Source organism: Gambusia affinis, linkage group LG10 (genome assembly GCF_019740435.1).
Source record: "Gambusia affinis linkage group LG10, SWU_Gaff_1.0, whole genome shotgun sequence".
NCBI classification, from domain to species: Eukaryota; Metazoa; Chordata; class Actinopteri; order Cyprinodontiformes; family Poeciliidae; genus Gambusia; species Gambusia affinis.
Window position 1 is genome coordinate 8,655,268 of NC_057877.1, and position 71,786 is coordinate 8,727,053.

Genomic DNA, 71,786 nt, shown 5'->3' on the forward strand with positions numbered 1-71,786 from the left:
ACACAGACGGTCTGACACTTCTGGCACGAGTTTAAAATTGCGTTAAAGTAAGCTTTCCCGTATGGTACAAATGGAGTTTACAAAACATCTACGGTTTCCAGGTAGGATTGCCCTACATTTAACTACAGCGCAAATTGTGACAGCAAATTTTTACTTGGTGTTTTGAGAGAATTGTTTGTTTTAGTTGACTAATGATCTACATCTACAAGAATTTAGTGAACAAAATTTTAACTGTATAGTGCTGAAACGATTCTCAAATGAATCAATTATTGAAAAATTCGTCAACTAATTTAGCAATTGGTTACAGATTACTTGGAGAGTACAGTAATTCAACTAAAATTGTACCAAAGTACATGCATTTTGTGCATATGCTGAAAAACCTTGGCTAGATGAAAATCTGCACGATTTTTTAAATCCTTTGCTTGGTTGTCAGAATAATCAATACAATAATCGATAACTAAAATAATAATCATTAGTTGCGGCTCTGAAAATGTGAAGACTTTTTCACTAATTCACTTGAATGATCATCACAAAATATATATATTTTTTAGCCATTTACGGCATAATGTTATTTTCTGAATATGCAACGACCAGCTTCCCTGTCCCTGCTGAAGAAAAGCCTTGACACAGCATGATGCCGCCACCACCATGCTTCACTGAGTGGATTGTGCTGTTCTCTTTTCCTCTCTCATGGAGCCTCAAAAAGGAAGTGAGCCTTACACTTGCTTGTTTGTTTTTGCCAAATTTTATTCAGCCTGCATCTAAACGCTGCTATTTTTATTGCTTCCCAGTAGATTACAAAAATATCTTTTTTTTTTTTTTTTTTACATTTTATTTCCCAGCATAGTCCATTAGAGGTCTGTAAGACTCAGGTCAGATTCTAATTCTGTACAAACATCCACGTCATTAAGGAGATCATAGTCGCCATCATCCTCCACGTCTGATTTCGGAGCAGTGAAGTCGCTCCGTGTGGACTTGGCGCTCCGGGGTTTCCGTCGTCGTGGAGCTGGCAGAGACGAAAAAAACAAAAAACAAAGCTGTTAATTTGTGAATGAAAGTCGCTGCTTATCTCTGTTTATGTCATCGGCATTCAAAGGTTTCTTTTGTTTTTCTTTTTTATCTCCCCCTTCTAACAACTGAGCACTATTATCCAGCTGTCCCTCTTTCTCTCTCTGTGTGTGTGTGTGTGTGTGTGTGTGAATGCAAATGATTCTGATTTAACGGTCCCAAATTGCTGTGGGAAACATTTCCCACACAGATTGTAATCTCTTCCGGGAACATTACAGGAAGTCTCAGGAGTTAGCAGCACACGGCCGACGCAGACGCACGCGGGAGACTAAACGATCCCAGAAAGGACCGCTGGACAGGAAACTATCGCTCACGAGCTTCATCCGCACACGTAGGAACACGGCGGGACTTTTAACGTATTCCTTTGCTGCCGCACGTCATTTAGTGTGGATTTTTCAGTTCTAGTCAAATATCGAAAGCCTAATATATGTGATTTTTTTCAGGCCTTTAAATATTTTAGTGTACAATTAGCATTAGGCGAGAAAACAGCTCCTTCGCGGACTTCTAAGTGGCAAACAGGATGCCAAAAGTAATTCTATTGAAACAAATGCAAAATTGGCAGACAAAGCTTTCTGCTTCACTTTGAGAGTGAAATCCAACGGCATCAGTCAGAGAGGCTGAGTCAGGTGTGCGGGGGAGGCATGACGAGTAAACCACAGGTTACAACTTGCTTCAAAAAAATAAAAAAGTCAGTCACTCTGTAACCATTTGGTCGAACTGTTCTGCCATTTGTGATAACAGGTTTATGAGCTTGTCTCGGATAATGCTTCAGCACGCTCAGCTATACGCCTCACCAGAAGACACCGGGTGCATTTCCACGTTTTCCTCAAGTTGAAACCACAAACCTCAATGTGTTGCACTGGGATTCTATTTGACACAAAGTAGTGACAGTAATGTGGAGAGAAAAGGATGCGTGGTTTGCAAAAGCTGCGCCCACACAAAATTCCAGCGAAATGAATTACTTTCAGTTGTTAATTACGGTACTCAGAAAAAAAGATCTTTCTGTGGTTAACTTGATCTTGGTGTAAATCCGGTTAGCTCTTTCTTGCCTACTTAGCAACTTAAGCACCGATAATCTAATGAAAACATTGTACAGTTTGCTCAGTGTTTTCCAGTTCTGGCATGTGAGTCAATTGTTTCTGTACTTAAGTTATAACTTTAATCCCGCTTACCCACAACCCGCACAATATGAATCATAATAAGTATTGGCAGCATCATTTAGTCAGTTTTTTTAAATACTTGTATTTAAAAAAAAATACTTGTAAATATTTTGCAAAGCGTCAAAGATTCTCCTTCCGGATGTGCTGTGGTGGCGCAGAGGTTAAGCACAGCCCACATAAGGAGGCCTTAGTACTCGATGCGGCCGTCGCAGGTTTGATTCCCAGCCTGGCGACCTTTGCCACATGTCTTCCCCCTTCTCTCATTACCCACTTTCCTGTCAATTAACTATCAAATAAAGGCCACAAGAGCCAATAAAACCTTAAAAAAAAAGAAGATTCTCCTTCCACTTCACGATTATTAGTGTTATTCATTCCTATAAAATCACTGAAGTCAAAAACGAGGAAAACCTCCAAGCAGAGTGAAAAGTTTCCTGTAAATCCCTACTGGGCTCTTTGTCCTCCAGCCAGGACAGGTCATCAGAGCTGATCTCCGAGAGAGTCGGGGTCGGACTGAAATCCTCCGAGTCCGAATCCGTCTCGTCAGCTGTGAGTCCTTTGCTGTGGCTCCGAGGGGCCGGGAGCGGCGGGTCCCCTAGAAAGCGAACGATAACTGCGGTTACAGGCCCGTTGAGCTGAGGAACAAAGAACCGGAGAACAAAAGAGGGGCAAACCCGATGTGAGCTGTTGCTGCGACGATGCTAACTCTTGTCGTCGGTGAAAGAGGCTCCTCACTTCACTCTTCAGTTCTGACACAGCTGTTCTGTTGGAGATACGACGCCACTTGTGACGCAAAATCAAAAGACGAAGCACACGCAGAATGCAAAAACTTTGCTTTTTCCTCCACACTTTTTCTCCATTTTGATGCGGTTTGTGTTAGATAAAAGCAATCGTAAGTTTCACTGTATCAGTTTCAGACTGCTGCATCCTAAGTACACAAAGAAGCGTAACTGCAGATCCTTCCTCCCAGTTAGACTTTAAAACCATCACTGCTCCCAACAAAACCAATTGAAGTGTTTACATCCATACAGGCGCTTGCACAGTCTGCTCTGGTCTTACTCATTTTTAAATAATATTTCCGCTGTTAGTGCACGTCTGTTCTAATGCACCGATATGCTGTATTGTATATAGTCTACATATTTTTAAAAAATGTTTTATACGCATCATGCACACTTTTGGGAAAGCCATCCGACTCAGTTCCACATCCCTTGGATCATGAATCCGATACACCTATTTCTAAGAACTGCACATTATTTTTTGTTATAGTCTTCTACAATATTATTAGGCCCGAGCAGCAAAGCGCTGCGAAGGCCTATTGTTTTTGTACTGTTTATTTAGGCCCGAGCAGCAAAGCGCTGCGAAGGCCTATTGTATCTGTATTGTTTATTATTCTTTTTCTTCCACCCTCTTTGGAGGCCTTTTTGGAGGCTTTATCATATTCAAAAACTCACCAAACTTGGCGGACGCGTAAAGCCTATTTAAAAATTTCGTATTTTAAGGTCAAGGTAAAAATCGCCAAAAAAATGGCTCAACAGCGCCACCTAGAAATTTTCAAAAGACCCTTTTCTATTCACTTACTTTGTCGTAGAGACTTGAAATTTGGTACAGTTGTAGAGCTCCCCAAGACGCTCAGAATTTACAATTATTGTCATAGTGCAAGTATCACAGGAAGTCGGCCATTTTGGATCGAAGGTCACATTTTGACCCGATTTTTGCCGTTTACAGCCTTCGTATTTGATCGAACTCCTCCTAGGGATTTCGATTGATCGGCTTCAAACTCGGTCAGTCTGATCATAAGGCATGGCCGATTAAAAGTTATCAAAACGGTGACTTTTTGAGTATGCTGAAGGGGGGCTAGCAGGGGTCAAAGTTCACCAACTCGCCACGAAACTCTAAACAGTTATAACTCCTACACTAAAACTCTCAGAGGAACCAAACTTTCAGTGATTGAGCATCATGGGTTGACCTAAAATACCCTGGGGTCAAATGATGACATCACTAAGGCCACGCCCCCTGAGAACAGGAAGTGTCATATTTTACTGGGAACGGTCCCTATATTACACCTTTGACCTAATCAACATGAAACTGTGTTAACAGACAGGAAACATGTTGCTGTATTGAAGATTCCAGCCCGACCGGCTTTGATGGAGCAGGTGGGCGTGGCGGCGTGGTAGTGACCTCTAACGCCGCTGTCATACGTTTGGCTCTGAATTCCACAGTTTTGGGCCAAACTTCTCCAAACTCACTAGGATGGATCTTTATCCACCCCAAGACAGGAATACATGATAAAATTTGGTGGGCGTGGCCGAATTTCTCTATGGCGCCCCTAGAAAATTTTAAATGATCAGCCCAAGCCATGCTATAACCTATAATTACGAAACTTCTTACACATCTGTATATTGTCCTGATGTACAAAAAGTCTCTTGGATCCATGGTCTCAACCCAACAGGAAGTCGGCCATTTTGGAATGAAGTTCCAAAATTGACCCCATTTTGATGTTTACAGCCTTGTATTTGATCGAACTCCTCCTACAGTTTTTCAGATACAGACTTCAAAATCGCTCAGCACACACTTGAGGCATGAAAGGTGAAAAGTTATCAAAGGAATTGTCGTACTTCAAAGTATGTGGGCGTGGCTATGTGTCAAACTTTGACTATTCGCCATGAAACATAAAACTCTTATAACTCCTACAGTAAAACTCTCAGAGGAACCAAACTTTCAGTGATTGATCATCATGGGTTGACCCAAAAGACCCTGTGGTCAAATGATGACATCACTCAGGCCACGCCCCCTGAGAACAGGAAGTGTCATGTTTTACTGGGAACGGTCGCTATCTTACACCTTTGACCTAATCAACTTGAAAGTTTTTCCAGACACAGAAGACTTTCTGGTGTAGTTTTGGATTCCAGCCCCGACCGGCTTTGATGGAGCAGGTGGGCGTGGCGGCATGCCGAAGTGACCTCTAACGCCGCTCGGGTCTGATAAAATACAATATCAGACCCGAGCATATGGATTTAATCCAGTGCAAACTCACTTAAAATGATAAGGTGATGACATCTGTCAATGCTGGTTGAACAGTGTTGGCGTGGCCAAATGGCGAATATCAGACCCTCGCCATATTCATACGATTGTCTTTAAATCACACATGGATGAGCCGATTGGAACCAAACTTGAAATGTAAGACCTGTGGTAACCTTTAAAGAGCTCAAAAGTTTTGAAATGTAATTTGACTCCACTGCGCCCCCTAGGTTAATCCATCAGCTATATCTCCGCCGTAAATGGACCGATCTGCGCCAGATTTTTTGTGAGTTGTCGGGAGCTGCCTGCAACGCTTTCATGTGTGTCGTCTGGCGGGCGATCGGGCGGGGAAGGTTCGTGACAGCTCCTGCTGCGGCGAGCGGGCGCCGGTGCGAGAGCTTTCGCGGCGGCTGGAACTCCGCGGTGGCCAGTGAGCCGGAGCGGCGCTTGCTGCGAGGGCCGCACGACGCTGCTCCGCAGCTTTAATTAGGCCCGAGCAGCAAAGCGCTGCGAAGGCCTATTGTTTTTGTACTGTTTATTAGGCCCGAGCAGCAAAGCGCTGCGAAGGCCTATTGTATCTGTACTGTTTCTTCTTATTATTATTAGGCCCGAGCAGCAAAGCGCTGCGAAGGCCTATTGTTTTTGTACTGTTTATTATTCTTCTTCTTCTTCTTATTATTCTGCCCCCCAAAAGAGGGGCCTCTTTGGGGGACTTATCATATTCAAAAACTCACCAAACTTGGCGGAAGCATAGAGACTGGTGAAAAATTTTGAATTTTAAGGTCGTTGCAAAAATCGCACAAAAAATGACTCAACAGCGCCACCTAGCAATTTTCAAAAGACCCTTTTCTATTCACTTACTTTGTCGTAGAGACTTGAAATTTGGTACAGTTGTAGAGCTCCCCAAGACGCTCAGAATTTACAATTATAGTCATAGTGCAAGTATCACAGGAAGTCGGCCATTTTGGATCGAAGGTCACATTTTGACCCGATTTTTGCCGTTTACAGCCTTCGTATTTGATCGAACTCCTCCTAGGGATTTCGATTGATCGGCTTCAAACTCGGTCAGTCTGATCATAAGGCATGGCCGATTAAAAGTTATCAAAACGGTGACTTTTTGAGTATGCTGAAGGGGGGTTAGCAGGGGTCAAAGTTCACCGACTCGCCACGAAACTCTAAACAGTTATAACTCCTACACTAAAAGTCTCAGAGGAACCAAACTTTCAGTGATTGAGCATAATGGGTTGACCTAAAATACCCTGGGGTCAAATGATGACATCACTAAGGCCACGCCCCCTGAGAACAGGAAGTGTCATATTTTACTGGGAACGGTCCCTATATTACACCTTTGACCTAATCAACATGAAACTGTGTTAACAGACAGGAAACATGTTGCTGTATTGAAGATTCCAGCCCCGACCGGCTTTGATGGAGCAGGTGGGCGTGGCGGCGTGGCGAAGTGACCTCTAACGCCGCTGTCATACGTTTGGCTCTGAATTTCACAATTTTGGGGCAAGGTGCTCCAAACTCACTAGGATGGATCTTTATCCACCCCAAGACGGGAATCCATAATAAAATTTGGTGGGCGTGGCCTAATTTCTCTATAGCGCCCCCTAGAAAATTTTAAATGATCAGCCCCAAGCTATGGTTTAACCTAGAATTATGAAACTTGGCACACATTTGTATCTTGTCAGGACGTACAAAAAAGTCTCTTGGAGCCATGGTCTCAACCCAACAGGAAGTCGGCCATTTTGGAATAAAGTTCCAAAATTGACCCCATTTTTGATGTTTACAGCCTTCGTATTTGATCGAACTTCTCCTACAGTTTTTCAGATACAGACTTCAAAATCGCTCAGCACACACGTGAGGCATCAAAGGTGAAAAGTTATCAAAGGAATTGTCGTACTTCAAAGTATGTGGGCGTGGCTATGTGTCAAACTTTGACTATTCGCCATGAAACATAAAACTCTTATAACTCCTACAGTAAAACTCTCAGAGGAACCAAACTTTCAGTGATTGATCATCATGGGTTGACCTAAAAGACCCTGTGGTCAAATGATGACATCACTCAGGCCACGCCCCCTGAGAACAGGAAGTGTCATGTTTTACTGGGAACGGTCGCTATCTTACACCTTTGACCTTATCAACTTGAAAGTTTTTCCAGAAACAGAAGACATGCTGGTGTATTTTGGATTCCAGCCCCGACCGGCTTTGATGGAGCAGGTGGGCGTGGCGGCGTGCCGAAGTGACCTCTAACGCCGCTGTCATTCGTTTGGCTCTGAATTCCACAGTTTTGGGCCAAGCTTCTCCAAACTCATTAGGATGGATCTTTATCCACCTCCTGAAAGAAATCCATAATAAAATTTGGTGGGCGTGGCCTAATGTATTTATGGCGCTGGCTAGAAAATTTTAAATGATCAGCCCCAAGTCATGCTTTAACCTAGAATTACCAAACTTGGTACATATGTGTATCTTTTCAGGACGAACAAAAAAGTCTCTTGGATCCATATTCTAAATCCAACGGATTTTCTGTAATTTTAGATTTTTTAGAAAAAAATATATGCAATTCCCATATCGGCCTCTTGGTGTCACTGTTACTCCACGCATGACTCAGGGGATAATTCCTCAGTATTAGAAACAAGTTCTGTAATGGCCATATTCGCCAGTGGGGTCACTATTACTCCACACATGACTAAGCTCCTCAGACAGGAGGACTTGTTCAGTTTCGTTACTACATGTCCCATGATGCATCTGCTGAGTTTGTAGTTCTACTTTTACGTAGCAATCAAGTTGTTTTTTATGCTTCGTTAGGAAAAAATAGCATTCACGGATAAAATACAATATCAATGCTTTCTTAATCCAGTGTGTATGAAACATGTGTGCGTTTTTATAATGTAAGTATACATTTTCATGTCCGATATTTGCGTTTATATCCCTTATTAGCCCAGGAAATTGACCTCATATTTCTCTAATGTCCGATAACACCACCGAAACGGTAAAAAGATGGAAAACGGACTTTCGTTTCACTTCTTTCCTGCCTGTAAACCAGTGGTCCCCAACCACCGAGCCGCGCAAGAAATAATTAACTAGAAAATGATTCTAGTTAATTTAAGAAGAAATTTAAACGGGGCCTGCCAGGGTGCGCATGTTGGTCTGGACCCGGATTTCCGACGCCAAAAGTCGGCGTGGACGCCACAGGAAGCCGCAGCGCGATCGACTACATGAGGAGACAGTGCTGTGGATAAACCAGTCAAATAAATCAGTGGTCCCCAACCACCGGGCCGCTGACCGGTACCGGTCCGTGGACTAATTGGTACCGGCCGCGCAAGAAATAATTAAATATGTCCGTTCTATGTATTGAGTCTGGTAGAGCTTTTATTTTGAAAACCCTAAACTCTCGGTTACGTCTTGCGCCAACATGCAGCTAGACACAACGGCATCCTCGACCTAAAGAGGCATTGCCCTCCCACCCCCCTTCGTAAGAAGCAATAGCGTTGGTCTAGATCAGGGGTGTCAAACTCCAGTCCTCAAGGGCCGCTGTCCTGCAACTTTTAGATGTGCCGCTGCTGCACCACCTGGATAGAATGATTTGATCATTAGCCCCATCATTGCTGGCTGAACAGTGTGGGCGTGGCCAAATGGCGAATATCAGACCCTCGCCATATTCATATGATTGTCTTTAAATCACACATGGATGATCCGATTGGCACCAAACTTGAAATGTAAGACCTGTGGTAACCTTTAAAGAGCTCAAATGTTTTGAAATGTAATTTGACTCCACAGCGCCCCCTAGGTTAATCCGTCCGCTATATCTCCGCCGTAAATGGACCGATCTGCGCCAGATTTTTTGTGAGTCGTCGGGGAGCGCTGCCGAACGCATTCACGTGTGCCGTCTGGCGGGCGATCGGGCGGGGAAGGTTGGCGACGGCTCCAGCTGCGGCGAGCGTGCGCCGGCTCTGTAAACGGCGCGAGAGCTTCCGCGACGGCTGGAACTCCGCGGTGGCCAGTGAGCCGGAGCAGCGCTTGCTGCGAGGGCCGCACGAGGCTGCTTGCAGCTTTAATTCTTTATTATTCTTCCACCCAAATGAATTGCCTTTTTGGAGGCTTTATCATATTCAAAAACTCAATGCATAGAGACTGTTTAAAATTTACGTATTTTAAGGTCGTTGCAAAAATCGCAACAAAAATGGCTCAACAGCGCCACCTAGAAATTTTCAAAAGACCCTTTTCTATTCACTTACTTTGTCGTAGAGACTTGAAATTTGGTACAGTTGTAGAGCTCCCCAAGACGCTCAGAATTTACAATTATTGTCATAGTCCAAGTATCACAGGAAGTCGGCCATTTTGGATCGAAGGTCACATTTTGACCCGATTTTTGCCGTTTACACCCTTCGTATTTGATCGAACTCCTCCTAGGGATTTCGATTGATCGGCTTCAAACTCGGTCAGTCTGATCATAAGGCATGGCCGATTAAAAGTTATCAAAACGGTGACTTTTTGAGTATGCTGAATGGGGGCTAGCGGGGGTCAAAGTTCACCAACTCGCCACGAAACTCTAAACAGTTATAACTCCTACACTAAAACTCTCAGAGGAACCAAACTTTCAGTGATTGAGCATCATGGGTTGACCTAAAATACCCTGGGGTCAAATGATGACATCACTAAGGCCACGCCCCCTGAGAACAGGAAGTGTCATGTTTACTGGGAACGGTCCCTATATTACACCTTTGAACTAATCAACATGAAACTGTGTTAACAGACAGGAAACATGTGGCTCTATAAGGGATTCCAGCCCCGACCGGCTTTGATGGAGCAGGTGGGCGTGGCGGCGTGGCGAAGTGACCTCTAACGCCGCTGTCATACGTTTGGCTCTGAATTCCACAGTTTTGGGCCAAACTTCTCCAAACTCACTAGGATGGATCTTTATCCACCCCAAGACAGGAATCCATAATAAAATTTGGTGGGCGTGGCCTAATTCCTCTATAGCCCCCCCTAGAAAATTTTAAATGACCGGCCCAAGCCATGCTTTAACCTATAATTACAAAACTTACACATCTGTATATTGTCCTGATGTACAAAAAGTCTCTTGGATCCATGGTCTCAACCCAACAGGAAGTCGGCCATTTTGGAATAAAGTTCCAAAATTGACCCCATTTTTGATGTTTACAGCCTTTGTATTTGATCGAACTCCTCCTACAGTTTTTCTGATACAGACTTCAAAATCGCTCAGCACACACTTGAGGCATGAAAGGTGAAAAGTTATCAAAGGAATTGTCGTACTTCAAAGTATGTGGGCGTGGCTATGTGTCAAACTTTGACTATTCGCCATGAAACATAAAACTCTTATAACTCCTACAGTAAAACTCTCAGAGGAACCAAACTTTCAGTGATTGATCATCATGGGTTGACCTAAAAGACCCTGTGGTCAAATGATGACATCACTCAGGCCACGCCCCCTGAGAACAGGAAGTGTCATGTTTTACTGGGAACGGTCGCTATCTTACACCTTTGACCTTATCAACTTGAAAGTTTTTCCAGAAACAGAAGACATGCTGGTGTATTTTGGATTCCAGCCCCGACCGGCTTTGATGGAGCAGGTGGGCGTGGCGGCGCGTGTCAAGTGACCTCTAACGCCGCTGTCATTCGTTTGGCTCTGAATTCCACAGTTTTGGGCCAAGCTTCTCCAAACTCATTAGGATGGATCTTTATCCACCTCCTGAAAGAAATCCATAATAAAATTTGGTGGGCGTGGCCTAATGTATTTATGGCGCTGGCTAGAAAATTTTAAATGATCAGCCCCAAGTCATGCTTTAACCTAGAATTACCAAACTTGGTACATATGTGTATCTTTTCAGGACGAACAAAAAAGTCTCTTGGATCCATATTCTAAATCCAACGGATTTTCTGTAATTTTAGATTTTTTAGAAAAAAACATATGTTATTCCCATTAAGTCCTCTTGGTGTCACTGTTACTCCACACATGAATAAGGCGAGAATTACACAGTATGAGAGAGGTGCTGTAATGGCGATATTAACCACTTGGTGTCACTATCACGCCATCCATGACTATGTGTACATTTTTACCACTGCAATTCCCAAAGATGCATCTGTGTATTTTGTAGTTCCACAGTTACGTTGTTTTCGATACTTCTGCTGGCTCGTTGGGATAAAAATAGCCTCCACGGATAACATTAACGATCAATCCTTCCTTAATCCCGTCTGCATGTGCGTTTTTATTATGTAAGTATACATTTCCATCTCCTATATTTGCGTTTATATCACTTATTAGCACTAGAGAACAGAATATGAATATGACGGTTCACAGTCAAGCTAACGCAGCTAAGCTATCTACGTGCACAGAAGCATGCAGGATTTTATCGGAGAGAGCAGCGCCTCCAGCTGCACTCTGCTTATAAATTTTCCCTTAAGTAAGAAAAGAAGAATTTCTGATATTTTTATTAGTGAATCATCTTTATAATTAACAAAATTGTGGAGAAAAAAAAGATTCTCTGTCAAAACATGTTGTATGAAGACGCCAAAGCTTAAATCTTATTTCTCAGTTCGCTTTTTTATTTGAACCTCCTTCTAAGAGCGGTTTGCATCCCAGCGAAAACATCTTGTACGTAAGCAACGCCAAAGCTTAAATCATATTTCTCAGTTCGGTTTTGTTTATTTGGTGCTTTTTCTGTAAGCTAAAAATGAATAAGCAGAATTTTAACCTCCGGTAGTTCTAAGAGCGGTTTGGATCCCAGCAGAGATTTTTACTGTGCGGTTCTGGCTCGATCTTTAGCACACACGACGCACGCCCATCCCCCCCACCTCGAAGGGTTGAATATGACGGTTGACAGTCAAGCTAACGCAGCTCCCTTGTTTTGACTTATGATGTTTTTTTCAAATATTGCATAGAAACGAATGAAGAATTGCCTTAATTTTCATGCTAATAATGTTGTAAAACTGTTGTTTGCAATATTTTTACATCAGTTTAAGAAATTTACAGTATATATTGTAATTCTAAATTATAAAAAATATTTTTGTAAATATTTGACATTTTCACAGTGAATTTTTTATTTTTTTTTTTCAAATCGGATTTTGTTTGAAATCAAAACAAAATTTGTTTTGATTTTGATCAAATCAAATAAAAATCAATGATTTGAATGAACTTTAAACTCATTCTTAGAGTTTAAATTAGAGTTTAAATTAATTTTAATTTTAATGCCATGGCTCTTCAGCATTTATGTGAGCTTTAAGGGATTAATGTTTGCTTTGAGATCTGTTTACTTTCTTCCTAGTTAAAGAAAGCACATTTCAGCAGCAAGGCATTTAAAAGTGCTTTACACCAAATCAAAGACAAAAACACAATGCAACATAGAATCAACAATCAAAACAAAACATCAAGTCAGGTTTTGTCAATACATTTGCAATTTATTACATTTCAAATACAACTCTAAACAAGTGGGTTTTAATTTAGATTTAAAGAAAGTCAGTGTTTCAGCTCTTTTACAATTTTCTGGAAGTTTGTTCCAGATTTGTGGTGCATAGATGCTAAATGCTGCTTCTCCTCATTTGGTTCTGGGGATGTAGAGCAGACCAGAACCAGAAGACCTGAGAGGTCTGGAAGGTTGATACAACAGCAGCAAATCTTTAATGTATTGTGGTGCTAAACCATTCAGTGATTTATAAACTAACAACATTATTTTAAAGTCTATTGTTTGAGCTACAGGGAGCCAGTGGAGGGACTTTAAAACTGGTGTTATGTGCTCTATCTTCCTGGTTTTAGTGAGAACACGAGCAGCAGCATTATGGATCAGCTGCAGCTGTTTGATTGGTTGGACAGACCTGTGAAGACGCAGTTGTAATAATCAATGTGGCTGAAGATAAACGCATGGATGAGTTTCTCTAGATCTGGCTGAGACATTAGTCCTTTAATCCTGGAAATGTTCTTCAGGTTATAGTAGGCCATCTTTGTGACTGTCTTTATGTGGCTATGAAGGTTCAGGTCAGTGTCCATCACTACTCCCAGGATTCGGGCCTGATTGCTGATTTTTAGTTGTAATAACTGAAGCTTTGCACTGACTCTAGATTGTTCCTCTTTAGGTCCAAAGATAATAACTTCAGTTTTGTTTCTGTTCAGCTGGAGAAAGTTTGGCACATTATCTGTTCTAAGCATGTGTTCTGTGTTTGGATGGGTTCTGAGTAACCTGGTGACTTTAGATGTGCCGCTGCTGCACCACCTGGATAGAATGATTAGTTCATTAGCCCCACCCACTACCCACAGAAAGTCACCATTTTTTCCTGCAGTATGTCTAACTTTTCTCTGTTTTTTATATGGATTTAATCCAGTGCAAACCCACTTATAATGATAAGGTGATGACATCTGTCAATGCTGGCTGAACAGTGTGGGCGTGGCCAGATGGCGAATGTCAGACCCTCGCCATATTCATACGATTGTCTTTAAATCACACATGGATGATCCGATTGGAACCAAACTTGAAATGTAAGACCTGTGGTAACCTTTAAAGAGCTCAAATGTTTTGAAATGTAATTTGACTCCACTGCGCCCCCTAGGTCAATCCATCCGCTATATCTCCGCCGTAAATGGACCGATCTGCGCCAGATTTTTTGTGAGTCGTCGAAGCGCTGCCGACGCATTCACGTGTGTCGTGTGGCGGCGATCGGGGAAAGGTTCGCGGCGGCTCCGCTGCTGGCGGCGCGCCGGCTCTGGAAGCGGTGCGAGCTTCAGCGGCTGCTGTAACTCCGGTGGTGGCGCGAGCGCAGCGCTTGCTGCGAGGGCCGCACGAGGCTGCTTGCAGCTTTAATTATTCTTCTTCTTCTTCTTATTATTCTGCCCCCCAAAAGAGGGGCCTCTTTGGGGGACTTATCATATTCAAAAACTCACCAAACTTGGCGGAAGCATAGAGACTGGTGAAAAATTTTGAATTTTAAGGTCGTTGCAAAAATCGCACAAAAAATGACTCAACAGCGCCACCTAGCAATTTTCAAAAGACCCTTTTCTATTCACTTACTTTGTCGTAGAGACTTGAAATTTGGTACAGTTGTAGAGCTCCCCAAGACGCTCAGAATTTACAATTATAGTCATAGTGCAAGTATCACAGGAAGTCGGCCATTTTGGATCGAAGGTCACATTTTGACCCGATTTTTGCCGTTTACAGCCTTCGTATTTGATCGAACTCCTCCTAGGGATTTCGATTGATCGGCTTCAAACTCGGTCAGTCTGATCATAAGGCATGGCCGATTAAAAGTTATCAAAACGGTGACTTTTTGAGTATGCTGAAGGGGGTTAGCAGGGTCAAAGTTCACCGACTCGCCACTCTAAACTCTAAACAGTTATAACTCCTACACTAAAACTCTCAGAGGAACCAAACTTTCAGTGATTGAGCATCATGGGTTGACCTAAAATACCCTGGGGTCAAATGATGACATCACTAAGGCCACGCCCCCTGAGAACAGGAAGTGTCATATTTTACTGGGAACGGTCCCTATATTACACCTTTGACCTAATCAACATGAAACTGTGTTAACAGACAGGAAACATGTTGCTGTATTGAAGATTCCAGCCCCGACCGGCTTTGATGGAGCAGGTGGGCGTGGCGGCGTGGCGAAGTGACCTCTAACGCCGCTGTCATACGTTTGGCTCTGAATTTCACAATTTTGGGGCAAGGTGCTCCAAACTCACTAGGATGGATCTTTATCCACCCCAAGACGGGAATCCATAATAAAATTTGGTGGGCGTGGCCTAATTTCTCTATAGCGCCCCCTAGAAAATTTTAAATGATCAGCCCCAAGCTATGGTTTAACCTAGAATTATGAAACTTGGCACACATTTGTATCTTGTCAGGACGTACAAAAAAGTCTCTTGGAGCCATGGTCTCAACCCAACAGGAAGTCGGCCATTTTGGAATAAAGTTCCAAAATTGACCCCATTTTTGATGTTTACAGCCTTCGTATTTGATCGAACTCCTCCTACAGTTTTTCAGATACAGACTTCAAAATCGCTCAGCACACACGTGAGGCATCAAAGGTGAAAAGTTATCAAAGGAATTGTCGTACTTCAAAGTATGTGGGCGTGGCTATGTGTCAAACTTTGACTATTCGCCATGAAACATAAAACTCTTATAACTCCTACAGTAAAACTCTCAGAGGAACCAAACTTTCAGTGATTGATCATCATGGGTTGACCTAAAAGACCCTGTGGTCAAATGATGACATCACTCAGGCCACGCCCCCTGAGAACAGGAAGTGTCATTTTTTACTGGGAACGGTCGCTATCTTACACCTTTGACCTTATCAACTTGAAAGTTTTTCCAGAAACAGAAGACATGCTGGTGTATTTTGGATTCCAGCCCCGACCGGCTTTGATGGAGCAGGTGGGCGTGGCGGCGTGCCGAAGTGACCTCTAACGCCGCTGTCATTCGTTTGGCTCTGAATTCCACAGTTTTGGGCCAAGCTTCTCCAAACTCATTAGGATGGATCTTTATCCACCTCCTGAAAGAAATCCATAATAAAATTTGGTGGGCGTGGCCTAATGTATTTATGGCGCTGGCTAGAAAATTTTAAATGATCAGCCCCAAGTCATGCTTTAACCTAGAATTACCAAACTTGGTACATATGTGTATCTTTTCAGGACGAACAAAAAAGTCTCTTGGACCCATATTCTAAATCCAACGGATTTTCTGTAATTTTAGATTTTTTAGAAAAAAATATATGCAATTCCCATATCGGCCTCTTGGTGTCACTGTTACTCCACGCATGACTCAGGGGATAATTCCTCAGTATTAGAAACAACTTCTGTAATGGCCATATTCGCCAGTGGGGTCACTATTACTCCACACATGACTATGTATACATTTTTACCAGTAAAATTCCCAAAGATGCATCTGTGCATTTTGTAGTTCCACATTTACGTTGTTTTCGGCTGGCTCGTTGGGATAAAAATAGCCTCCACGGATAACATCCACGATTAATCCCGTGTTTATGAAACCTGTGTGCGTTTTTATTATGCAAGTATACATTTCCATGTCTGATATTTGCTTTTATATCACTTATTAGCACTAGAGAACTGCGCAGAAGCCTGCAGAATTTCGCCTGCAGCTGTACCTTATTAATTTCCCCTGAAGTAAAAAAAGAATAGAAGAATTTCTGATATCTTTATTATTGAACCCTCTTTATAATTAAGAAAATTGTGGAAACATTGTTTGAAAACATCTTGTACGTAGCGCATGCCAAAGCTTAAATCTTATTTCTCAGTTCGGTTTTCGCACTGCCCCCACCCCTCCTCCCCCTCCGCCGCCCACATATACGTAGCAATGGCTGGCTCGTTGGGATAAAAATAGCCTCCACGGATAACATTCACGATCAATCAAGCCGTCATGATATGTGTGCAGTTCGATCTTTATAACGCACGCACGCAATCCCCCCCCCGCTCCCCCCCGCCCCCCCCGAAGGGGTGAATATGACGGTTGACAGTCAAGCTAACGTAGCTAAGCTAACGGACCTAACGAATAGGAGACAGATGTCATGGGTATTAGCGGTGAGATGTCCTGTTGTTGCATTCCAACTTATCAACGTGTTTGCTGCAGAGATGTGGATTCTGGTGAGTCTGATATGCTAAACAATTTCTTGCTCATTTAATGGAAGCCACATTATTTTGTTTGAACCGTACATGGGCTGCACACTCAAAGCTGTGGAGTTTAGTACTTTCAAAATATCCTTACAGTTAAAAGTTTGCCTGGCAAACCTATTAAACGATATTACCTCAAAAGTGTTGACAGGAAGTGAATTTTATTTATTAGACAATAAAATAAACTGGTCCAAAAAACGTGAAAACAGCCACGAATGAACGTGTCCATAGTTGCCAAGAATTATAATGGCAACTTAACGCCACTATAACAATTAATATTGAGATAAGTGTCACAAATATGTGCAGCAATATGAGCAGGATGAACGCTGAGCTTTGATATTAAACGCAGGGCCGTAACGCAGAACCTGGAGGCGGGGGGTGGGGTGGGGGGCTTTAAAGTAATTCTTAGAGTTTTCCACACAGCAGTGGACCACACAAATTACTCACGTTTTTATTTTTTTGGACAATCTCCTCTTCAGTTCAACCTTAACAGTGGAGACACATTGTTGATGTTACCATTATAAAATAGCTTACAATTAAGAATTGGCAAAGCTCAATGTGATTTTCACAGTAGACGGAGCTCAGAGGAACCAAACTTTCAGTGATTAATCGTCATGTGGTCAAATGATGACATCACTAAGGTTAAACTGTCACACTTAAAGTAAATATTTGTTGTATTTAACATGTTTCAGGTAAGAAGTGAACATGTAATGAAATAGATCCTGTCCTCCAATTTTATGTAATTGAACATTACAGCTAACAAATGTCATGATCATGTGAGGTAATACATTTTATGGACATTTTTTACATACAGTATATTTTTTAAATACAAAATTAGTTAAATAAAAAAGGGGTCAAATGTAATAAAGATGAATGTGCTTCATCTATACAGTCTAGTAGAACAATTTCACCTTGATTTTGAGTTAATGGGGCACACGATTTGGAAGCTATTGAAGAAATCATATTATTTAATATGCAAATTATTTATCCAACCATTTTCTTACACCAGGGGTATCAAACTCCAGTCCTCAAGGGCCGCTGTCCTGCAACTTTTAGATGTGCCGCTGCTGCAGCACCTGGATAGAATAATTAGGTCATTAGCCCCACCCACTTCCAACAGGAAGTCACCTTTTTTTCTGCTGTATGTTTGACTTTTCTCTGTTTTTTATATGGATTTAATCCAGTGCAGACCCACTTAAAATGATAAGGTGATGACATCTGTCAATGCTGACTGAACAGTGTTGGCGTGGCCAAATGGCGAATATCAGACCCTCGCCATATTCATACGATTGTCTTTAAATCACACATGGATGATCCGATTGGCACCAAACTTGAAATGTAAGACCTGTGGTAACCTTTAAAGAGCTGAAATGTTTTGAAATGTAATTTGACTCCACTGCGCCCCCTAGGTTAATCCATCAGCTATATCTCCGCCGTAAATGGACCGATCTGCGCCAGATTTTTTGTGAGTCGTCGGGGAGCGCTGCCGAACGCATTCACGTGTGTCGTCTGGCGGGCGATCGGGCGGGGAAGGTTCGCGACGGCTCCTGCTGCGGCGAGCGGGCGCCGGCTCTGGAAACGGTGCGAGAGCTTCCGCGGCGGCTGGAACTCCGCGGTGGCCAGTGAGCCGGAGCAGCGCTTGCTGCGAGGGCCGCACGAGGCTGCTTGCAGCTTTAATTAGGCCCGAGCAGCAAAGCGCTGCGAAGGCCTATTGTTTTTGTACTGTTTATTATTATTAGGCCCGAGCAGCAAAGCGCTGCGAAGGCCTATTGTTTTTGTACTGTTTATTAGGCCCGAGCAGCAAAGCGCTGCGAAGGCCTATTGTTTTTGTACTGTTTATTATTAGGCCCGAGCAGCAAAGCGCTGCGAAGGCCTATTGTTTTTGTACTGTTTATTATTCTTCTTCTTCTTCTTATTATTCTGCCCCCCAAAAGAGGGGCCTTTTTGGGGGATTTATCATATTCAAAAACTCACCAAACTTGGCGGAAGCATAGAGACTGGTGAAAAATCTTGAATTTTAAGGTCGTCGCAAAAATCGCAAAATAAATGGCTCAACAGCGCCACCTAGAAATTTTCAAAAGACCCTTTTCTATTCACTTACTTTGTCGTAGAGACTTGAAATTTGGTACAGTTGTAGAGCTCCCCAAGACGCTCAGAATTTACAATTATTGTCATAGTCCAAGTATCACAGGAAGTCGGCCATTTTGGATCAAAGGTCACATTTTGACCCGATTTTTGCCGTTTACACCCTTCGTATTTGATCGAACTCCTCCTAGGGATTTCGATTGATCGGCTTCAAACTCGGTCAGTCTGATCAGAAGGCATGGCCGATTAAAAGTTATCAAAACGGTGACTTTTTGAGTATGCTGAAGGGGGGCTAGCAGGGGTCAAAGTTCACCAACTCGCCACGAAACTCTAAACAGTTATAACTCCTACACTAAAACTCTCAGAGGAACCAAACTTTCAGTGATTGAGCATCATGGGTTGACCTAAAATACCCTGGGGTCAAATGATGACATCACTAAGGCCACGCCCCCTGAGAACAGGAAGTGTCATATTTTACTGGGAACGGTCCCTATATTACACCTTTTACCTAATCAACATGAAACTGTGTTAACAGTCAGAAAACATGTTGCTGTATTGAAGATTCCAGCCCCGACCGTCTTTGATGGAGCAGGTGGGCGTGGCGGCGTGGCGAAGTGACCTCTAACGCCGCTGTCATACGTTTGGCTCTGAATTCCACAGTTTTGGGCCAAACTTCTCCAAACTCACTAGGATGGATCTTTATCCACCCCAAGACAGGAATCCATAATAAAATTTGGTGGGCGTGGCCTAATTTCTCTATAGCGCCCCCTAGAAAATTTTAAATGACCGGCCCGAAGCCATGCTTTAACCTATAATTACGAAACTTCTTACACATCTGTATATTGTCCTGATGTACAAAAAAGTCTCTTGGAGCCATGGTCTCAACCCAACAGGAAGTCGGCCATTTTGGAATGAAGTTCCAAAATTGACCTCATTTTTGATGTTTACAGCCTTCGTATTTGATCGAACTCCTCCTACAGTTTTTCAGATACAGACTTCAAAATCGCTCAGCACACACTTGAGGCATCAAAGGTCAAAAGTTATCAAAGGAATTCTCGTACTTCAAAGTATGTGGGCGTGGCTATGTGTCAAACTTTGACTATTCGCCATGAAACATAAAACTGTTATAACTCCTACAGTAAAACTCTCAGAGGAACCAAACTTTCAGTGATTGATCATCATGGGTTCACCTAAAAGACCCTGGGGTCAAATGATGACATCACTAAGGCCACGCCCCCTGAGAACAGGAAGTGTCATGTTTTACTGGGAACGGTCGCTATCTTACACCTTTGACCTAATCAACTTGAAAGTTTTTCCAGAAACAGAAGACATGCTGGTGTATTTTGGATTCCAGCCCCGACCGGCTTTGATGGAGCAGGTGGGCGTGGCGGCGTGGCGAAGTGACCTCTAACGCCGCTGTCATACGTTTGGCTCTGATTTCCACAGTTTTGGGCCGAGCTGTTCCAAACTCACTAGGATGGATCCTTATCCACCCCCTGAAAGAAATCCATAATAAAATTTGGTGGGCGTGGCCTAATGTATTTATGGCGCCGGCTAGAACATTTTAAATGATCAGCCTCAAGCCATGCTTCAACCTAGAATTACCAAACTTGGTACATATGTGTATCTTTTCAGGACGAACAAAAAAGTCTCCTGTAGCCATATTCTAAATTCAACGGATTTTCTGTAATTTTAGATTTTTTAGAAAAAAACATATGTTATTCCCATTAAGTCCTCTTGGTGTCACTGTTACTCCACACATGAATAAGGCGAGAATTACACAGTATGAGAGAGGTGCTGTAATGGCGATATTAACCACTTGGTGTCACTATCACGCCATACATGACTATGTGTACATTTTTACCACTGCAATTCCCAAAGATGCATCTGTGTATTTTGTAGTTCCACAGTTACGTTGTTTTCGATACTTCTGCTGGCTCGTTGGGATAAAAATAGCCTCCACGGATAACATTAACGATCAATCCTTCCTTAATCCCGTCTGCATGTGCGTTTTTATTATGTAAGTATACATTTCCATCTCCTATATTTGCGTTTATATCACTTATTAGCACTAGAGAACAGAATATGAATATGACGGTTCACAGTCAAGCTAACGCAGCTAAGCTATCTACGTGCACAGAAGCATGCAGGATTTTATCGGAGAGCAGCGCCTGCAGCTGCACTCTGCTTATTAATTTTCCCTGAAGTAAGAAAAGAAGAATTTCTGATATTTTTATTATTGAATCATCTTTATAATTAACAAAATTGTGGAGAAAAAAAAAGATTCTCTGTCAAAACATCTTGTAATGTGGCGCACGCCAAAGCTTAAATCTTATTTCTCAGTTCGCTTTTTTTATTTGAACCTCCGGTACTTCTAAGAGCGGTTTGCATCCCAGCGAAAACATCTTGTACGTAGCGCACGCCAAAGCTTAAATCTTATTTCTCAGTTCGGTTTTGTTTATTTGGTGCTTTTTCTGTAAGCTAAAAATGAATAAGCAGAATTTGAACCTCCGGTAGTTCTAAGAGCGGTTTGGATCCCAGCAGAGATTTTTACTGTGTGCGGTTCTGGCTCGATCTTTAGCACGCACGCACGCACGCACGCCTCCATCCCCCCACCCTCGAAGGGTTGAATATGACGGTTGACAGTCAAGCTAACGCAGCTCCCTTGTTTTGACTTATGATGTTTTTTTCAAAAATTGCATAGAAACGAATGAAGAATTGCCTTAATTTTCATGCTAATAATGTTGTAAAACTGTTGTTTGCAATATTTTTACATCAGTTTAAGAAATTTACAGTATATATTGTAATTCTAAATTATAAAAAATATTTTTGTAAATATTTGACATTTTCACAGTGAATTTTTTATTTATTTTTTCAAATCGGATTTTGTTTGAAATCAAAACAAAATTTGTTTTGATTTTGATCAAATCAAATAAAAATCAATGATTTGAATGAACTTTAAACTCATTCTTAGAGTTTAAATTAGAGTTTAAATTAATTTTAATTTTAATGCCATGGCTCTTCAGCATTTATGTGAGCTTTAAGGGATTAATTTTTGCTTTGAGATCTGTTTACTTTCTTCCTAGTTAAAGAAAGCACATTTCAGCAGCAAGGCATTTAAAAGTGCTTTACACCAAATCAAAGACAAAAACACAATGCAACATAGAATCAACAATCAAAACAAAACATCAAGTCAGGTTTTGTCAATACATTTGCAATTTATTACATTTCAAATACAACTCTAAACAAGTGGGTTTTAATTTAGATTTAAAGGAAGTCAGTGTTTCAGCTCTTTTACAATTTTCTGGAAGTTTGTTCCAGATTTGTGGTGCATAGATGCTAAATGCTGCTTCTCCTCATTTGGTTCTGGGGATGTAGAGCAGACCAGAACCAGAAGACCTGAGAGGTCTGGAAGGTTGATACAACAGCAGCAAATCTTTAATGTATTGTGGTGCTAAACCATTCAGTGATTTATAAACTAACAACAGTATTTTAAAGTCTATAGTTTGAGCTACAGGGAGCCAGTGGAGGGACTTTAAAACTGGTGTTATGTGCTCTATCTTCCTGGTTTTAGTGAGAACACGAGCAGCAGCATTATGGATCAGCTGCAGCTGTTTGATTGGTTGGACAGACCTGTGAAGACGCAGTTGTAATAATCAATGTGGCTGAAGATAAACGCATGGATGAGTTTCTCTAGATCTGGCTGAGACATTAGTCCTTTAATCCTGGAAATGTTCTTCAGGTTATAGTAGGCCATCTTTGTGACTGTCTTTATGTGGCTATGAAGGTTCAGGTCAGTGTCCATCACTACGCCCAGGATTCGGGCCTGATTGCTGATTTTTAGTTGTAATAACTGAAGCTTTGCACTGACTCTAGATTGTTCCTCTTTAGGTCCAAAGATAATAACTTCAGTTTTGTTTCTGTTCAGCTGGAGAAAGTTTGGCACATTATCTGTTCTAAGCATCTGTTCTGTGTTTGGATGGGTTCTGAGTAACCTGGTGACTTTAGATGTGCCGCTGCTGCACCACCTGGATAGAATGATTAGTTCATTAGCCCCACCCACTACCCACAGAAAGTCACCATTTTTTCCTGCAGTATGTCTAACTTTTCTCTGTTTTTTATATGGATTTAATCCAGTGCAAACCCACTTAAAATGATAAGGTGATGACATCTGTCAATGCTGGCTGAACAGTGTGGGCGTGGCCAGATGGCGAATGTCAGACCCTCGCCATATTCATACGATTGTCTTTAAATCACACATGGATGATCCGATTGGAACCAAACTTGAAATGTAAGACCTGTGGTAACCTTTAAAGAGCTCAAATGTTTTGAAATGTAATTTGACTCCACTGCGCCCCCTAGGTCAATCCATCCGCTATATCTCCGCCGTAAATGGACCGATCTGCGCCAGATTTTTTGTGAGTCGTCGGGAAGCGCTGCCGAACGCATTCGCGTGTGTCGTGTGGCGGGCGATCGGGCGGGAAAGGTTCGCGACGGCTCCCGCTGCGGCGAGCGGGCGCCGGCTCTGGAAACGGTGCGAGAGCTTCCGCGGCTGCTGTAACTCCGCGGTGGCCGGCGAGCCGGAGCAGCGCTTGCTGCGAGGGCCGCACGAGGCTGCTTGCAGCTTTAATTATTATTATTCTTCCACCCAAATGAATTGCCTTTTTGGAGGCTTTATCATATTCAAAAACTCACCAAATTTGGCGGGCGCATAGAGACTGTTTAAAATTTACGTATTTTAAAGTCGACGCAAAAATCTAAAAAAAAATGGCTCAACAGCGCCAACTAGCAATTTTCAAAGGACCCTTTGCTATTCACTTACTTTGTCGTAGAGACTTGAAATTTGGTACAGTTGTAGAGCTCCCCAAGATGCTCAGAATTTACAATTATTGTTATAGTCCAACTATCACAGGAAGTCGGCCATTTTGGATGGAAGGTCACATTTTGACCCCATTTTGGCCGTTTACAGCATTGGTATTTGATCGAACTCCTCCTAGGGATTTCGATTGATCGGCTTCAAACTTGGTGAGTCTGATCAGAGGGCATGGGCGATTAAAAGTTATCAAAATGGTGACTTTTTGAGCATGTTGAAGGGCGTTAGCAGGGGTCAAAGTTCACCGACTCGCCACAAAACTCTAAACAGTTATAACTCCTACACTAAAACTCTCAGGGGAACCAAACTTTCAGTGATTGAGCATCATGGGTTCACCTAAAATACCCTGAGGTCAAATGATGACATCACTAAGGCCACGCCCCCTGAGAACAGGAAGTGTCATATTTTACTGGGAACGGTCCCTATATTACACCTTTGACCTAATCAACATGAAACTGTGTTAACAGACAGGAAACATGTGGCTCTATAAGATTCCAGCCCGACCGGCTTTGATGGAGCAGGTGGGCGTGGCGTGGCGAAGTGACCTCTAACGCCGCTGTCATACGTTTGGCTCTGAATTCCACAGTTTTGGGCCAAACTTCTCCAAACTCACTAGGATGGATCTTTATCCACCCCAACACAGGAATCCATAATAAAATTTGGTGGGCGTGGCCTAAGTTCTTTATGGCGCCCCCTAGAATATTTAAAATGATCAGCCCTGAGCCATGCTATAACCTATAATTACGAAACTTCTTATACATCTGTATATTGTCCTGATGTACAAAAAAGTCTCTTGGAGCCATGGTCTCAACCCAACAGGAAGTCGGCCATTTTGGAATGAAGTTCCAAAATTGACCCCATTTTGATGTTTACAGCCTTTATTTGATCGAACTCCTCCTACAGTTTTTCAGATACAGACTTCAAAATCGCTCAGCACACACTTGAAGCATCAAAGGTCAAAAGTTATCAAAGGAATTCTCGTACTTCAAAGTATGTGGGCGTGGCTATGTGTCAAACTTTGACTATTCGCCGTGAAACTCAAAACAGTTATAACTCCTACAGTAAAACTCTCAGAGGAACCAAACATTCAGTGATTGATCATCATAGGTTGACATAAAAGACCCTGTGGTCAAATGATGACATCACTCAAGCCACGCCCCCTGAGAACAGGAAGTGTCATGTTTTACTGGGAACGGTCGCTATCTTACACCTTTGACCTAATCAACTTGAAAGTTTTTCCAGACACAGAAGACATGCTGGTGTATTTTGGATTCCAGCCCCGACCGGCTTTGATGGAGCAGGTGGGCGTGGCGGCGTGCCGAAGTGACCTCTAACGCCGCTGTCATACGTTTGGCTCTGATTTGCACAGTTTTGGGCCAAGCTTCTCCAAACTCACTAGGATGGATCCATATCCAACTCCTGAAAGAAATCCATAATAAAATTTGGTGGGCGTGGCCTAATGTATTTATGGCGCCCCCTAGAAAATTTTAAATGATCAGCCCCAAGCCATGCTTTATTTAATCCAGTGCAAACTGACTTAAAATTAGAACTTGATGACATCTGTCAATGCTGGCTGAACAGTGTGGGGTTGGCAAAATGGCGAATATCAGACCCACGCCATATTCATACGATTGTCTTTAAATCACACATGGATGATCCGATTGGCACCAAACTTGAAATGTAAGACCTGTGGTAACCTCTAAAGAGCTCAAATGTTTTAAAATGTAATTTGACTCCACTGCGCCCCCTAGGTTAATCCATCAGCTATATCTCCGCCGTAAATGGACCGATCTGCGCCAGATTTTTTGTGAGTCGTCGGGGAGCGCTGCCGAACGCATCCACGTGTGTCGTCTGCCGGGCGATCGGGCGGGGAAGGTTCGCGACGGCTCCAGCTGCGGCGAGCGTGCGCCGGCTCTGGAAACGGTGCGAGAGCTTCCGCGGCGGCTGGAACTCCGCGGTGGCCGGTGAGCCGAAGCAGCGCTTGCTGCGAGGGCCGCACGAGGCTGCTTGCAGCTTTAATCTTCTTCTTATTATTCTGCCCCCCAAAAGAGGGGCCTTTTTGGGGGATTTATCATATTCAAAAACTCACCAAACTTGGCGGAAGCATAGAGACTGGTGAAAAATTTTGAATTTTAAGGTCGTCGCAAAAATCGCACAAAAAATGGCTCAACAGCGCCACCTAGCAATTTTCAAAAGACCCTTTGCTATTCACTTACTTTGTCGTAGAGACTTGAAATTTGGTACAGTTGTAGAGCTCCCCAAGACGCTCAGAATTTACAATAATTGTCATAGTCCAAGTATCACAGGAAGTCGGCCATTTTGGATCGAAGGTCACATTTTGACCCGATTTTTGCCGTTTACACACCCTTTCAGATTTGATCGAACTCCTCCTAGGGATTTCGATTGATCGCTTCAAACTCGGTCAGTCTGATCATAAGGCATAGCCGATTAAAAGTTATCAAAACGGTGACTTTTTGAGTATGCTGAAGGGGGGCTAGCAGGGGTCAAAGTTCACCAACTCGCCACGAAACTCTAAACAGTTATAACTCCTACACTAAAACTCTCAGAGGAACCAAACTTTCAGTGATTGAGCATCATGGGTTGACCTAAAATACCCTGGGGTCAAATGATGACATCACTAAGGCCACGCCCCCTGAGAACAGGAAGTGTCATGTTTTACTGGGAACGGTCCCTATGTTACACCTTTGAACTAATCAACATGAAACTGTGTTAACAGACAGGAAACATGTGGCTCTATAAGGGATTCCAGCCCCGACCGGCTTTGATGGAGCAGGTGGGCGTGGCGGCGTGGCGAAGTGACCTCTAACGCCGCTGTCATACGTTTGGCTCGGATTTCCACAGTTTTGGGCCAAACTTCTCCAAACTCACTAGGATGGATCTTTATCCACCCCAAGACAGGAATCCATAATAAAATTTGGTGGGCGTGGCCTAATTTTTCTATAGCGCCCCCTAGAAGATTTTAAATGATCAGCCCCAAGCCATACTCTAACATAGAATTATAAAACTTGTTACACATCTGTATATTGTCCTGATGTACAAAAAAGTCTCTTGGAGTCATGGTCTCAACCCAACAGGAAGTCGGCCATTTTGGAATGAAGTTCTAAAATTGACCCCATTTTTGATGTTTACAGCCTTCGTATTTGATCGAACTCCTCCTACAGTTTTTCAGATACAGACTTCAAAATCGCTCAGCACACACTTGAGGCATCAAAGGTCAAAAGTTATCAAAGGAATTCTCGTACTTCAAAGTATGTGGGCGTGGCTATGTGTCAAACTTTGACTATTCGCCGTGAAACATAAAACTCTTATAACTCCTACAGTAAAACTCTCAGAGGAACCAAACTTTCAGTGATTGATCATCATGGATTGACCCAAAAGACCCTGTGGTCAAATGATGACATCACTCAGGCCACGTCCCCTGAGAACAGGAAGTGTCATGTTTTACTGGGAACGGTCGCTATCTTACACCTTTGACCTAATCAACTTGAAAGTTTTTCCAGACACAGAAGACATTCTGGTGTATTTTGGATTCCAGCCCCGACCGGCTTTGATGGAGCAGGTGGGCGTGGCGGCGTGGCGAAGTGACCTCTAACGCCGCTGTCATACGTTTGGCTCTGATTTCCACAGTTTTGGGCCGAGCTGTTCCAAACTCACTAGGATGGATCTTTATCCACCCCCTGAAAGAAATCCATAATAAAATTTGGTGGGCGTGGCCTAATGTATTTATGGCGCTGGCTAGAAAATTTTAAATGATCAGCCTCAAGCCATGCTTCAACCTAGAATTACCAAACTTGGTACATATGTGTATCTTTTCAGGACGAACAAAAAAGTCTCTTGTAGCCATATTCTAAATTCAACGGATTTTCTGTAATTTTAGATTTTTTAGAAAAAAACATATGTTATTCCCATTAAGTCCTCTTGGTGTCACTGTTACTCCACACATGAATAAGGCGAGAATTACACAGTATGAGAGAGGTGCTGTAATGGCGATATTAACCACTTGGTGTCACTATCACGCCATACATGACTATGTGTACATTTTTACCACTGCAATTCCCAAAGATGCATCTGTGTATTTTGTAGTTCCACAGTTACGTTGTTTTCGATACTTCTGCTGGCTCGTTGGGATAAAAATAGCCTCCACGGATAACATTAACGATCAATCCTTCCTTAATCCCGTCTGCATGTGCGTTTTTATTATGTAAGTATACATTTCCATCTCCTATATTTGCGTTTATATCACTTATTAGCACTAGAGAACAGAATATGAATATGACGGTTCACAGTCAAGCTAACGCAGCTAAGCTATCTACGTGCACAGAAGCATGCAGGATTTTATCGGAGAGAGCAGCGCCTGCAGCTGCACTCTGCTTATTAATTTTCCCTGAAGTAAGAAAAGAAGAATTTCTGATATTTTTATTATTGAATCATCTTTATAATTAACAAAATTGTGGAGAAAAAAAAAAGATTCTCTGTCAAAACATCTTGTACGTAGCGCACGCCAAAGCTTAAATCTTATTTCTCAGTTCGCTTTTTTTATTTGAACCTCCGGTACTTCTAAGAGCGGTTTGCATCCCAGCGAAAACATCTTGTACGTAGCGCACGCCAAAGCTTAAATCTTATTTCTCAGTTCGGTTTTGTTTATTTGGTGCTTTTTCTGTAAGCTAAAAATGAATAAGCAGAATTTGAACCTCCGGTAGTTCTAAGAGCGGTTTGGATCCCAGCAGAGATTTTTACTGTGTGCGGTTCTGGCTCGATCTTTAGCACACACGCACGCACGCACGCACGCACGCACGCACGCCTCCATCCCCCCACCCTCGAAGGGTTGAATATGACGGTTGACAGTCAAGCTAACGCAGCTCCCTTGTTTTGACTTATGATGTTTTTTTCAAAAATTGCATAGAAACGAATGAAGAATTGCCTTAATTTTCATGCTAATAATGTTGTAAAACTGTTGTTTGCAATATTTTTACATCAGTTTAAGAAATTTACAGTAGATATTGTAATTCTAAATTATAAAAAAATATTTTTGTAAATATTTGACATTTTCACAGTGAATTTTTTATTTATTTTTTCAAATCGGATTTTGTTTGAAATCAAAACAAAATTTGTTTTGATTTTGATCAAATCAAATAAAAATCAATGATTTGAATGAACTTTAAACTCATTCTTAGAGTTTAAATTAGAGTTTAAATTAATTTTAATTTTAATGCCATGGCTCTTCAGCATTTATGTGAGCTTTAAGGGATTAATTTTTGCTTTGAGATCTGTTTACTTTCTTCCTAGTTAAAGAAAGCACATTTCAGCAGCAAGGCATTTAAAAGTGCTTTACACCAAATCAAAGACAAAAACACAATGCAACATAGAATCAACAATCAAAACAAAACATCAAGTCAGGTTTTGTCAATACATTTGCAATTTATTACATTTCAAATACAACTCTAAACAAGTGGGTTTTTAATTTAGATTTAAAGGAAGTCAGTGTTTCAGCTCTTTTACAATTTTCTGGAAGTTTGTTCCAGATTTGTGGTGCATAGATGCTAAATGCTGCTTCTCCTCATTTGGTTCTGGGGATGTAGAGCAGACCAGAACCAGAAGACCTGAGAGGTCTGGAAGGTTGATACAACAGCAGCAAATCTTTAATGTATTGTGGTGCTAAACCATTCAGTGATTTATAAACTAACAACAGTATTTTAAAGTCTATTGTTTGAGCTACAGGGAGCCAGTGGAGGGACTTTAAAACTGGTGTTATGTGCTCTATCTTCCTGGTTTTAGTGAGAACACGAGCAGCAGCATTATGGATCAGCTGCAGCTGTTTGATTGGTTGGACAGACCTGTGAAGACGCAGTTGTAATAATCAATGTGGCTGAAGATAAACGCATGGATGAGTTTCTCTAGATCTGGCTGAGACATTAGTCCTTTAATCCTGGAAATGTTCTTCAGGTTATAGTAGGCCATCTTTGTGACTGTCTTTATGTGGCTATGAAGGTTCAGGTCAGTGTCCATCACTACTCCCAGGATTCGGGCCTGATTGCTGATTTTTAGTTGTAATAACTGAAGCTTTGCACTGACTCTAGATTGTTCCTCTTTAGGTCCAAAGATAATAACTTCAGTTTTGTTTCTGTTCAGCTGGAGAAAGTTTGGCACATTATCTGTTCTAAGCATCTGTTCTGTGTTTGGATGGGTTCTGAGTAACCTGGTGACTTTAGATGTGCGCTGCTGCACCACCTGGATAGAATGATTAGTTCATTAGCCCCACCCACTACCCACAGAAAGTCACCATTTTTTCCTGCAGTATGTCTAACTTTTCTCTGTTTTTTATATGGATTTAATCCAGTGCAAACCCACTTAAAATGATAAGGTGATGACATCTGTCAATGCTGGCTGAACAGTGTGGGCGTGGCCAGATGGCGAATGTCAGACCCTCGCCATATTCATACGATTGTCTTTAAATCACACATGGATGATCCGATTGGAACCAAACTTGAAATGTAAGACCTGTGGTAACCTTTAAAGAGCTCAAATGTTTTGAAATGTAATTTGACTCCACTGCGCCCCCTAGGTCAATCCATCCGCTATATCTCCGCCGTAAATGGACCGATCTGCGCCAGATTTTTTGTGAGTCGTCGGGAAGCGCTGCCGAACGCATTCGCGTGTGTCGTGTGGCGGGCGATCGGGCGGGAAAGGTTCGCGACGGCTCCCGCCATGTAGCGGGCGCCGGCTCTGGAAACGGTGCGAGAGCTTCAGCGGCTGCTGTAACTCCGCGGTGGCCGGCGAGCCGGAGCAGCGCTTGCTGCGAGGGCCGCACGAGGCTGCTTGCAGCTTTAATTATTATTATTACTGTCAATCCTGTTTTGTAATACATTACTTTTAACACTTTAAGAACTTTTTATGTGAACCTTTCTATCAATTTCTCCTTTGTGGGACAGTAAAGGGCATTTCTATTCTATTGAACTAGTGTAAAAAAAAAAGAGAAAACACACACTCCCTCGCACCTCATCTGATGCACTTCTTGCTGAGTGAGCGAATAGTGGCAGAGCGTCCTCATCAGATCGCTGCTGTGTGTTCTGCAGCTGCCTGTCAGCTCCTCCAGCATCTGAGCAACAAAACAACTGCTGAGGATCAGAGACGACAGAAGCAACGAGCCTCAAGCAGACAGAGAGACGCATATGTGTGTGTGTGTGTTTACCTTGCGGCTGTGTTCACACTGTCTTCTCATCTCCCTTGCCTCCGTCAGCTGGAGATGCATGTCCTCCTCTTGTCTCCCTTTAGACAAGCAAAGCAGAAGAAAACATGAGGAGCGCTTTTCCTGTCTGCGGCTGAATCGATGAATTAGAGCCGAGCTGCGACTCACTCATTTGTGTTTTCAGCGCGTCCATCTCTCTCCGCAGGCGTTCCAGCTCGTCCCGACTGAGTTTGGAGCCGAAGCTGAAGAAACCGACAGAAGGCATGTCACGGTACTAACAGGCAAAAAAACCCCCGTTCATGCCGTTGCTATGGTGCGATCCGTTGAGGCGGCGGCTGCAGGAGTTTTGCACCTCTCCTTCAGGTCGCCTCGCAAGTCGTTTCCCCTCGCTAGGTTGCTGAGCTCACAGCCAACCTCTCTCCACCACTGCTCCCTCCTTCGCTCCACGTCTGAACTCAGGTCTGCCCTTTCTCTGTCCTTCTTCCTGAGCTCGCCACGAAGACTCCGCACCTCCTCTGCAACAGCCAGCGATGGAGTTAAATCAGGACAAAGTCCAAATTTAGTTAATAGTGGGACATATCCACTGCTAAAGAACAATCGGGCGCCATGTGTTAATTAGGCTACCGGTGGTACTGTCATCTCATGGTTATGTGGCTTTTTGTGAATACATACTAAGTGCCTCTGCACAGTAAAAGAAGCTGCTGATGCTGCAAAAATCACAGAAAAAAAGGCCCACATTATAATTATTCAAACTCTTGTATTGCTTCAGAAATGACTTCTAACACCTTCAAGTTTTCAACTTCTCCTTAATTTAACGAGTCATTGCATGTCGTATGAACAAGAAGATGATGCCATCGAGTAGGAGATTCGGGGGGAGAAGTTGTAGATGTAGAAGTGCGATACCTTGCAGAGTCTGGATGTGGTATTGCTGAGACTGCTTCTCCCTCTCCAGGCCATTGAGTTTCACTGAGAAGGACTCAATCAGCTGCAAAGAAAAAGCGGAAAAAACAAAGTCCAGGAATTTTTCTGCATCTGAAGGTAGTAAGCAACACAGACGTTACAATCACAAACGACACCGAAGAAACGAGTCCATAATGCTCCAAAATGCTGTAAATGTGCCTAATTTTGTTTTTAGGAGGAGAAAAAAAAATTCTGATGTCAGTTGTGGCAAAAATAGTTATTACCTTTAGAAAGCAGTCACATTTCACACAGGCTCAGGTTTCTTCGAACGGTTTTGTTACAGCACAAAAAAGTCATAGTTTGAAAACGTCTGGTTGTATTAAATCAGGTAATATTGACATTAGTTGAATGATCTGAAACATTTAAGCGCGGCAGCAGAAGAAAAGCCAATCCCCGACACACTTTCAGATTCTTACTATCAACAATATCAAAAACTGTTCAGTCATTTTTTTTCCAGCTCACAATGCCGAGCGACTTTGTGTTGGTCAATCACACCAAACAAAAACAAAAACAAAACAAAAAACAGTTGAGGTTTGTGTTTCCAACAGGACAAAACGGACACACACCTGACTCTGTATCTGGAGCTGTGACTGAATGGCAGCGAGGTCAGCCCATTGCACACCCGAACGGAGAGATGAGGAAGGCCTGTAGTTAGGGCGCGCTGCCCAGAAAGAAGCAGGAGGGTCCCAATGTGAACTTAATCCACTCCCCTTCACTGCAAATGCGAACCAAAGGTAAAACAAAGTCATCTGAAACGATTTAAGTACAGTTTGAATAAAAGGAAGCCAAACAAACTGGTGGGAACTTCCCTTTTGAATCTGAAATAATTCACCCACCTTCTGCTCCTTGAGGGAATTTCCCAGCAGAGGTCAGTCTTTCCTGTTGACACAAAAACTATTCAGAAATACAAGGGGGAACAACAAAACTCTCTTTTGATTTTCACAGACGTCCCCCTCGAGAAGCCAAGAACCATTTTAAAAGTCAAGTTGGTTTGGAGGATTTGAGGCGGCTCTACTGCCACCTGCTGGTTTACCACTGAAATTGTAAATTAGAAGTCGAGTCTAGCTTGTTTATGACACACATTTCATTTGACAAATGAAGACTCGATGTGCTAGGAAAGAAAAGTAGAATAAAGACAACTATTGAAAAAAAAGATCCAGTAAAAACTTAAATTGATAGTTAAGACATAATAAGTAGAATGCCATTTATGAAACCAAATATGCGAAACAAAAATTCTGAGAGAACAAGTATGTTTCGAGTTTGCTTTAAAGGCTAACAAGCTAGAAATGAATCTGAAGTCTTATGAAAGAGAATTTCATAGGACAGGAGCATAATGACTGGAAAAACAAGAGCAGATCTAAAGTTTATTCTGGGTATAAAGAGAAAATGATCATAGGAAGACCTCAAGATCGAAAGAAATAAAAGGCATGAATCCGTTTTTCTAAGTCAGGTTGTGATAGAAAGGATCTGACTTTGGATGCGATTCTAAGGTGATAAAATTCAGACCTTGGATGTGTTTCATAAAATTAAGGTCTAACATGCTCACAAGTTAAACCAACAAAGGATTCAGATGTTTTTCAGATTATTGAGGTCCACAAGACGAATCTCAGTTTTCCCCTCATTCAACTTTAGAAACTTGACATCATTGAGGCATTCGACAAGATTATTTACAAGGTTACCATTGTAATCATACACATCTACACACAGACGTGTGTCATCAAAACCAAGAAAAGTAAATTAAACCGAATAGGACCAAGAATTCATCCTTGTGGAAAACTGTGAATCACATAATCTTTCTTGGATTCAAAGTTACCAATAAAGACAAAAAATGTTGAACCAGTAAAATATGAAGATTGAGGACAAAATCATTTAAGCTAAGTTGATGTTCAAGGACAAGGCTGAACGTTGATGTTCAGCACCTTGAACAGCGGCACAAAATGATCGAAAGCGGCACTAAGATCAAGAAAAATTCTAATAAAAATTCTAACAGCGATCAAAATTAATTTTCAAGTTATACTATTGTAACCAGGGCTCTTTTTGTGACGTGCTTGGTTCTAAACCTAGACTTATACGTATCAATCAAGTTGTTTTGGATTAAATATACATATATACATATGTAGATGATGATGATAAATATTCTTTTCTATAAAATGGAAGATTAGAAATTGGTCTGCAATCATCCAGGAGAAATGTGTATTCTTCCTAAACAGTGACAATAGCGTGACTGAGAGCAGAAGCAAAACATCCGCTAGGAGTCAACAAAACCAATTGAAGATTCTACACTGATTAAAAAGTAATGGATAATCCTTGAATGTACTCACCCTCATCTTAGCGACGTTGCCGTCGGCTACAGACAGGATGGAGTTTAACTGACTGTCCCAGTTCATATCCTGAGATAGAAGCAGAAAGTCAAACATCACAAGTAATTAGTCAAATTGATCATTGATCAGTATCCTTAAGGTTTTTCTAGCAAAAATAGTAGTCATGCTACAGTATCAGAGTAACCTGAGACCCAATTTGTCACAGCTCTGTAATGCAACAGCTGAGTTAGGCTTTCTGACACTGTAAGGAGGATTATATTGCAAAACCTCTTGCAATTTAAAGTTGAAATCCAAGATCCGGAATATTCAAGTTGTCCAGTAATGTGATAGACTTTAGCAAGAGATCTCATAACATGAGTGTTATGATTTATCTAACATTTATTTAACATGGTTAAATAAAGTTTTAAAACACAATTTTATAGTTACTTTAATTCCTTAGAATCAAACTCTTATTCCAACAACAGAAGAGGCTTTACAAGCAGAAATTCACAAACAAATCTCTAATAAATTACCTCTGTAGAAACAGGCGTTTGTTTTTAATGTGACTGTAGTGTATGCATAACCAACGTCACGGCATGTAATGGTTGATCAATTAGATACATTTTGACTGCATTTTACTGTCTTATAAAGACAATAAGTTGGAGGCTCCTTTATTTCACAGCGGTTGGAAAGTAACGGCAGACCGCTCTGGGGTCTGAAATCTGCTACAACATTGCTACACACTTATCTTAACATAACACATTTAATAAAAACATATAAAAGCAGGTAGGACGCAATACAATGATATATTATAGCATCTATCTTTTATGTATTTTTCTATTTTTACCTCAATTGGGGATCCAACTCTTAGTTATGGGGTTCAGTACTCCTCTCCCCGCTGTAATTATTCGCTATGTGAGCAACATGAAGATAAAAGTCAAAGTAGTAGCATGGCAGAGCAATTAGTCTAACTACAAATCCTCAGAACAGACACAAAACAGTATTGAGACACTTAATCCTTCCTCTCTTTCGGCGGGTCACCACTCAGAATAAATGAACTCCCAGCTTCACTCTTCTTCGGTTTTCTTCTATTTTGCGTTTTCATACTACAGTGTAATTGCTAGTTATATACCGCCACCTACTGTACCGGAGGATGCAAGGCAGACACATAAGATACCAAGACTGGTAGAATGAAGTCCAGTTCTGACTAGAAATTTTGCTTCTTTTATGTGTTTTCTGTGTTTCGTTGAAATGTGTTCCTTGAATACTTACTAAACACAGATCTATATATATTTTCCCACTTTGGCTGATCCATTCGTTTTTCAGATGAACATTGTGGAGGATGCAAAATAGTATTTTCAATTGAATGAAAATGGTGACGGCCTATCCTAGAATAAAAATTATATATTATCTATTATCCTGCAAGATCTATTCATTATATTCTACATACATCTAAAACCACTGCTAAAGAAAATGAATGAATAAATAAACAAAACAAGAAGCTTCTCTTTCACATTTGCTGAAAAGAATCTTGACGATCCCCCAAACTTGAATAAAATTTCTGACGGACAAAGCAAAAAAAAAAAATCTTTTGGGTAGGCATGTGTGCTGTGATGTAAAAACTTACAGAGCTTATCAACAGTTATACATAGAGCTGGCTGTGTAATGGTCTGGAACTGGTTTGCTCCTTCAGGTAAATTTGACAATTTTCTCCATTTTATTGAACCATGAATTCTGCTGTCTATCCTGGGGGAGAATGTCCAGTCATCAGTTTCTAACTTTAAGCTCAAACACACTTGTATTGTGCATCATAATTATTAGAAGGATAGCAGCAAATGAACCATTTAATGGCTAAAATAAATAACTAACTAAATAAAAAGAACAACAACCACAAACACAACCATACAAAGATTTTGGAGTTGGCTAGTCAAAATCCATTCTTAAATCTGATTGAGATGCTATGGCTTCACTTTACACAGGTGGTCCATGCTCTGAATCATCCACTGTGGCCAAATTAAACCAGTTTTCCTAAGAGCAGGCCAAAACTCCCCCACAGTGATGCACTTATCCCAGCTTTCTGGCACGCAACAGTGTTCAGTTTATCTTCCTCTGATGTTGAAATGTTTTTTATCCAAAGGATTTCACAGCTCTACAGTTAATGAAACAGGTCTGTTCCATCATTCTTTATTTAAATGTGTTTTCTTAGGTTATAATAAGCTTATTACTCACCCTTCTTTTTGGTTTATTTACCTCAAATATAATACTACCGTGATGTAATGCATTGTTCACCCACATGGGGGCGCCCTTGCCTTGCCTTGTCCAGACAGTTTAAACAATCTGCTCGTTATTGTGAGCTGATAGTAACAATTAAAAATCAGAATAAAAAGCAAGGTGCTTCAATTTAGCACTATAACAGGCTCCTTAGGAGGAGCTATCATGCTTTAGAGATTGGGTCCATATATATAATTGAATATTGACATGATCAAATATACTAGTAACTGTATAGTTAAAAAATATGCAGGAACCTGCATGCTTTACAGTATTATTTACAAAAATGTAAGAGGGTGTGTACGGGGACATTGAATAATATTGAAAACATACACAATCTAAATAATGTGCTTGTAATGGATATTAGGGAATAAGCATTAAACGAACACACGAGTTATGTGCTTAATGGAGCTCACAAATTGGTTCATTAATCAAGAGCTTGAAGAACCAAGGAGGAGTGATGTTTTTGTTTTTTTCGTGAACTGCACAATCTAGTTGAGTCGTTCTGTATCAGTCCACATGCATTGGCTATTGAGCAAAACGCAATGAACCTCCAGAAAGAGGCTCATTCTTCAAAAATAACTGTAATTTGTTTGCAGCTTATCAGAAAAGAACACATCTCTTTTATGTTAGTCTTGGTGTTTGGTTTGATTCTTCATTTAGGAATGTTCAGTGATTTGCACATAGATATAAATAATATTGCATACATAAAGAGAGGTATATGTTTAAGAACCAGAAAACTGTAGAAATAATTAAGAAAACACTTTAAAAGAATAAATATTTTTGCTTAACAGGAGAGTTACTCATTCCCTCTTTGACTAAACATGCAAAACATACAATAGATCATGTCTTTGCAGCTGATAAACTTATTTCCCCCCTACATTGTCCCAATGAAATTGGCAGTGACACATTATATAAATTGTTAGAGGACGCAATGACAATGCCTAACCTTGTATGGTTGAATACCTATTTATTCTTTTTCACTGGAAAAATCTGAGCTGTTTTGAATTGTTTAACCAACTGGTCAATTAGAAAATAAGCATAACTCATATTACAGATAGATCATTACACTTTATTTACACTTCACACACACACACATATATATATATATATATATATATATATATATATATATATATATATATATATATATATATATAAGTACGTATCCAAATCTTCACTATGCTTCGAAAACAGAATCTCCCATAGTTCTTGAATGCAGCAAAAAGCTCCTGGTGACGGAGAAGCGGTTGGGAGGGAGCTGCCAGCATCGTCTCATACCGTCGGTGGACAGAAAGGTGTGGAAATGACAGTCCTCTGAGCTTCCCTCAGAAAACTACTGTCATTGCGTAGTTTTGACTATGTTGTCACAATAAGACTGTTTACATAATCGGGTTGTTGCGTGTGTGCGCCCGTGTCCGGTTACATCGCTATATTAGTTAGCTTTGCGTTAGCATAGCCGCTTGCTTAGTGTGGTTTTCTACTGTGGGAGGGCTAGCGACAGCTGGCTAAGCGTTAGCTTTCCGGTCGGCGTTTCCATGTCATCCTTAAAGCCCAGATACCAATTAAAGCAACAAAAATAAAACAGTCAGACGGGCTTCTGTGGGAAATACAGTAGTGAAATGTGAGTATCTGTAGCGGGAATTCAATAAGTGAACGCTTCTCTCCGCTTTACCCGTTTGACAGCTCCGTGTCCGCGGAGATATGGAGACGCCGGGGAGAATAGCAACCACACCGGACGCTCTGGACTTTACGGTGGAAAACGTAGAGAAGGTGAGTCTTCCCATGTCAACAGCTTGTCTAACAATTATTATGTTGGTAGTTTAAAAAGCTGCTGTTTTAATGTGTCTCACTTTTAAAATGGAACTTTATTTCTAATGTAGCCTAACCACATAATAGATATATATTTTAAATCTATTTAGCAATTTGATTTGTAATGTACGGATTATATGGAATTAAAGTGATCAGCTCATGTCCTTGCAATATACAGTGGCTCTCTGGGTCTTGTGTTTTTCTTGTGAGGCACTAGGTATAGTGGTGTGTATGTGTGTGTGTTTGCACGGCCCTGTTAAGTGCCAGGTTGCTGTGATGAATTACCCTTCTGGGCGGCCAATTTCTTGGACATACCAAGGCATGATGGGAGGGAGGGAGAGAGATGCTCAGTGGAGGAGCAGGATTGATGAAGGAAGATAAAGGTGAGGAAGGTGCCAGCAGGGGAACAGGAGGGGGCTTGAGGAGATTGGTGATGCGACAGAACTGATTAAAGGCAGATCAGAGGGAGCGATGCACATTCCTGCAGGGGAAATGATTTAGCATCTGGTTTCAGGTGTGATAGCTGCATGGGATTTTGTGTTTTATTCCAATTTATTTATTTTGAAAATGAGAGCACAGAGTAACCTTGAGTAAAATGGCCATGGAGTTTACCAAAAAAACCAAAAACAAACAAACAAACAGGAATGCATAAAATTATATTATAGTTTTACTTTTATATGATTTTTTCCCCTCTAAAAATAAAACAATGTAACAAAATTATTGCAGTAATAATAATGCTATATGGAATGTTTTATATATTTCCTGGCTCTGTAAATAAGCTAATTATTACTAGCATAATAATATTGCGTTTTTGTATTTTTTGACAGTTTAGTCTGCCTTCACTTGTACCTTGCCAACTGTGGGTCTGAGACAGCTTTACCTTCCTGAGAGTCATGGGACTGCTTTTGCTATTTTTAGTTTCCACATCAGGACTCCATGTCTTTCACACACAAAAAAACATTTACAAACTGCCACATTTATCTTTGTATTAGCAAGAGAAAAGTGTACTAGCTTTCTCTGTTCTGGGTGACAAGCAATGTGCTGTGTGCACCATAAGACTGGAGAAAATTCTTTCTCTGACATTCGTTTGAAAATCCTTTAAACCATATGACAAAAATCATATCAAACCATCAGAAATGGTTGATGATATTTTTGATATGGCAACTTTTCAAACCCTTGGTGTATACTAACAATCACAAATGTTGCATTTGTTAGCCACTGTGGAAGAAACATGATGCACTAAATTCAAATAAAATAGAGACATGTCAAAAGCGTCGAATTAACACAACAGGCAGTGTCGGTAACATGTTTGCATTTCTTACATATAGGATTCAGGGTTTCTCCCAGTGTATTATAAGCCTGGCGGGCTACCAGGCTTTACTTGTGCCCCCACCAGGCTTATCATTGCGTAGATAAAAAAAAAAATAAATTGGATATTTTCAGACTTTGCAGTTTGTGTTCAAGATATTAATCTTCATATCTTCCAGTAATACATAATTATCAAGTGATATTTTCAAATTTCCTGTCAACTTTATAAAAAATTTAACTCAAAAACACGACAGACTGCTGGATGAATAACTGCCCCAGCAGTTTTTGGGGAAAACCTTTTAACTATTTAATGTTAGTAGTAATTGTTGTTTTGCCACAAAAAGTTGTGTTCGATGAGTTGGATTTATTATTATTACAGCTATTCTCCACAAATTGCTTCCGCATGTTATATACATGCAGAAAACAGCAGTAACAGCTGTGGCGTAATCTCAGCACCGTGAATGAACGAGTATAGCTTGGTCATAACAAACGTTTGTGTCGGCTTCACAAGTAAGAAAATACAACACAAATGGCTGCAACCAAACAGAGAGTACTGAATTGTGTGCCTCATCTGTTTTGCATCTTAAAATCTGTCATTTCCTGGATTTTGATAAACCCCTTTGGGGCAATCAAAAGAACACAACCCAATGTACATTTTTCCACCTGGATTCTAGAGGGACTTATTGAGTCCCTCTAGAATTTAATTAGAAAATTTATTAGATTCATTTTTATTTATGAGGAAACCTGCAACACACCTTTTTTTTTTTTTTTTAGATTTTAGATGTTATTGCCCTTAGGAGTAATTGGAATAGCCTCTCTGCATCACTAATCGGATGACGTTAAAGCAAAATTGTAAAAAACCCAAAGGGGCTCTTTTGAGGATTTTTCTTTTTACACTGGGACATTGTTGTCATTTCTCTTTCAGTGTTTAGAGTAACATACATTTTTAAAACTTGAATCGGTATGCACTGCTACAGTGTTGTCTACATGGTGCCGGAGATGATGGTCCCTGGCCCAGAGTTTGCCTGCGTCCAACAGAAAACTCTTTGTTTGGTTTTGGGTCCTTTAAAACAAAGTCACACATTGTTGGTATCTTTGTACATAAAGAACTGGGTTGTGTGCCGGCTTACATTTGTCACTGTACTAAAATGTGTTGCAGAGGAAATGTAGAGGTCAGTCCTGGGCTGTACTGCGCAGTTGAGATTTTATAATTCGGTCCTGAGGGAGTTTCTGTACAGTTCAGCATAATGCTCGGTCTGACCTGTCAGTCATCTTGCTCAGGGGTGATTGGCCAGTGGGCCACTTTGTGTCGCACTGCAATTGTCTCCAATCCGTCACAGCAAGCTTTAAAAACGAGCCACTATTAGTATCAGTGTCCATTCAGGACTGATTGGACTTTACACTTTTACCTCCTCTGCTATTCAGAATCAGTAGTGGAGCGTTTAACTTCTGTCTTGGGACTAAATTTGATGTTGGCCGATTTTTGAAATTCTCATAGTAAAAGTGGGGAACACACAGACTGCTCTTGTAATACTAGACATACTAACCTTGCTAATTGTTAATATAAGATGGTAAGTACAGCTTTAAATGTGGCCTCCGTTGTCATTTTGTGTCTCTGTGATACATAGCAGGTCTGTGCCTTTGCTCCTAATTTAAATAAATAATGAGCACTTATGGGGGGGAGACTGAAAAAAACGTGAATATTGCTTTAATATCTTATAAGATGGTTCCTAAAAAGAATTTAAAGTTGATTGAACTGTATATCAGAAGGCAAGATTATTCTTTCCGTCTGTCCATTCAGCCGAGCTTTAGAAGCGAGAGTGATATGAGACATTTGTTTTGCTTTTGGGCTCCGATCTCATCACTATTGGCAACATCATGCTACTCTTAATTCTTTCTATGTCCGTGTGCTGTCACCAAACACCTACGCACGTACTGAGACAAATAATTCCTTCTTTTATTAATGAAGAAATGCTTACAGGCCTTTACAGGCCTTCATTCACACAGACATAGCACAAAGTCACGTTTTCGTCACAGTGATTGCCTTAAGAGGGCAAAACCTGAAGGTTGGATGAGTGGAAAACTCTGATAACCTGTTATCGTATCAAGAGTCCTCTTTTGAATATTCGGATGTAAACAATAGCTTTATTGATTTTATAATGTAAAAAAAAAAATAAAAAATCTATCTTCCTTTCTTTTTTTAGAGTCATTTGGTGTCTGTTTGTTTACATTTGTATTAGAATAATTAGTTGACACAAAAATAGTTCATTATCTCTCTTCTGGTTTATCCCTTCTTCTGCATACATCGTTATTCTCTATTGTTTACGGCGTGTTCTTTGAAGGTGCGCCGTTATTATGCTACCAATTTCAGTCATAATGTTAGAGGTATTATGTGGTTTTATATATATAGTCAAATCTAGAGACATTTTCTAAGAAATCATCCATAAAATTTTACTCTCGACACATCAGGACATCATAATCCAGTCAAAAAAATCTTCAGTGCCCCGTTCCTACTTGGTAGCAGGTTGCTTCAACAACAGTGTTCATTGGAGACTCAATCAAGGAAGCTAATTCTAATTTTCCAGATATTTTTTAATGTGTTTTACTTAAAAATCTGATTCTCTTTGACATGTAAATATCATTAGGTAGCCTTCTTTGAGGCATTTTTGCTTCTCTTCTTCATCAGTGATCAATTAGCAGAAAAAGGCTTCTTAAGGACCTTTATAGTTACAATATATTAATGAGCCATTTAATAATCTAACACATACTAATGTATCTGGTATGTGTTGGTTGGGATATTTAACTGACAAAGCAATATTTTCTATGCTGTATTTTCAATTTATCTGGAAATGTTTTCCTCATTATTATATAAAAAAAGATCAGACTCATCTAAACTCAGGAGGGTCAGGACAGAGCTTTACACTGGTGGAAAGAACAGGGTAATAAGTCATATTAATGTTTGATATGTCTGGCGGTGGTTTTTATTTTTTGTTGAAAAAGGGCATTTTTGTAAGATTAAAGGAGTGAACCAACCAGCTCGTGTTGTGTCTTTGGTTTTTGATAATGACCCTCAGAAGGGCGCACTGAGCTGTTTCGGATTAGATTCGCAGGGGTCTGCGGTCACAGAGTGGACTGCAGTAATGATTTGCCGCTTCTTTTAACTCTGAAAAAATCATATCCTCATTTAGAGAAAGGCCAGAGTGGAGCTGGATGCCTGTTCAAAGGACGCCATGATGATCATCCATTGAAAGACAAGTAGAAGCTACCACAAATTTTATTTTTAGCTCAATTGTACCATTTTGTTTACATTAATCCCTATAGTTTCCTGGAAAAGCACATCAAAGCCAAATTTATATATGGGTGAGGTTTGTTCTTTAAAGGGCACAAAATGGAGGTAGTTTGTTTTTTTCTTTCGGAGCACAGAGACCCTGCCAGCCATGAATAAGTTAAAGCTGCAGGCATATTATAAATGCTGCACCTGCTCTCTACTATATAAGGGTACCTACAGTGTTTCTCTGTTTCCACCCTTACAGATACAAGTGATACCAGGATCTCTGCAGAAATTCAGCTTATTAACACCCAGTTTGACTTGTTCATAGTCTTGCACAGAAAGGGGAGACAGATAAATGTACAGGATGATGGCAGACTGAGCGATTGCTACCTGATACTCTGCTTCCAGTTGGCTTTGACGTTGGTCTGATGCTCCTCTTTGCGGCTGCAAAATGTTTTTATCTGACTCTGTTCTTTTAGTTTTTTTGTTGTATGTGGGGTTTTTTTTGTTATTTTTTGTTTTTTTATTTTTTGGAAGATGTTTGATATTAAATGCCAGAGGGCTGGGATGAAAATGAATGCAGAGTGTTGGCTTTAGGGTGGCAGCTGGATGGATGAAATGGAGATGGAAAGATTGTTGGTGGAGGATTTGATGTGACAAGGCTGCAGGGGTAAAAATTCAAGATCAGAAGCTCACAGAATGGATTTTTCCCCCTCCCATGTTCTTTGTAAGGCAGTTTACTCTGGCTGTGTATTTGTGTAAGTGTGTTTGACAAAATGTGAGAGAGAAGCTGACATTTTTCAAAATCATTATTCCAGCGTTGTCAGAATTAGAATCATCTGTCTAATTAATGCCAATTAATCATCTTCTTTATATCCGTCTCGTACTTGCTTCTCTTTCATACATTTTTCTTCTCCTCTCCCCTTTCTTTATCTTCATTGCACTCAAGTGCTCAAATAACTCGAAGCTGTGCTTTAAAGATGGCTGTTTTCACTTCGTTGCATTCTCCTCTGCTCAGGTTTTTGGGGTAATGTGTCTACTGTGTTTTTGTGCGAGCTCTACTCCAAAGTAACCTCTCTCTCTGACAGTCAGGAATAAGGCGGACTTCTTTTTTTTTGTCTTTTTCTTTTTCTTTTGTTTTGTCTTTGTTAGGTAGCTTATTTTCTCAGATCCCCAACGTTTTCACCGTGTCGAACGTAGGCATTGTACCGTATTAGATTCTCATTGTATGATCACCTTGAGGAACATTATTATGGTTTTATTGGCATTTACACAGACATTTCAAACATGATCTAATTTCCTCTATTTTAATTAGAAAACTCACAATTACTTCTGCAACTGCTAAAATAATTGTCACAATTTTGTGTTAATTACTTATTTTATATTTTAATGCACAGACTTTAGCAAAAAAAAAAGAAAAAGAATAAAATACATGCAAATATTTTTGAAGAACTTCCATCCATCCATCCATTTTCTGTTCAACCTTTGTCCCTAAATGGGGTCGGGAGGGTTGCTGGTGTCTATCTCCAGCTGCGTTCCGGGCGAGAGGCAGGGTACACCCTGGACAGGTCGCCAGTCTGTCGCAGGGCAACACAAAGACTTACAAGACAAACAACCATGCGCACACACACTCATACCTAGGGAGAATTTAGAGAAACCAATTAACCTGACAGTCATGTTTTTGGACCGTGGGAGGAAGCCGGAGAACCCAGAGAGAACCCACCATGCACAGGGAGAACATGCAAACTCCATGCAGAAAGATCCCCAGGCCGGGAATCGAACCCAGGACCTTCTTGCTGCAAGGCAACAGCTCTACCAACTGCGCCACTGTGCAGCCCTTTTGAAGAACTTAATGTGCAGAATAGTATCTCTCTTTCTGTTCTGCTCTTCAGAATCAAACGAGTGTAGTGAGCTGATAAGAGCTGGTTAATTAGTCAGGCTATCTACAGAGGTAGCTACCCTGCAGTAACTGTTTTTTTAAACATTTGTGCAGCCCTACTATTAAGCAATAATTCAAATTTTTATATATATTTTTTTGAAAATAAAAGCTGTTAGATTATTTTCTACATGTTATTTCGCATAAATGACATGATTCACTGAAACTAGTATTCAAAGTTTGAGCATCTTATATATGTCCATCCATATCTGACCTGCATAATTTCAGCAGTTTTGAATTTGTTGCTCAGTAAATTCTTGGTGTGTCATTAACTGGCCTCTGTCGGGTGTTTTCTGACGTTTATTACAATATCTTAAGGGTGATTCAACTCTCATTCTGGATTCATCAAACTGCTGTGTTATTTTCTTTTTTATTTCTAGGCTCTCCATCAGTTGTATTATGATCCAAATATAGAGAACAAGAATCTGGCCCAGAAATGGCTGATGCAAGCTCAAGTTTCACCTCAGGCCTGGCAGTTTTGCTGGGCCCTACTTAGCCCGGAAAAGGTACATGATCCTCAAAAACTCAATAATAATAACAACAATCTTGGTTATTATTAGTTGAAAGGTTTTGTTAACTTCTATGTGTTTTCTCTCACAGGTGCCTGAGATTCAGTACTTCGGGGCCAGCGCGCTTCACACCAAAATCTCCAGGTACTGGTCGGACATCCCCACAGACCAGTACGAGTCACTGAAGAGCCAGTTGTTCTCCCAGATAGCCTGCTTCTCCTCCGGCTCCAAGATGGTTCTCACCCGGCTGTGCGTGGCGCTGGCCTCTTTGGCGCTCAACACGATGCCAGAGGCCTGGCCCGGCGCCGTGGCGGAAATGGTCCGGGTGTTTCAGGAGGAGGGGGGAGGGGTGGACGGCCGGGCACGCTGCCTGGCTTTACTGGAGCTGCTCACTGTGCTGCCCGAGGAGTTCCAGACCAGCCGCCTGCCGCAGTACCGAAAGGGACAGGTAAGGTCTGCCGGGGCCAGCTCCTGCTGTTTGCTGTTGATGGTTTTCTGAATTATTGCTGCTTTCCAGACCTCTCTGGTCTCAAAAAACTAAATCAATTCTGTGTTTACTGTTATGAACACAGATTTTATTATTTAAAGAAATTATAGTAGGTGGAAAAATAAAGGATTTGACTAAAAAAAAGGCAGCGCAGCCAGAAATATTGTATATATTGTACACATACATATATATTGGAACTAATGATTAATCAGATTTTCCTTTGTGACTCAGCTGTTGTAGTAATATAGTAATTGAATAATCATTAACTAGAGTATGCAGACTCTTAAAAATTGCCATTCGTTGAAAGAACATAATATTCAGAGCATTAAGCCAAAATTGTACAAAAAAATAATTATACATATTGCATTTAATATAAAAGCACCTTTGCCTATAAATATGTTTTAGCCAAAACGCCTGTGGCATAGTTTTAGCTTCATCCAGATCAAATCTGCTATAGGAATAGGAAAGAAAATGTTTGTCTAATTTGAAAAAGGAATTTAATTATTTGTTTAATTTCATATTTTAAGGTATTTCTGACATTGTATAAAATAACCTTAAGTGGATAAATGAAAAATCTGTAGAATGTGCAAATTTTTAAAATCCAATTAATCGTCAGAATGTTCTATACAATAATTGATTATTAAAGTAATCATTAATTGCAGAGGTTACATATATACTGCTGGTTACTGTACTTAATGCAGTTCACAAAATAATGTCTGTAAAACACAAGTTCATCTCAAGAATTTTTAATTTAAAACATCAAACTTGTATCACAAAGTCATATATAGCAAGCTTTTATTTTTGTTCATTTTAATGATTTCTGCCCAATGGCAATGAAAACCTAAAATACAGTATCCCAGAAAAGTAGAAATTCTCAGAAACTAAATTTTGCCAGACTCATCAGACTTAGCAGACATAAACACTTGAAATGTATCGTTATTTGAAACTTCTGGAACACCTCCAGAGCCTGAGCGACATGAAGTGATGCTCGGTCTGTCGTCTGCTGCACGTTCAGGTGCGGGGAGCCCTGGGCCGGGAGTGGGGGTCAGTCTGCCCCTTACTGCAACAACTGCTGCGGCGGGCCGATAGCCCCGGGGCAGTTAAAGCCCGCGTGCTGCGCTGTCTGTCGTCATGGGTGCTGCTGGACGTGCCCCTCAACGAGAGCGAAGGACTGGTGCACGACTGCTTCAGCGCCCTGTCCGACCCGGAGCTCTTCGACACGGCAGTAGAGGCTATAGTCAACGCCATTTCTCAACCCGATTCCCAAAGGTTCGCTTGTCGTTTCGCTGCCTATTTTTACTGAATGTTGTGGTCGTGAGAAGAGAAATTACACTTGAGTTAATGCTGGAGTAGAATGAAGACACAATATGTGTAGGACAAAAAAAAAATTGTCTGGGTCGGTACTGGAAAGCACCAGGGAGCGATGGATGGATGAAAGGAAGAAAGGGACTGGTACAGGGCAAGCTCACAGCCGAGAGGAGGAAGGCAGCATTTCTCGGTTGGATGGTGTTACTATGGTTACAGATCTGGGGGAGAGATGTCATCATGCCCTGGTTGATTCAGACATGGCAGGCACCCATTACCCCTCCCCTAGAGACGGAGCGGGCAGGCGGCGGTGGTGGGGGGACTGAGCTAAGAAAAAAAAGAGAGGAAGCCGTGTGAAGGCGGAAGACTGGGGGAAGGTGTGAAGCTGCCCAGGAATATACGGTTTTATTCTCCGCGCCTCAGACTGGGGTGCTGCTTCTGGCTGCTGCTGCTGACAGGTCACTTTGAACACAATGGCATCTTGTCAAACAGATGGTTCGGCACATTGATGCCTTTTAAGTTGCAGCCACAATGCAGGATGACTGTCGTTGCTCTTTCGACATGCAAAAGTTGTCAACTCTTCTTGCTCAGCAGTACAGTACAGAGCATCCACGATTAATGGAAACAGATTAATGTATCGAACGAGTTACAAGACTTTTTTTTTTCCCCCTGTCATCTTTATAAAGGATGTCAAAGTTCATCTTCTTCCATCCTCCTGGCATTGTGTTTTATTTTCTCTCCCTGTTTGGCTGCTTCTTTCTACTCTTTCTCTCTCATCTCTCACCATCAGTGCTAAGACCTCCTTCCGGTCTCTTGTTCTCTTTCTCTGTTTAAACACATTACAGTCAACTCATTTGGGGGAATGCTATTGGTCCAGCTGCATCCTGTTGCCAGGCAACCCGTTTCCCCTGTCTCAGAGCGTTGCGGTAATTGCAGAGGGGAACAGAGGGACAAAGGGAAGGGGGGTGGGAGGGAGAAGGAGACATTAAAGGAGGAGTCTGTGTAAAACATCTGGAAGGGAGCAAGAAAAGGAGATGATGAGTTAGCGGAGATGCGTCTGGAGCAGACGGTCTCAGAGGAATCTCTTGAATGTCATCAGTTTTGTTTTTTCCTCTTTTTTTTGAGCTGAAACGGATAAATGCAAACAGATCCATTCTGTGCTGTTCATTGCTCCTCCACACACATCAAGCACTCCTTCTCCTGCACTGAGAGTGCATGACCTCCGTCTGAAAGGCACCTTATTAAAAATAAATGATCTTTTGAGTGTGTAAATGCACACACACACACGCACACGCAATCACTCAGACAGTGGAGATGAGAGCTATTCCTGGCAACGCTCCTAAAGTTGGTCAAACACAGAGTATAGTCCAGTAGTTACACAAGTTTGACTTTTTTTATTTTTATTTTTATTTTTATCTTGATCACATTTCAACAGAGGCTCATTCATCCTGCACTGCTGATTTGAGGATTTGCTTTATATGAGACGGCCATATGAAAGATTTCTCAGCTCATAAAAGGTCTGGAGTGAAATTAGTGAACTTAACGTGAGAGGAGTATAATTTTCATACAATTTAAATTTCTTCTTTTTTTTCCAACACATTTTTTTCCCTTCTCAACTTACTCTTCAATAGACAGCCGATCCTTTGTTCAATGAGGCTGAATCGAATAATCAAATAAATTTTGATTAGGACTGTGTAATTTTATTGATTCTACAATATTTATCGATAATTTTTCTCCTCAGAAAGTATCAATATGCTCTGGCTGCAGATGCATTCTTTTCTACAAATGATTAAGCATTCAGTAAAGGAATGCTTAGCTGACATTGCATTTTAGGCAATAAAATGTTTATTTTCTTGTTTAAAAATTAATTGAGTTATTTGTTTATTTGTATTTTTATGTATTTTTAATATTGTATAACATGAACTTAAGTGGTTAAATGAAAACTCTGCAAAATGTGCAGATTTTATTGGTTTTTAACCTACGAATGATAATCATCAGAATAATCAGTACGATATTAATAAAATATTCTAATGATATGCTAATATTATACCTAAACGCCAGTTTGTGGTTTGAATGGCTTTTACACAAGCTAAACGTTTGCTATAAAGATTTCAGTTTAAATATGGATAAGTGAACAAAAACAAAATGGATTATGAAGAAAGGTTTATTCTTCCTGACTTTATTTCTGTTTTTTTGTCTGAATCATTCCATCCATTCATCTGTCCATCCAGGTGCATAACATCCATTCATGCATGCACACATGGATCCATCTGCTGTATTCGTCCATTGGCCCTTCAGGTTATCCGTCCTTGTTCACGTGTATCCATTGATTTCTTTGTCTGTTTGTCTGTCTGTACATCCTTTTATGTACAGATGCATTCATCAATATGTTTGCCAATTCTCTATCCATCTGTCCATCTGGTGGCCTTTAAAACTTCCATGTTCAGACCACGACCTCTGAGGAAATATTAAAGATTGACAAAAAACAATCACAAAGTATTTTGGAATTTTGACTTTAGGGAATTCAACAATGGAAAATATGTAGAGAATGATTTTGAGGAATATTTGATTCTGTCTCGAGAAAATAGTTGCTGCAGCTCTCAGTATGAGCGTTGTTTTGCTTTTCGACATTGTTAGTCGGTTTAAATGCTTCCAAAGTCCCAATGCGGCGTTGATAAATATTCATCAGCCTTGACCAAAACCCTTATTGCCGTCCTTCTGAAAGGTGAACCACGTACCACAAACCCTCCAGGGAGGCGTTATATAGCTTACAACTCTCACACAATCCCTCTATGTGACATTCAGGGAACATATAGTCTGTCCTTCATCTCCAAAAGTCTCTCCCACCCTCGCTGTCAGCGATGATAACAGGAGGAATGATGTTTAAAGATGTCATGTGCAGATGTGGAGCTGGGTGTGTGTAACTCTCTGTGTGTGTGTGATTTCTCCAGAGTGAGGGGAATTATAAACGGCTGAGACAGCAGCTAGTAGACATGATTATTGCTGACAGTGGTGTAGCTCCAAGAAGGGGCTTTGAATAGATTTTCTGGTTCCCTGGTAGATATGTGGGATCTTTTTGGTGGGTGTGCTGGATCAGAGATCAGAGGTTGGACTGAAATATGATTTGAAAGATATGTTTGTCTTGGGGGAACAAAATATAAATCCATCAAGCTGGCCATGAAGAGAGAGAGTTAGTTTTCCACTTGCCAGTAAATATTTCCTCCACTTTTTGCTTGCTGTGTTTTTCCTGCTGTATATTAAATTATTTTAAAATAGTAGTACGTAATGCATGCAGGTCTTGACACAGAAAATATTCAGAGCTTTTGTTCATGGTTTGCAGATATGTGAACACATTACTGAAGCTGGTTCCTCGAGTGTTGGCCCTCCAGGATCAGCTGAGGGAGGCTGTGCAGAACGGAGACATGGAGACCTGCCATGGGGTCTGCCGGATCGCTGTGACTCTGGGAGAGAACCACTCTAGGTGTGTCTGTTTCAGCAGATGTTATGATATTGTTATAAAAAAAAAAATCCTTAACTGATCCTGTGATCGTATTTCACTACGTCTAACTCCCATTTGCTTCCTTTGTGCCGTCGCCTCATCTTGGTGCCTGCAGGACTCTGTTGGAGCAGGTGGATCACTGGCAGAGCTTCCTGGCTTTAGTCAACATGATCATGTTTTGCACAGGCATCCCCGGCCACTATCCAGTCAATGAGACCACTAGCTCCCTTACACTTACCTTCTGGTACACACTACAGGTAAGAACAGCTTTGAATGACAATATTTGAACGTCTACCTACTTTTACTTTGGTCCTTCTTTTGAAATGTTTTTCATTTGTCTTACATGGTGCATTGGCAGTGTGGCACAATGCCAAAAACTTTGTTAGCCAATCAGATTGCTTCAAAACAACCACAACTTCTTCTTGGAAATTAAATCTGTAAGCAGAAGGTTGATTTGTGTGGAGAAAGATAAGTTGAATTACTTTCACCATATAAAGTTAATAAAACACAATACGATGTCCATTGGGAACGATGTCAAAGCAAGTATATGGATATATTGACACATTATTTGTGTCAGAGTGTAATAACCCTAAATTTTTGTTTTCCCATGTATAAAACACAAACAGTTTTTGAAAATCTCCACTTTTTGGTGGTATTAAGAGGAGTTTTCATGTGGACGAAAGGCCAAAATGCATAAAAATGTATTTGTTTTCCCAGATATCTGGCTAGGACTAGACCTTAGTGCAGTAAACTTTGAGCAAACCAAGATTGTTGCATTTGTTCTTTTAAATGCCCTTGTAGTTTGAAACATAAAAATACCTGCTTTGTGTTTACTTCTTTTCACAGGATGAAATCATGTCGTTTGAGTCAGAGAAGCAGGCGGTGTACCTCCAGGTCTACAGGCCAGTGTATTTCCAGTTGGTGGACGTGCTGCTTCACAAAGCCCAGTTCCCCTCGGACCAGGAATATGCATCCTGGTCCTCGGATGAGAAGGAGCAGTTCAGGATTTACAGGTGCATATACTTGTGCTTTTTTTTTTCCCCCCATTCGTATTCCTGATTCATCTCTATCTGAAATTCACTCACTGACTGGATGATTGGTCAGCAAATGAGTGTTTCTCTCTCTCTCTCTAATGGGCTCTAAATGCGCTGGTGGCTGAGGGGGAGGCAAAACCTGTCTGACACAGATTTAACGGGTAGGATTTCAAGACTGCAACTCGCCTGAAATGTCTGTCTGCGCTCCTCTGTCCTTCAGGGTGGACATCTCAGACACACTCATGTATGTGTATGAGATGCTGGGAGCAGAACTGCTGAGTAACCTGTACGATAAACTAGGGAGGCTATTGACAAATACAGAGCAGCCTACGTCATGGCAGGTGAGTGAGATGGATTAGCGATGTTAAAAAGAAAGAGCGTAAGCCGTTTTCTGCTGAAAAACGTTTTAGCTTTGGAAAAATTTGACAAAAATATGCTTAATAACCCAAAGTAAAAAACATTTTTCTTTTTCCTTCCCCATGAAACGTATATTCATCTCCTTTAGCACACAGAAGCTTTGCTGTATGGCTTCCAGTCCATAGCAGAAACAATAGATGTGAACTATTCTGACGTCATCCCAGGCTTGATAGGACTCATCCCTCGAATCAGCATCAACAACGTCCAGTTAGCCGACACGGTCATGTTCACAATAGGTAAGGCGACAGATGTCAAGACAAAAAATATATATTATTTTTTCCTGTCTGAAAAATGAATTCATGGTGTCTCTGTAGGCGCTCTGGCTGAATGGTTAGCGGATCACCCAGTGATGCTCAGCAGTGTCCTGCCTTTGGTTTTACAAGCGTTAGGAAATCCAGACCTTTCCGTATCGTCTGTTTCAACCTTAAAAAAAATCTGCAGGGAATGCAAATATGACTTGCCACCCTACGCAACCAACATCGTAGCAGTTTCTCAGGTAAGTGAACATTTACATACAGTTTTATTTTCTGCCTTGAAATTATGGCCAGATGAAGCAAATGATGTCTAGAAACTGATGATTTTCATCTCAGTTGGAGCTGACTGGTCAGTCGAAAACTGACCCACGATTTGTTGTGGATGTTGTTACTGATGGAAGAAGACTCAGTAATTTGTTTTCAGTATCAGTGAGGTGTTAAAAAGCAAACCCAGCGATGTAAGAAGCCTTTTTAGGTAAACTGCATTTTCTACAACATGTCCTGTTTTATTAAGACAGAGTGTTAGAGAGAGAGACATTTCTGCAGATAACAAAAAGGATAAATGCACAACAATAAAGTTGCTCTGTTGTAAACTTTTGAGTTTTAAACCTCTAGGAAATTCACTCTGTAGTGTTAATTGCTGTTAGAAGATGCTTAAGAAAGTTCAAAATTTGAACTTTGTTGCAATTTTGCTTTTGCTTTACAGCAGGTACAGACTCATGCAATGTGATATCTGATCTGATCTTCTATTGAGAATATTTGAGATCATGGCAGGATAATCTGGTTTATGCCATTTATGATAATCAGCCATGCTCAATAAATTTGAATATTATTGAGAGGTTTACTCAACTCACTAAGTGAAACACATTATATAGATTAATTACACCCAGACTGATGTTTTCAGTCCTTAATTCTTGTTAATTATGACTTTCTGGTTACAGCTAATGAAAAGATGACATTTAATACTGAAGTATTAAATCAGGTCAATAAAAAACATTTTATACAGAAATGTGGACTTAATGAAAAGTAATACATGATCAAAAGTTATTTTTAAAGGTAATTTTAATCTGACCAATGAGCTTCATCAGACTCCATCTTCTGATGTGTTATGACTGTAACTCTGGAAGTTTGAGTCTGCCAAAATTAATACCAGCAGTTCAAAGTTTGACATAAAAGCTGAGACTTATCAAAAATATTCTGATTGGTGCATCTGTGATTACACTACGTCTTCTTCAAGGTGTTTTTATATTCCAGAAATAACATCAGTTGAGCTTAAAAATAGTTCCAGTGGTGTTTTGTTTAAAGCTGCTTTTTGTTTTTTCTATTGAATAATAGAGCTCTCGCTCTTTTTGTCTCTTTTTGTCCCTGAAGGAGGTGCTTATAAAACAGATCCACAAGGTTTGTATCTCCGTTTTTTTTTTGTGCATTTCACAGATATTTAAACTTCAAATACCATGAAAGACTCTGCTCTCTAAAACATGTTTGCAGTTTTTCTTGTAAACATATTATTAACTGAAAGCTTATTGTTTGCATAAACGGTCTCTTCACACAGACCAGTCAGTGCATGTGGCTGATGCAAGCTCTGGGATTCCTGCTTTCCGCTCTGCCTGTGGAGGACATCTTGAGAAACCTTCATTCCCTCATCACCCCCTACATTCAGCAGCTAGAGAAGCTAGCTGATGAGACGGTCAGTTCACACCCAATGCAAAACAACACACTCACACGCATTCGCGTTTGCACACGCAGAGAGACAGCATGCACAGATGGACTCTGGCCAAAAGGGACAGGCTTTGTGACTGCGTGGTGTCACTGCAGTGGAGCGACTCGCTGCAGGACCAGATTGGGTTTGACCCTGCACCTTTGGCAAGTGACTCATGTTGGATCACCAAAGACATACCTTCTCTGACTCATGCAAGCACTGACTCTTAAATGAAATAAATGTATTAGTAAAACCATCCCCAGAAATGCACTTACAGTAGGTCAGGCCTTTGTGCGTGCAACATGCAGTCGTTCAGAAATGGAATTAGAATCAACTTGAATATCTTTATATATTAGAAACAATCATGCTGGATTGTATAAATAAGGAGCACCTAAAATTTGTTTATTTTCTTTTTGTGTAAAAGATTTTCTTCTTACGTCTTTTTGGGCGATAGGTTGTTTTATTTCTTTTTGTTTCTTTGTTCTATAATAACATGCTGTCTGATCCATCCTAACTTTCTCCCCTTCATATTGTCTTTGCCGAGCTTCATGTTGTCATGACATTACGTCAGCTGAAGCAGTCAGGTGCTCTGTCTGTCTGGAGCCGGCCAAATACTGGCACCTAGTGGGGAGACCTCCGGCTTCCATTACGTCAAGGGTAAAAGAGCACAACGTCTGAAGGCGTTGACCAAAAAAGGAAAACGATCGATTCCCTTGGATGAGTCTCTGAGCTCAATAAGATCACATAATTTGAATTTTCTAGACAGACCGTTATACAGAGAGGCATTAGTCAAAATCTGAAGAATACTAGGAGGTGTTATAATCAGTGGGTGTGGCAGGTGTGTTGTTTGATTGTTGGCTGTGTTATGTCTCCATGGAGACACTGATTTAGCCCTGTTGAAGCCGTGATTGTTCAGCAGTCAGTTAGAAATAGGCCGACACGTGAAGCTCAAGGTCTGTTATTTGACCCTGCTGCTTTACAGCTTTATGTCAGGTCATAAGGTTTTATTTTTATGGATTCTAACCGTATGAGTATCTAATCCCATAATGCATCTGAACAGCCACATCGGGTAGGAGAGGTTCTCCAAGTTTTGTTTGCTGCTCAGTCTGTTGAACATTGGCAGAATCAGTGACAGCTTATTCTACAAACTGAACATATTTAGCATCAAGTGCACTTAAATATTAACCATCACAATATTGAAATGAGCATTTATTGTGACTGTGCATCGTTTTAATGTTTTGTTGCTGCCGAGCTGCACACACAAGTTGCTGTGATGATGCCCAGAACCACATGAGTTTCCACAGAGGAAATTTCACAAATCAGAGCTTGACACACTGAAAATAAAATATGGCAGCTGTGGTGCTAGTCTTTCAACAGAGCTCTGGTGTAGAAAGAGCCTCCTCCTTCTTCTTTCCTCTAACTACATAAATGCTGCATCGTGGGATGAGAAGTTACTTTTTAACTTTTGACATAAATGTGTTTTTTCTAATTTCTTGTTGTTGAATTTGCTCTTCTTAACTTTTAAATAAAAACAAGAACACTATAAAACTGACTGATTTACACAGGATTTAATAAACAAAAAACCCCCAAATAATTTAAGGTGCTAATTTCTGAAAGCTGAATTATATAAATGTAATAATGCCGTTCTTCCTCTTAGCAAAATGTTTCTACGCATTGTATAAACAGATAACTCTTATTCCTACAGTCTTTTTCACTGAGGCACAGAATGAACATTGGAACAAGTGGAAGAAAAATCCTTGTTGGAGTTAAATTGTCTTTCTTTTTTGTTGTTTTTTCCCCCTCCAGCCTAATCCCTCCAATAAGCTGGCAATCATTCACATCCTGGGGCTGCTGTCCAACCTGTTCACAACCCTCGACATCAGCAAGCAGGACGATGAGTCGGCTGACGGCTCTGCACCACCTGTCAAAGCAACCCCTCCCCCTCCAGGACCAAATCCGGTCTGTCACTACACACCATAACCAGATCCATAGTCAGTTAGTAGTTTAGGAGGACAGTCACTGACAAACTGAGTGTAAAGATGTCTGATAGCCTAGTGAATGCATCACTCAAAGGTACATGACAGTATTTGAGATTTTAAAGCCACATAATTCTTGGGACAATATGATTTTCTTTCCCTAAAACATCAACTTCAGTGATTGTAATTCTGCTGCTGACCTATTTAGTACAAATGTTAGAGACTGTTTTCCTGTTAGTTGCCATTTTTCTTTACTTTTTCAGTGACTGTGTTCTCTCCACATTCTTTCCTGTGCTTTTAGGTGGTGGTCGTTTTGCAGCAGGTTTTTGCCCTCATACAAAAGGTTCTGAGCAAGTGGCTGAATGACTCGCAGGTTGTGGAGGTACGTAGACACGCCGAGCCGAGTCCCGTCACCTCTGTGTCCGCGGCCCACACATCTCAGTCTTTGATGTTTCACAGGCGGTGTGTGCCATCTTCGAGAAATCTGTGAAGACCCTCCTGCATGACTTTGCCCCCATGGTGTCTCAGCTAAGTGAGATGCTTGGCCAGATGTACAGTACAATTCCCCAGGCATCAGCTCTTGACCTGACACGACAGGTATTCAGTCGACTCAAAAACAAAAAGCACAAACTTGCAGTCGCATCAAGAGAATTTAGAAAAGGAATTGTGTGAGCCAAAAAGCTGCCCATTAGTGAAAAATTATTCTGTTTTTAAAACATCTTGAGTATGACTCATAACTATAAATGAAATTGTTGTTATGCGTTAAGAGTTTAAAAAATCTTTCTGATTGTTGTTCATCAAAGAGGTCAAAAAGTGAAACATTTAGTACAAATTATTTCATAAGACATTTGTTTTGTAAGAAATTGCTCACATTAGTCACACAGCATTGGCAGCTATTTTTGTTGGTATGAGACCTATTGTTATGTTTAAAGATTAAGGCATTGGATATGTCAGATTTAATCCTAGTATGTCTATTAAAGCTTGGGGATGCAAGTTCACTCAAGTTGCTTACTTTGGAGGAAATGTGACATCTATACATTTCTTCCACAAATTGTGCAGTTTTACCTTTGCTGTTGTTTTGTAGGTTTGAAGCTCATGGTGGTTGTATTCATCTCAGTGTCTGAAAGTGAGAAATATGTTAGAAAACATATACAAGGAAGCTGCAGAAAAAAAGTGAGAGGAGAAAGAGGTCAGGAAATAACAGGCTGGTGACCAACCCATGTTTTCAAAGTTGCTCTGTCATTGGACAGTTTATCTTTAATTCGTCTCAGTGGAGAATGGGCATTTGGAGCAAAAATAATAACTTCGAGAACTAAAATTCTGGAAGATTTTTTTTCAACTCCGGTTCAGAAGAGCATACTGGTCACAGTTGTGTTAAACATAGCAGCAGTGAACGGAAGAAGCTGAAAGTCTCAATGTCCTTCAATTAATCAGTTTGTTTCACTCCTATGTAGCTTTTAAGACATTTTGCAGAGAAGACCATTTGCTGCTCATTCCCTTTGTCATGCTTCATAAGACTTTTTTTTTGTGTTCTTGTACTAAAATAAAAAAGTCCATAGATTCCTGCTTTGAACTCTAACTGGACACCTTTATCAGTAAATTTATTGATACATAAAAGCTGGATGTGAATGTAATCTGGATGGTGTAATGTGTGTAAAGCTGCAGCCTTACATTTGTTGTTTTAGCTGCCGTCTGACTTGCTGAATTGCTCATTTCAGATGGTGCATATCTTCGCCAGCGAGACAGACCACTTCCCACCAATCAAGGCTCTGTTTGAGCTGGTTACCTCGGTAACACTGTCCATCTTCCAGCAAGGTAGGGGTCCAACAGAGGTGGGAGTTTCAGGACTCTTAAACAGTTTCTGTTCAGGTGAACGATGGATGTTCAGATCAGGACAAATTTATTACTAAAACATAAATTTGTTTTGTGTTTGGCGTAAACAAAATTTTTCATTAAAGTTATTCATCTTCCGAATATGCTAACAAAAGTTGGACTTTTTAATGTTTGCTTGTAAATGTTTGAAGAACTGCAGTGTTTTCTGTCCTTTTGGTGTTTTTAGAAGACAGAGCAACCCCTTCCAAATACTGGATGTTTTTTTCCCCTGTAATAATAAGTATTATTTGTTCAAGTGGGTGATGTCTTGAAGCTGCTAATATATGAAAGCAGAGGAACAAGGAGGCCATTTCAATTTAGCCAAAGCAAATCCGTGAATAACATTCATCTGCCAGAAATACCTGACTCTTGTCACTACATTACAGACTACAAACATAAATCTTGTCAGCTTTTCACATTTTCAAAAGGTGGTGTTTGATTCCATTAAAAAGAAAACAGTTTGTCTGTTTCAGTCCATGAATTTCCTCACTCGCATAAATGTCAGTAGACTTAACTTTTTTTATTACTTACTCAAAAGCCAGCCTTCTCTTTACCGATGGCTCATGGGTGTAAATGTAGAACCTGAAAGATATTTAGTGGCCAAATGTTTTGCATCAATGTGTCCATCCCTTTCGCAGCTTTAATAGTTTCTCTGTAAATTGGGACAACATAATTAAAAACTACCAATGGCAGCCATTAAGGAAAAAAGTGCAAACATCACTGTCGGCAACTTTCAGGCACTACTTTTTCTCTACCTGTGAGCATTAAGTACAGGAACAAAATTAACCCCAAACAAAAGCCCGACTCAACCCTACAAGGAAGACTTCATCAATGCAGACCATTTTTTGCCCTTACTGTTGTTTAAATCATTTTTCGACTTATGATTTGCTGTAAACACATGAAGTCAACATGTTATCACGTTTTCTGTTTGTCTAATCTCTGCTTAATTTTGCCCTTCCATTTGTTATTTATTTTTTATATTTACAGATTAAGGCCAGGTCTTTCAAATGTTTTTGTATTTTTTTTTATCTTTACTGAATGTCATTTAGGGATCAAGAGATTGATCCTTTTTATTTTTCTAAAATTCTCTAGACTATTTGTATCAGGTGCGGCTGATGTCTCTGCTCTCTGTGTAGTCCCTTTTCTCCCCTCTTCTCTTGCTTTGACTGGTTGAGTAATGGCTGCCTCTCCTGCATTTTAAGTGATTTTTTTGTTTTGTTTTACCCTCTGAGCAGGATTTTGCAGTACACAATAATATTAAAACAGAGTACAGTCCCAGAGCAGGGGACCAGTGGCTTATTCAGCAGGCCAGCAGGGAGCATGTCCGCTGCCACGCCTGTTCTTGGACAAGAGGCTCTCTGAATAAGCCCTGTGCAAAACTCTTCTAAATCACTGACACACCAGGTAGAGATGTTGAAAAAACCTAAAATACATTCTTTTTTCTGTTTTTTTTTTTTTTTTGCAGCTGCATAATTTCACATTGAAAAATTTAGAAAACTGCAACTTCTCAGAGCTGGTACCAGTGAGGTTCCACAAACATCAAATAAAAAACTGTATCAAAGTTTTCACTGATTTCTATTATTGTTGATTAAGAAAAGACAGAGAGTGTCTATTTTTTGCTGCCATTTGCTGATTTATAATGATCAATAGAGATTTGTCTGTCTTGATTAAAAACAAATCAACTTTATCATTCTGCGACGTATTTTGTGGGCTCTTCACAACATAAACTAAACAAAACAGAACAAATAAGCTCTTTAATGGAAAGCACATTATCCTAACAGCAGTGTCATTAAAAGTCCTAATTTTATTGTCTTTCATCGAACAAATCTACTCAAATAGCAGAAAAGCATTTTTTTAATGGAAGTTTTCAGAGTGAGATTATGTCATTGCATTGAAATGTTATATTTTAGGCCTCTTCAACATCTTTTCCAGGGGTACCAATAATTATGGAGGGTGCCGTATCATCTCTAAAGTTTGTGTGATGTGGATGAGGGCTGAAGGGTTTTTCAGTAGGCCTGTTTGGAGTCTGGGAACAGGCTCACTACAGACACATGTTTTTCTCATCACTTCTAACTCATCTGAATTATTATTTTGAAAAAAAAAAAAAGAAAACATAAATTTTTCTGTAGACTCTGAAATGACGGCTCAAGAAGATTTTTGTCCTAATGTAATTGTAATTGTAATTTTTTCCAAATGGCACACGTCAAAGTCTGGTAGTTTGTGTCCAGCACAATGGAGGTAATAATGTATTATTGAATAGTAGGACAGCAGGTTCAGTTTAAAAGCCAAAGGGATCTTTGGAGGAAATGTGTTGCTTTTAATCTGATCTCAATGCTGCTGCTGGTGCATTATGGGAAGGAGGGTGCATTCAGGTTCGGTAGCCCTTCTTCCTCAGCCTGTAGCAGTAACAGAGGTGCCTTCTGGGTACCCACTCCAAACCCACCTTTGCTTCTTATGTTTCTTCCTTTTCTCTCTCTTTTGGTTTCCCTCCAAGCAGACCCATGTGTTTGTCTTCTGCCTGTTATTTGTTTTTGGTTGGTCTCTTCTTCCAAGACTCTGCCAAAGCTTCATATGTCCCCCACCCACCCCTATCGCCCCCTCTGTTCCTTACTCACATGTAAATTATTTCAATGAAATATTTTTTGGTTCTCTTTTTATTTCCACATGACTGTTGAATCTATTAAGTTGCTGTTTGTATATTATTCTTATTCTCTCTTATGATTTCTTAAGTTTCATCTTTATTATATTATAGGACCCAGGGATCATCCTGATATTGTTGATTCATTTATGCAACTCCAAGCTCAGGTGTGTTTTTTGGTTTCTTATTTCATTCACTTTGGGTTTCTCTCCCTTTCTTTCCTTCTCTCTCTGACTTCTAGCTGTTTTTCTTTCTTCCTCTCTTCCTCTCTGTAGCTCTTGCTGTGTTTTGTTACTGGGCCTTAAGGTGTCCCATCACAAAGGCGAGGCAGTGGAATGAAACACTCGAGGGAACTGTTTGCAAAAGGGACATTTGTCTCTCCTCGAATCCTTTTAGACCCGAGCAGTCGCCTCACCACTCAAACACAAATCTCTGTTCATGTTGAGATTTAGTTTTACCTGCAGAAACCACTGATGGATGCAGGATGCTCTCTTAGACTGCATACGCTGTTTAGACTGTGATGGTTTGAGCGTGATGTAAAATACTAGTGTTTTTCAATAAACTGAAATATAATTCATTCAGTTCAAAAATTAAATCCTGTGTAGATACATAGATTTAAAGACGCAGAGATTTTTATTTCTGTTAATTTTGCCGATTAATTGCGATGGCTGTGATGAACAAAATTCAGTTTCTCAAAAAGATCTGAATAGTGCAAACAACAGTTTAAGACTTAGGCCCTAAAATGTCAAGAATCCATTCAGTTAAAAGACACATTTTGGTAAAATTGAAAGATTACTTTAGTCTACATTAATTTTCTTGGGGTGTGAAATTTTTTTTTTGCTTAACTGAACGTTTGTGTGGAGGATCCAAGCTCAGGAATGAGTTTTATTTCACCAAACTTCCACTTGTCTTCCTATGAAAATGCTGGAATAGAGCAACATGTGAACAAACACCTTCTTCAGCAGCGACCTGCTGCAGCTTATCCATCTTATGGAGAATGTCAGTAGCTGTCTGCTTGACTACTGTCTGCTCAACTTCTCCGTTGTTTTATTATTATTATCTTATATAAAAATATTTCTTTATTAAAGCTCATTTTTTTGTTTTTTCTCTTTCTTTTTTCTTTTACATTTTCCAAGAAACTGAATTTTGGGTTTTCATTAGCCGTAAGCCCAATAACCAAACTTAACAGAAATAAACACGGGGAATATCTGACTTATTGAGTAATTATTTTATAATTGTGAGGTAAACTTTAAGAAATTAATAACTGAAATTAATTACCTTCCCATTTAAATGCTAATTTATTGGTCGTATCATGGTATTAACATAGAAATATACAACAGAATCAAATTGCTGTTAATCAGAAAAGCAACAGCTGTTCATAAGGCAGCTAAAATAAGGCACCAAATTTGACTTTTGTATTTATAATAATATCAATTATAACATCTTTTATCAGTCTTGTGGTTTCCATTTAATAGAGAAAACAAAAATGTAAACACCCACCTTCAAAGCTACTCAAAGTTTCTGTCACACCATTTGATTTAAAGTCCTTCTAATAAGGTGCTGAAGTGACCAGGATGTTCACTGCCCCTCCCACACATGTTGCTGTGGACTGCTGGTCAGCTGGCTAAAAGAAAAAAAAGCAACTATGAATTTGTCAGCTTTGAAATGTTTCTACTTGCTAAAACACGAAGATGAGTGAAAACTAAAGAAGACTGCTCTCATAAAGGTGATGCCGTCTTAAAGCTGACAAGACGTGACCTGATTTAAATGGAAGAATGTGATTTCCATCACACCTTTTCCCATCATATTCACGATGCTGTTATTTTTCGTCAAGGTAACCAGGCCGTGGGAAATCTCATATTGCCAACTGTGCTACATTATTGGTAGTAGGACAATGGCATTCGTTTAGTCCTGACAGTGTTTTTCCTTGACTGGAAACGTTTCCAAAACTGTTAAATGTGTCTTTATGTAAGCAAAGGAGACTGAATTTAGCCTCTTTCAGCCAGCTGACAATCAGTGTGAAGCAACAGGTGGGGGAGGGGGAGCGCTACTTTTTTCTGTCCTTTAAGAATAAAGTTCTTGCCTGAACATTAAAAGGTCTTCCAACAGTAAGATCTGGTACGACTAAAACGTTGACTGCCTTTTTAAATAACTGAGAGTTTAGGAATCCTTTCGTTACATTCCCTGAATAAAATTAGACAAATATTTAGCATGAAAAATGTGCGATTTAAAACAGCCAATCTGGATCGTTACACGTTAGGTTTTTAAAAACATCAACACCTTAGTCGTATTTCGGTGAGTAACCAGGTGACTGGTTAGTTTCTGAGCCCAGTCCCCCTCTGAAGTCATTCCAGCCCAGAGCCAATCAACGCCTAAATGAATTAATATTCAGCTAATATTAATCTGCTCCAACAAATTGGCTGATGGCTCTCTCGTTTTTATATTTTGTCTTTTGTCTTCATTCTTCCTTTGTTTTCTATCTTTGGATAGATCTGACCTTTTCTCCCTCTCCCTCTCTCCCTCTCTCCTCTCCTCCATCCTGAATAAGTTCATTATTATGAGATGAGTTGTCTTTCTCTTTATCTGCACATGTTAATTACTTATTACACACTTCTGTTGCATATTCTGTCCAGTCAACCAAAAACAAGGAAGATGCAATTGAGTTTGAAGAATCAAAGCCAAATCCCACCATTGCCTTTAGTTTTGACTTAAGTTTCAAATGATTTCAAAGTTTGATTTTTTGCAATTTGTTTGTTATATCTGCATCAGTTCTGCATTGGAGGATCTCTGGATGAGTTTGGATAAATTTCTTCGCAAACAGATGGAGAGAGCACTGTAGCCTGGTAGGCAGATCTGGTCCTCTGTTGCCGTCAGATCCGGCTACCAGGCTTGGCGGGTGTTTGTTTGTTAGCCGTACTTTTGAAGGAGCTTATGCAGTGGAATGTGGTGAAGCAGTAGCGGACGGGTCGGCCCCGCAGAAACGTAATGTGACCTGCTTTTATCTCGTAGGCCCTCAAACGGAAGCCCGACTTGTTCTTGTCAGAGAGTCTTGACGTGAAAGCGGTGTTCCACTGTGGTAAGTGAGCGCGAGTCTCTCACAGGCAGCACCTGCCCCCTGTGCAGAGACGTGCTTGGCTTTCCAGCCAGCCAGCCGTGTTCCTGTCAGTACAAACTGTTCGCGTTTGACAGCGGTCTTCAGCGGCTCCTCTCTCCTCTCTCCCAACTTCAGGAATCCTGTCACTCAAATTTCCCGAGGCCCCGACGGTCAAGTCGACATGTCTGTTCTTTGTAAGCACACGGACACACACATGCTGCAGGAACAGAAAACTATTGCGAATGCCTAAAGTTTGACGACTGTTTGGTTCTGCTAGACTGAACTGCTGCCGCACTGCTCAGACGTCCCTCCGTTAGCCAGGGTGGTGCAGGAGGACGGCAAGCTGTTGGTCCAAGCTGTGCTGGAGGTGAGAAGCTGCATTACTTCTCACTTTAGTTATACAGCATCATGCTGTGGTATCTCTGTTAGCAATGATGGAAAATAATACATATTTTTGTTTTCTCTTCTGAATGGTTATGAAATTAATATTTAGAAATTATGGTGCATATTTGACTAGGGCTGAAACATTTAATCACGATGAAGTGATTATTGAAATGACAAAAGCTAATTTAGTCAGCGAATAAGTATAATGACTTTAAAAAAGGCCATTTATTGAAACAACAACATTCTTAGAGAGATAATTAAGCTAAAAACTGTACAAAAAAAAATAAAATATATATATATATATATATATATATATATATATATCTTTACATATGTTGTACCCAGAGCAAATTTTGTATAAACAAGGCTTAAGTGCTTAAATAAAAAATCTGCATAATGTGCCAATTTTCTATCCAAAAAATTGATAGTTTATTCAATTACTAATGTAATTGTGCCCCCTTTAACTTGATGCCGTTACATAAATGGTTAAGCAAAGTGCAACTGAATGAGGCCACAATGTTAGTAAGCAGTCCATGTTTGAGTAATTTAATCTCTATGAATCCAGCTTATCTTTTAGAGAACACATGTTGATAGGTATTTTTCAAACCTTCATAAAAGACAACCACAGACAACGTTTTAGTTTTCAATCAAGTCTTTTGCAAAAGGAGAAAACATAGCAAACCACTTCTCCAAAGTGTTTACTGTGCGTTCTGACTCTCTGCATCAGAACTGGTCTTTTATTACAAAACAGAGCGGGAATGTAACGTGGAAGGAGGGTTATTCTGGATAGAAAAAGAAAGGAAAGAATACAGAAACTAACATTCTACACACAGGCCATTTAGAAAGTATCCCAAGATAAGAAGCAACTGCAGCTTCAAGGTTTAGGGAAAAAGCAAGTTTCATCTTTCACACGGTTTAACAAATTCCTCCTCTCTGGGCTGTGAATACTAAACCTATAAAGAAAAACAAAACTAGTAAAACTGCAAATGTAAGAATGATAACGAAACATAATTATTCTAACACATGTAAAGTTTAAAGCTGTGTTATTAAAACAACATCCCCAAATCTGAACATCTCACATAGCTTTGCTCACTTGTTTATCTGAAAATGGAGAGTATTTACAAAATAAAACAAAACACACATTCCACAATGTAAAAGAAAGTAGTGGCAGCATTATACTGTGGCGAGGATTTTCTCCCACAAGATTTTTGTTTGCACAGTATAAAATACTAGGTTTCAAATTATGTATCAATTTGTCTTTGTCACACAAAATACGCTGCAGATTGTGCACTGTTCTACATGACGACATGTAGAGAAGTTCTGTAGGTTTCACTGCTGTTGGTACGTCCAGAGTAGTAAAGTATTTCCTTGTTTCTCTGCAGGGCATCGGGGGCGGAGCATCCCGGAGTCTGATGGACCAGTTTGCTGAAGTGTTGTTCAACCTCAACAAGCACTGCTTCTCGCTGCTCGCCGTGTGGCTGAAAGAAGCACTGCAGCCTCCGGGCTTCCCGTCGTCACGCGTCACCACCGAGCAAAAGGACAACTTCTCCCAGCAGATCCTCAGGTATCAAACCTGGAAGGTTATTTACACGATTACAAGATGAAGTCCGAGGGTTGGGCAACATTGTAAATTACCTATGCTCAGTGATTTGCTCCTTTTCTCTCTCTCTCTCTCTCTTTCTTTTGCAACGCAGAGAGCGAGTAAACAAGAGAAGAGTAAAGGACATGGTGAAAGAGTTTACACTGCTGTGCAGAGGTCTGCACGGCACAGAGTACGCTGCTGAATACTGAAGCACTGCCCCACCAGCTCCCAGCTAATCGTAACCTTCGTCCTCAGTGCAAATACCCAGATGCCCACAGCAACAAAGTTCTCTTCAAGCCCATAAAGACATCGAGAAACGATTGTAACGATAATCCATCCAGCCGCAGGACAAAGACACGGAGCCCCGTTCCAGCACAGAGCTGCCGTCGGATAAGCGAACAAAACTCCAACTCCCAGCAGGCCTCAGAGAGAGCCTCCTCCTTGCTGCATTGATTCTTTCACTGTTAAAAGATTGATTGCCTCTTCCTCCTCTCTTTTCTCCTTTTTAAAGGTCATTTCATTGGAAGGATTTTGAGCAGCACACCCAGCATGCTGCCTAACGTCGCCTCCTATCTCTGGCTTGTTCTGCCTTTCTAGCTCTTCCTGTGGTTCCCTAGGTTTGTTTCCTGGTAATTAGCATCTATATGAAATGGTAGTGGTATCGTACGTAGCTACTTGACATTATTTTTCAAAGTAAACCAAGGTAATTATATAAATGTATATGTAAATACAAGTAGGTGGTTTCAGTCCTGCTGCTGCTAATGGGACACAAAGGTGCATTGTTTTGGGGGGTGGGGGGTTCTGCAGGAAGTTAACCCAATATTTGCTCCAGCTCACGGCCCGCCCTGTGGTCTCTGCGTTAGTCAAATTATATTAATTGTTTTGTGATTTTATTTTTCTATTTCTTAAAAGGCCTTTTCTAGGGTGTCGGTAGAGAAAGGTAGATTGAAAACCACAATATTTGGACTTTATACAGTCAAATAATTCATCAAGCCCTCTTTATTAGGGGCTGTACCTCGTGTACGTGTCATCCTACCCAGTCCTACTGCAGTCTCGCTCTTTACCATGAGGTAAAGCAGGACTGCTGAGAACAATGGCAGGAGGGAAACCGTATCCCGGTAACCAGCGCCATGATGGAAGCTGCTAAGAAGGAAACTAGGCATTTCTGACAGTGGGCTCCTTAGTCACTGTAATTGTGCAAAAATAATAACCCGAGTTGTGCATATTAACAGTTACTGCTGAACACTTGTGTATTTGAGTGTACGGGTGTGATTGTATCTGTATGTACGAGAGGTTTGCACATATATATTCCTTATCCCCCCCCCTTACTCAATTGTTCTGTGCACTTATATTGGACCTATGGTACAAAAGCATTGTTTTCTTTTCGGCTGGTATTCAAAGAGCTCGTTTTGTCCTTCAAGCCTCGCTCACTCAGGCAACCCTCTTCAGAAAGACTGACCTGGAGCATCTAACACTCCTTGAACTCTCATTGCCTTTTTGTCAAACCAGACTCGTCCATCCATGTCATTCTCACCGAGCACTTCTATTAACAAACGCTTGCGTTCAAGCTGCCCAGAATCCTCTGGGTCACTGCCTTGGAGGGGATTGGGAAGGGTCAGAGCACCACGACGTAAGATTGCCCGATGGAGAGAGTTTCCTCACGCCGACATTCTGTGCTCATCCTTTACGCCTGTGACGCTACGGCTGTAAATTAAAACTGTCTTTGTGAATCAGCAGCACTCGGCATCTAAACGTACCTTGTGATCTCTGATAAAACTTTTATCTCAGTATAATCCTTCTGTCTTATCCGAGGTGCCTGCAGACATGTAGCATGTATGTGTTTAGGGGTGGAAGGGGGATTTTGGGAGGGGGCAACAGTGGACGAAGACAGAGACCCAAGACAGGAATCACTTTTGATCCAAGCCGCTTCGCTTTAGTTCTATAACTACAATGAACGTCTTGCTGTTCAACACTGATCCCTGGTTTGTTTTATGCTCTTAGTCTAAAGTGAGAGAAGGAGCGGTGTTTATCACAGACTAGAGTTGTAGGCGGATGAGGGGTGGAAGGAATTAAATGTACAGTGGTCTTTTTGTACCTTGGCTTTAATTTATTAAATATATCTGAGACTGCAGCTATTGATGTCTAACGGTTGTGGGTGTTTTTATTTTTCTCCTATCAGCACTTCTGTCAAAGATGTTGTTTTTCTAGATGCTGGCTCAGATTTAAGAACATTATTTTGCATGAGGACAAATATTAAATCACTTAGGCTTATAAGATTACACCAACATCATTCAAAAAATTTCATCCTGAGTATGTTTCTGATGAGCCTAAACATCCATAAATACTGAGGTGATTTATCAATGAGATGCTTTGAGAGTGGGTTTTGTTTCTAATAAATGTCCACTGATATTTAAGACACATTTTTTATGCAAAGTTATTGTTTTATTATTTGTAGCTCTGATAGATCAAGTGAAATTCTTTGACAAAACCATAAAACTTATTATGGAGAGAAGCAATAAGTCCTGTTTTAAGGAATTATTAGCAGCCGACATTCAGCCCTCCCTGCAAACCTGTCAAAGTCTTCTAGACAACAATTTTCAGCAGATGATGCAGCAGGTCTGCAGGAATCGTCGTTGGAAATTGGTAGAGCATGCGCAATGACTAGACCTCGACGCGCTTGCCCTGGGTTTGATTCCTGCCTGCCTCCTGTTTTTAACAATGACCACTTGTGCCAAAAGCAGGAGAAAAAAAAGTCATGACACAAATAGAGAGTAAAAAAATATGTAAAGCACAAATGGCTGTAGTCTAAGCAGAATGAGCAGTTGCCTTATGGGACGTCACCCGAGGCGTGTTGAAACTTGTTTTATAGGAGGGTTGAAGTTAATCTGATTAACTTCAACAAATTAACAAAATAGCAAGAAAATGTATTGATTTGTTATGGAGGTTTAAAACTATGAGAAAAGTTACGTTGTGGAATAACTTTGAGTATTTAAGCAATATGAAAACTGTTTTTACAAACAGTAGATACGGAAAGGCGCGGTGGTGAGCTGACGCATTCAAGGTCTTCCCAAATTGTCTGACATTCCTGGATGTTCTCCCTCAACTATCCCCTGCTGCGCATGCGTGAAGCGGTCAGAGCGGCGCACATGTGAGTGCTGATCTCCGTCCATCCTGCCCCCTGCAATCCTGCTTTGCCAACCCATACGCAGACAACTTCCAAGCTTTCGTTCAGGAAGACGAGTCTTGTCCAGATCTGCCGTGACTGTCTCAGCTTTTCATCCTAAACTAGCGAAGCTGCTGCACGTAAGTTAGCTTCCTGCTAACTCTCTGATCCATAGCTTTCAATCAGTAACTCCCCCTCCCCCTTGGATATGTTAGTGGTGTTACTCTTCATCTTCTTGCAGTCAATCTTGTGCTGTTGCTAATTGCTAACCTTGTAGTTACCGTGAAAATATGGCGTGTGTGTTGGATACAGGCTGCAGTTTTCTGCATAAAGCTCCTGATTTATGCTCCCAGTTTTTGAATCATGACTGACAGAGGAAGAACTGAAGTGAAAGAGTAAACCTCTTGTCAAAGACGTTTTCCTCTAAAAGCAATTAAAGGAATCAAAATACACATTATGATGTGCATGAGAGAAGAAGACAGTTTAGAAACAAACTGATCCTGCAGATAAAATATTTTTCTTATTAAAAGCTATAAAATCTGACTCAGTTCTTTTTTTTTTTTTGTCTTCAGTCAGTGCTGGCAGTTCATCATAAACCATCGTAAACATCTTGTTCTTTTCACTGAACGTAGTGATTTATACATCAGTTTTAGGTTGTTGTCTTGCTAAAGAATGAATTTGAGTTTATCAGTCAAATCACCTACAGCAGAACAGAGGACAGTCCTGATCTGAGCTCACTGTCCAGATTAGAGAGGATCAGTATCAGGGGTCGCCTTTTGTCAACATTTTATCTGTAGAAACCAGAGTTCTCCTCATCACCACGATGTCTTTAAATGTGCTGCTGAACTGGTATTCAGTTGAGGAGGCAAATTTTGCGATTGATCAGTTTCACTTCAAAGTTTAGCTTAAAATTAATATTTTTAAAAACCCAGTAGATTTATTATTCAGAAATTATCTGTGCTTTATTTATTGTCTAACTTGTTTTGAAGTAGTTTATTAGTCTCTAATCAAATTAAAATGCATTGTGGAAAGTACATGAATTTAATTTGAAAAGTGAACTTTTCACATTTCTGTATACTTGATTGTGATGTCTCTTTTACAATTTAACATGCCACAGCTTCATTTGAAATATGATTTGATTAAAACTATATAAGAAGGGACGTGAATGCCCAAACTAATATAATAGTTATATTTACCCAATAGTTTGGGTGACTACTGACACAAAAAAAAAAGCTTTGAATAAAAATGTTTTGGGTTCCAGAATTTCATAAGTTCTGGGTAAAAAAATCTGAATAAAATTGTGGATTATTCAAATGTTTAGTTTAGTACATCATTTATCAGCTACAGTAACTCTGAAGAATTTTTAATTTACACGAGTTACGGCAACATTTAATTTCCCTTTGGGATTAATAAAGTATTTTTCAATTAAATCTGAATTGAATTTGAACCTTGATTTGCCACAGATTATCTTAGATCAATCAAGTATGGTTTGGTGACCAAGCAAAGAATTGACATGTTTTTTTTTCTTATTTTGCATTTTTACAAATAAAGTAAAATTAAAAGCGATCGCTAGTTGAACTTTAAAGAATCTGTATTGAGCATAAATGTCTCGTAGAGCATAAATGAAGCGTACCTAAGTGGCCATACAAGACGCTAACTTGAACATTGAGTTGTTAGCATTTTTGGAAACATTTTTTCTTTCAGAAAAATGGCCGTCCTGAGGTTCTACAGCAGCGAAGCTCTGATTGGACGAGCCTTGCAGAGAGCAGCGAAGCTCTTCCCTCACCTGTCCATCACGACCGAGCTGTGCTACAACGTGGAACTGACAGGTGAGATCGCGCCGATGAACTCGCTCTGGAAACAGCGGCCTTCCACCTCGTCCTAAATGCTCTTCCTGATCTCCGCTGCAGGCTGCGAGCATCTGGATGCGGAGCAGAAGGAGGTTCTCCTCTGGTTGTTTCGTCCTCCACTGCAGGCAGAGCCGCTGTCTGACCAACCAAGGCTCACAGAGGGAAGCGGGGACAAACTAGTGGAGATCGGACCGAGGTGCTGCTTATGACTTCTGCACGTCAGAGTCTGGCATTTAATTAGCTTTGTACAACAGTATACAGAAACCTTAAGGGTGACGCAAAAAGAGAGGGGTCTCCTTAACTATTCCTCTTTGAATAACTAGCCTACATCCTCCTGGTTTGTACTTCTGAATGAAGTAGCCATGAAGGAAGCTTGATTTGGCCGCATATTCAAGACCATTATTCTGTGACGTGACCCCAGTAAAGGTCCATGTTCAGTTTTCAAAGCGCTTATGCATTTTAACAAGGTCCCCACAATTTTTTTGGAAGAGAAACAAGTTCACATAATCACTGATTCTCCACTGAATTTGCTCAGAGGTGTATGTTATCTAATTTTGCCACTGTCAGATTGCGCAGCTGCAACAAAAGCTAAATTTATCTCAGGGCCTTCTCTCTACCTGGATCGCTAATTAGCCAAGCCAGCATAATTTTTTATAACTAGAACCTTGGTGAACTGGAGAAAATGTATTCATTTATCCATGTAACGAGGCTGGGAGGTTAAAAGACCAACATGAATATTCATCCTATTAATGAATATTCATCAGAATGTAGGCCTCTGAGGTTAGACGTGCCTGACACTTTGAACCTCAATTTGTATTAAGTATATTCTAATGTGGTGTGCTTTAGAGGAATGAAATGAAAATTTGTCAAAAGGTTTAAAGTGGAAATGGACCAATCAGGTGTTTTCCTGGCCAATATGGGTCGGCTAATAGGTCCGAACTTCAGAATTGTTCACGGATTATATTTTTTATAAGTGTTAACACATAAAAGATAAAAAAACAAAAGGCCTGCAGGTTCTTTCCTAAATATTTTAGCTTTGAATTCAACGTAAAATTCTCAGAATATTAACATCAAGATTGTCTGATGTTTATCTTTTATTTATTATTCTCTTACTATGTATCG

The 71,786-nt window shown here is 40.5% G+C and overlaps 3 protein-coding genes across 5 annotated transcripts in view; 2 read left to right on the forward strand and 1 right to left on the reverse strand.

Moving 5' to 3' along the window:
- Window positions 1–729: 729 nt before the first annotated feature.
- LOC122838401 (reticulocyte-binding protein 2 homolog a) lies at window positions 730–35,451 on the reverse strand. 3 transcript variants are annotated; one of them, XM_044129027.1, is made up of 12 exons: window positions 35,154–35,451; window positions 34,328–34,396; window positions 32,843–32,885; window positions 32,573–32,721; window positions 31,950–32,031; window positions 31,399–31,561; window positions 31,215–31,288; window positions 31,050–31,126; window positions 30,856–30,956; window positions 2,900–2,988; window positions 2,674–2,820; window positions 730–1,006 (listed from the first exon to the last, which is right to left on the reverse strand). In XM_044129027.1, exons 2-12 carry the CDS (start codon window positions 34,391–34,393, stop codon window positions 852–854), a joined length of 1,146 nt encoding a protein of 381 aa, XP_043984962.1. In that variant the 5' UTR covers window positions 34,394–34,396; window positions 35,154–35,451; the 3' UTR covers window positions 730–851. The 3 variants fall into 3 exon arrangements, with proteins under 3 accessions (XP_043984962.1, XP_043984963.1, XP_043984964.1); XM_044129028.1 differs by having other exon boundaries at window positions 32,573–32,725; window positions 32,850–32,885; window positions 35,154–35,396; XM_044129029.1 differs by lacking the exons at window positions 2,674–2,820; window positions 2,900–2,988 and having other exon boundaries at window positions 35,154–35,395.
- Window positions 35,452–37,781: 2,330 nt separating this feature from the next.
- Window positions 37,782–67,673, forward strand: LOC122838402 (importin-13-like). Its single transcript, XM_044129030.1, has 23 exons — window positions 37,782–37,872; window positions 38,261–38,347; window positions 45,282–45,407; window positions 45,502–45,858; window positions 46,913–47,166; window positions 50,543–50,683; window positions 50,817–50,958; window positions 51,548–51,714; window positions 51,956–52,076; window positions 52,241–52,388; window positions 52,467–52,648; window positions 53,778–53,804; window positions 53,959–54,093; window positions 55,912–56,064; window positions 56,383–56,463; window positions 56,541–56,678; window positions 57,800–57,896; window positions 60,706–60,758; window positions 63,601–63,667; window positions 63,821–63,879; window positions 63,963–64,052; window positions 65,452–65,633; window positions 65,764–67,673. The coding sequence occupies exons 2-23, from the start codon at window positions 38,279–38,281 to the stop codon at window positions 65,858–65,860; spliced, it is 2,886 nt and encodes a 961-aa protein (XP_043984965.1). The 5' UTR covers window positions 37,782–37,872; window positions 38,261–38,278; the 3' UTR covers window positions 65,861–67,673.
- A 1,070-nt stretch (window positions 67,674–68,743) lies between these two features.
- pfas (phosphoribosylformylglycinamidine synthase) overlaps window positions 68,744–71,786 on the forward strand; it is a 14,607-nt gene continuing 11,564 nt past the window's right edge. The window contains exons 1-3 of the mRNA XM_044129031.1: window positions 68,744–68,954; window positions 70,519–70,643; window positions 70,725–70,860. Coding sequence (XP_043984966.1) covers window positions 70,523–70,643; window positions 70,725–70,860 — 257 coding nt within the window. The 5' untranslated portion in view covers window positions 68,744–68,954; window positions 70,519–70,522. The remainder of the gene's footprint in view (window positions 68,955–70,518; window positions 70,644–70,724; window positions 70,861–71,786) is intronic.

Bases quoted from the DNA above. Each gene is read 5' to 3' on its own strand.
- LOC122838401 (XM_044129027.1), bottom strand. From the start codon at position 34,393: ATGAACTGGGACAGTCAGTTAAACTCCATCCTGTCTGTAGCCGACGGC. The intron at 32,722-32,842 runs GTGGGTGAATTA...TCGCATTTGCAG, and splicing joins ATTCCCTCAAGGAGCAGAAG to TGAAGGGGAGTGGATTAAGT. The intron at 32,032-32,572 runs GTGTGTGTCCGT...TTTTCTTTGCAG, and splicing joins AGCTCCAGATACAGAGTCAG to CTGATTGAGTCCTTCTCAGT.
- LOC122838402 (XM_044129030.1), top strand. From the start codon at position 38,279: ATGGAGACGCCGGGGAGAATAGCAACCACACCGGACGCTCTGGACTTT. The intron at 56,679-57,799 runs GTATTCAGTCGA...TGCTCATTTCAG, and splicing joins CTCTTGACCTGACACGACAG to ATGGTGCATATCTTCGCCAG. The intron at 63,880-63,962 runs GTAAGCACACGG...TGGTTCTGCTAG, and splicing joins AGTCGACATGTCTGTTCTTT to ACTGAACTGCTGCCGCACTG.